This window comes from Bos grunniens, chromosome 16 (assembly GCF_055505025.1).
Source record: "Bos grunniens cultivar Pamir isolate PY7600 chromosome 16, Bosgru_T2T1.0, whole genome shotgun sequence".
NCBI classification, from domain to species: Eukaryota; Metazoa; Chordata; class Mammalia; order Artiodactyla; family Bovidae; genus Bos; species Bos grunniens.
In genome coordinates, this window is record NC_141180.1 from 5,465,232 (window position 1) to 5,536,089 (window position 70,858).

At 52.2% G+C, this 70,858-nt stretch overlaps 1 protein-coding gene and 1 long non-coding RNA gene across 6 annotated transcripts; one reads left to right on the plus strand and one right to left on the minus strand.

The window, feature by feature from the left end:
* Positions 1 to 840: 840 nt before the first annotated feature.
* Positions 841 to 52,013, minus strand: LOC147356081 (uncharacterized). Of its 5 annotated transcripts, XM_086342246.1 has the most exons (4): positions 7,880 to 8,071; positions 5,843 to 5,912; positions 2,862 to 3,037; positions 841 to 2,756 (listed from the first exon to the last, which is right to left on the minus strand). In XM_086342246.1, the coding sequence occupies exons 1-4, from the start codon at positions 7,927 to 7,929 to the stop codon at positions 2,588 to 2,590; spliced, it is 465 nt and encodes a 154-aa protein (XP_086198372.1). In that variant the 5' UTR covers positions 7,930 to 8,071; the 3' UTR covers positions 841 to 2,587. The 5 variants fall into 5 exon arrangements, 1 of the variants encoding a protein (XP_086198372.1); XR_015142599.1 differs by lacking the exons at positions 841 to 2,756; positions 7,880 to 8,071 and adding an exon at positions 51,909 to 52,013; XR_015142597.1 differs by lacking the exons at positions 841 to 2,756; positions 7,880 to 8,071 and adding an exon at positions 9,276 to 9,465.
* On the plus strand, positions 8,493 to 11,768 carry LOC147356082 (uncharacterized). The gene is made up of 2 exons (XR_015142601.1): positions 8,493 to 8,596; positions 10,680 to 11,768. It is a non-coding gene; the product is annotated as an uncharacterized LOC147356082 (long non-coding RNA).
* Positions 52,014 to 70,858: the final 18,845 nt, after the last annotated feature.

The window sequence follows — 70,858 nt, forward strand, 5'->3', positions numbered from 1 at the left end:
GAAAACTGGGCAAGTCGGCAGGGGAGCACCAAGCCCCAATCTGGGTGGATACCAGAGGCCCCAGAGACAACGGGGTCTCAGGGAGCAACACCAGCCTCTGCACCCTGGTGACCCCCCAACGACGAGCCAGGGGCAGGGCTGTGAGCGTGGGCAGTAGGCAGCTGGAGCCAGGCCTGGGGACCCGCTAAGCACAGGGAGCCGCGGCTCCCTAGCACGGCCAGCAGCTCCATCTGGCTCCAGCCCGGCAGCCAGCGCTGGCCAGACTCTAGCCGGCACATCTTGAGGGACTTGGCCGGCTTCCGCTTCATCTCCCCAGCTGCACCAGAGCTGCTCTGTCTGCTTTATTCCTGTTCCAGGTCCAACACCCCTAGCCATCCCTCACTCCATTCCTGCCAGAGGGGCTGAGGCTTCAGATTCCTTGAAGGAAGACACAGCGGACTCTTCCAAATCCGCTCAGCAAGGATTCCAGGCTGCTCATGGCCAACTCAGAGTCTCTTCTCAGATGGGAAGAGGTGAAGATGAAACGCTGGGAGGCAGCAGGCAGCAGACTTCCCGGGGAAAGGGGTGGGCGGGGGAGTGGGGGCAGAAACACCACCCGTGTCCATGAGGCACAAGAGAAGAACTGGGATCCCACAGGGGCCTCGTGATATCATCCGAGAACATCATAGAATTCCCCAGCACCATCCCTTTGGTCTTGAGACCCCAGACGATCGGCTGTCAGCTCACTCCATCCGGCCCTACTGGCCCAGACAGGGCAGGAATCGACTCGACAGGAGAGAGATCTCCTGAGAATGTGCACAGAGCCTCAGTCTGCACCATCTCCATCAAGTGACAGACCTCCCAGTTCCATAGGCCTCATCCTTTTTAATCATCATCACTATTATTGTGACCAGTATCTAGTGCAGCAGCGAGAAAAACATTCCTACGTCAACTGCCTGGAGATGCTTTGCAATGGCTCACTGGGCCAGGATTATTTTTTTTAAGTAAAGGCAATGAGGGCCTAGAGGAAGAAAGTAACTCACTCAAAACAAAAAAAAACTTAAGGAAAGAACCCCGAAGTTCACTGCCCAGCCCACAGCCCATAAAGTCCAGGCCATGGGCCTAGACTAAGGCCCAGTGAGGCTCAAGATGCCCCGGTGTCCAGGTAAGAGAGGGTATGGGGAAAGGAAGGCCCAGCTCCCAGGCAGGCTCCCAGCCCCTCTGAGGGCTCAGCACCCAGAACCTAGCGCTGGATGCAGGGGCCTGGGGAGGGCAGTTACCGCGGGAGGCCCGACGGTTGTTCTGCCAGGGGCCACTCCCACTGTCGCTGGCGTCCGATCACTTAGGCTGGCCACCCGGCCCCCAAGCCTTCACTAGTTACTAACCCCATTCACAGAAAAGCCAGGAGGAGGAAGATGGAAAGAAGAGAGCAATTGTCTGGGAGATTCTGAATGGAGAAGTCTGAGGCTTCTCCACTAAGGAGAACGCCCTCCGTGGGCAGAGAGGGGCTGGGGGAGGGCCGGACCGCACAGCCCACACCTGACTTACCTGGGAGGCAGGGAGGTGGCGGGATCCTATCTCCCTTCCTGCATCTGGTTTCCCATAAGCAGCCTGGTGGTGGCCCGCTGACAAGCCCAGGGTCACGTCATGTCCATCGGCACTTACAGTCCCAGAACCACACAAACTGTGGGCTCAACAGCATCTCTGAGAGGAACCCAGATCATGCTGCTCTGTTTGTCCCAGCAAGACGCACTCGTTCACCACCCAGCTACTCTGCAGACAACTGACCCCTTCTGCCGGTCAAGCCAGACTTCCAGAAATCCCAAACAAGGGTGAGGGCGGGGTACAGACAAGCTCCCGGATGCCCAGAGCTGGGGCTGCCTCATCGATCCCAAAGAGACTCAGAGGAAGGACGAGGCAGGGCTGGAGGAAGGCAGGGAAGGCAGAAGGTTCCAAAGAAGGAAGGGAGAGGTCAAAAGACATGCTTGGGCAAAGCAGGGCAAACCGGAAGCTGTTAAGACACAGAGGAGGCCACGCAGTGCTCTCAGCCACATTGGGTGCCAGCCTCTCCTCCAAACAAACCCAGGATCCTTCGAGAACCACTAGCCCCTCCCGCCCCTCAGCCTACATCGCCGGCACCCGCAAGGTCCTCAATCTCCTAGCATCTGAAACAGGGGGAAGGAAAGAAAGCTTGGCAGCTCTCAACCAGACAACCAGATGCAGATGCGTGTACACAGACACATAGATGCATGTGCATGCATATGCGCGCACACACACCCCCACACACACCCCCACACCCCTTCCCAGAATAAAAGGCCCCGTGGAGGTGGCTTACTCTCTCCAGGTTCTGGTTTTCTGATAGAAGCTCTCCTCCCCGTGGGGGTGACGGGACAGACAGGTCCGATAAGAATTGCTTAGCACAACGCTATATATAGTCTAGGTTCCTAGCGGCCTAGCGATCTGGAGCTAGAACTTGGCAGAGAACCATGCTAGATGCTGGCAAGGCACATCCCCGCCCTCGCCACTCCCCCACCCAGGCAACTGAGAGTCACCTCCCTGCTGGGGGCAGTGAGCACAGGCAGGGCCCTTCCATTCAGCCCGTGAACACTCAGTTCTGGGGGGACCCGGCTTCTTGGCTCCATTTTAGGGAGAATCGACTTCTCCTGAACCCGAGGGGGATGCACGGGGGCGGCACACTGACTGCTAGGCTCTCTGCAGCTCTCCAGCAGCATGGGGAAACGGATCCAGCGCCCGCTTCTGGAGGACCAAGGGCGGGGCTGTGCAGCAAAGAACCAAGAAGGCACAAGAGCCAGCTGAGTTCAGCACCGCGTCCGTCCACTTTCGACATTCGAAGGGATAAAAGAATGCAGACAGATACTTACTGCGGAGAGCCAGGCTGCCAGGCAGCTCCTTTTTCTGTGTGTTCCAAATAAGACACGCAAACAGGCAACACGTTTACCCCAAAGGATGACGAGTGTCTTCTGAACGCCAGCACCGTCAGCAGCGGAGTCTCCAGCAGGCTGTCACCTACTTCTGGAGCTGAACTCCCCTGAGTTCTCTGTGGGGAAGAAGTGAAAGGTGGGCTCAGTTCCCAGGGACCACCAGGTGAGGCACCACGCGCAGGCCCCAGTCATCGGGGTCTCTTCTGAGCCCCCGGACACCGCCCTCCGCTGCGGCGCCCCGTCCACCAACACGAAGCAGGGCCACCGCCGGGCCCAGCGTCCTGGAGAAAGGCCAGTCACAGCGGGTACAGGGGCTCCTTGAGGAGGACCCATCCATCACACTGCTGCAAAAACAGCTGCAAAAACCCAAAGGACAACAGCTCCCTTAAGCACAGAACCTGGGCTCTGGGCACCACGCAGCTTCCGGACAAAGATCCGCAGACGTTCCAACACCCACATAGAGACACGAATTTTTTCAGGTCAAGTTGCTCTCTGCTTAGGCTCGAAAAGACATGACTGCAAAAAAGGGTGGGGGGTGGGGATGGGGCTGCCTTTGCTCTTGGGTGGGGTCGGCCAGCTCCCACCCCCTCGCCTGTCTCTTCAGCTCTCCCCTGTGACCTGGGCCGGGTCCCCCTGCTCCTTCTGGGCGCCCGAGACCCCAGATCCCAACGAGTCACGCGGGGAGGTCCTCAGGGGAAGAGGAGGTGCGCGGCGACAAAAGTCAGAGCAGGCATCGTCCACAGGAGCGTGGGAGGCTGAGAAAAATGGCACCCGGGCTGAGGAGACCAGAGAGCTCGGCCAGGCTATCTGTCCCTCCATCATCCCCTCCCACAAGTTGTTTGCTCCTCTGCCCCAGACGCTGGCCGACAGAGCGGGAGGAGAGAAGGGAAGCCGGATGCTGGGGATGATGGTGGTTTGGCCGAGATTCTGCGGCGAAAGAACGAAGGGCCTGTCTCCTCGCTGGGTCTCAGGGACAGGCCTGGCGGCGGGGCGGGGCCTGGCGGCGGGGCGGGGCCTGGCGGCAGGGCGGGGCCACGGGGGCGTCACGCGCACAAAGCGCATTGCTGCAGACGGGAGAAAAGCCTAGAACCCCGAGCCGCCATGATGACACCACACACACACACACACACACACACACACAGACGCGGAGGTCAAGGCCCGCCATGGCACCTGAGGAGGAAGTGAGGAAGATGGTGAAGAAGAAAAGCTTGGAATTTGGGATGAGGAAAGGGAAGGCTGAAGAATGGCTGCCCGAGAGAGCTGGTCTTCGGCTTGAGGCCGGTGACGCGGGAGCCACCATCTTCGCATGATGCCGGCAGAGGAGACCCCCAAGACACTACATCCCCACAACGGGCACTAGGGCTGCCAGGCCCCACCCTTGCTCCCCCACAAAAAGAGACTTGCCCTCCATCCAAGGCAATGAGCCACACTGAGAAATCCCCAAGGGGGTTTTCTGGACCCGGAAAGATGTCTCTTTGTCGGGGACGAGTGCGAGGAGCCCAAGAAGCCATCCTGGTTGCCAAGCTCATCTAGTAACACAAACGGCTGCGTTTTCTTTTCAGGTTCTAAAATTCAAGGGTCTACAGAGCCCTGTTAAGTTACCCGGTATCACCCCTGCCAACCCAATACGTGGCGGTCGCCTTTTCTTTGCCAAGCCCTTCCTGAAAATGACCCCAGCCCAGGGTCAGCTCTGAGCTCCGACGAGCTGTTTTTGCTGTTTTCATGTTGACAGAACGTCCTGGCCACTCGGCTGAGTGCTCCATCTCCCGGCTCCCGACACACTGAGTCATCATCCGAAGAGGAAAAAAACAACAAAGCAGCCGTCACCAGGGTCCCCGCTGCCGTCGGCTGACGACTCATGAGCTGTCGTCACTCCCTGCTCTGCAGCCCCGGAACTGGTGACGAGGGGCTTCAGGGTGTCCAACTCCCCTCCCACGGGATGCGATAGCGTCAGGAAGCGGGCAGCCACCGCTGCATTCGGAAAGAAGGGAAAGTAACCTGGCATCAAAAGGATCCCAGGGAGGCTCACTGGTTAACCCTCACTCTGCCACCACATGGCTCATCTACGTTTCCATGGTGCTTTCCTGATTCAGAAGGTTCTAATGCAAGAACGGGTATTTAGCCCGGGGGGGAAAGGCACGACCTGGCAGGCTTCAGGTGCCTACTGGCCGGTTACCTCCTCGCTGCCCCTGCCTATGATACCACTTAAGACACATAAGCTTCCTTCTTCCCTATTTCTTCTCGAGCTACCTCGTATATTCCTTTCTTAAGTCCGCAGCAGACAACTGGGCAAGGGGAACGAAGCTGCATCGCTTTCTCTTAGGATCCTACCTGTTTGACAATATATTAGGCATTTCTGTGTAGTAGGTATAATGGCTTCATTTCACTGACAGGGGACAGTAAGACTTAGGGAAATCAAGTAACACGTCTCAAACCACCCAGATGAGTGAGGCAGAGTCAAGATGTAGACCCAGCTCTGCCCAAGTGCCACATCTCTGCTTCTTTGCTCTCTACGGATCTCTGGATTCTGGGGGTTATTCTGTCTGCCCTGAAGGTAATGCAACCCCTCCACCTCCACCTCCTCTTCCAAGGGGAAAACTGAGGTTTGGCAGTCCATTAATTTCAGCTACAAAAATAAAACAAACTCATCCTCTTGCATGAACCTATCCTCAAAGCAAGAGGAGAAAGTTAACGAGGCCGCAGGGAGGGTGGCACGGAAGAGCTAAGTGACCCAGACCCTGGGTTCAGGAAGATGAGCCACCCAAACTCCCACAAAGCATCAGGGACTCACAGAACTCCTTACATAGACGTGTTTTGGGGATCTACCTCCTAAGAGGCATTTTATAGACACTGAAGAGTGAGAGAAGAAAAATGCAAAGGCTGTGAGACACCAAGGTTCTAATCATGAGCAGAACACTTACCAGCCACTCCTTGCAGGGTTGCAGTGAGGAATAAATGAAATAACCACCGTCAATGAGCTGGATGTGGTACCTGCCAAACAGAAAATGTCATATAGGTACATGTTTCCTTTCTTTGCCCTGGCTTCCTGGGGCTCACAATCTCATAGGTGACATAAGACTTAAACTCAAAGAACCCCAGCACATCTAAAGTAGCATAAGAGATGCATGAAGATATGGGAGTTTGGTTGACGTGAGCAGGGGTGGTGGGAGCATTGCTTCTCGTGAAAGTAATCAGGAAAGGTCCTTGGGAGATGGTGGGACTGCCGCAGGTGGGAGCAGTGGAGGAGGCATGGGAAATATCAGCAGTGAGAACAGAGAGAAAAGGCAAGAAAAAGTAAGTTGCCTGGTTTTCCTGGAATACTTGGTCCACTTAGGCAAACTCGGAAAGGTGAGACTGTCTAGGAGAGCTAAGACGAGACTAGTCATAGGCAACCTCCAGCATCCTGCTAAAGCGAAGGGATCTCACTCTGGAGACGAAGAGAAACCATTTTAAATTTCTGAGCAAGAAAGACAAGATGGCCGCTGCACGCAGAAGGGCCTGGAAAGGAGAGGGACGGGAGGCAGGGAGCCTCACTGGAGAACTACAGCTGGAACCACGGCCCTGGCAGGGGACGTACGGAGGAACACAGAGGGAAAAAAATGGGGAAAGGGCAGGGCCATCCAAACAGATCGTCAAAGCTGCCACGGACCCCACCCCCTGTCCCCATGGAGAGACTGCCAGAGACAGAACCTATTTGGGGAGCACAAACCACAGGTCCAACTCGTCGGAGATGAGCTGCCATATCTCTGCTTTTACCCTCCCCCTCAAAAACCTGGTTTTCCCTCCCCCTGGACTGCTCTAAGCCTCAGGCTGACGAAGGCATGGGAGACCGAGACCTTCAGTGAGCAGTGCCCACGATTGGGCAAAGCCAGGGCCCCAGCTGGTGGAACCCCCACCCAGGGCTGTGTCCGAGAGTGGCACTGGGCAGTCCTGCCCGTGGGGCCATCTTCACTGCGGCAGCCACCACTGTGCCCGCCTCTGCTGCGCTTTTGCCCCCCCTCCCCTCCTCCGTCACAGCCCCCGCCCCCCGCCCACTCTGCGGAACTGGCACAGCAGGACCAGAAAAACCAACGCCACCATGTCCGAGAGTAGCAGAAATGCCTCCAAAATGGCAGCCTTATGATCAAAAGGAGTCTCCAAATGCCATCAACCCACCCAGGGAAAGGGAAGCTAGAGACAGGGGGAGGGGAACTGTCAACCACCTCCCAACTGGCCCCCCAAAGTCTTCCTTACTCTCCCAATGGTCACATCTTTCCCTTCAGAAACTTCCTCTCAGAAAGCATGAGAGAAAAAAGGGCACTGCTCCCCCCACACCGTCCTCCCCTTCGCCCCCGAGAGGTCCTGGGGGCCCATAGGTGACATAGGGCATTCAGAAGGACGTTCTGCATTTCATACCCCGAGACAGGGGTGGGCAGTCCATTTCCGTCTGCAAACCCAGCCCCTCTCACTGACTGGACAAGAGCGAGCCCTCCAAGGGAGTCAAGTCTTATCACTTGTCTCCCTCCAGACCCTCCCCAGTTCTGTGGGCCCTGGGGAGCCAGGAGGTGGGGTTGCAAGGAAGGGCCGAGAAAGCACAGCCGTGCCCTCCGTTATGTAATAAGAAGGGCGGTGCTGTCCTAGGCCAGAGACCCGGAGCGCATTGCGCTCCTGGATGCGCAGTCATGGGCGGGGGCCACTGCGCAAGATGTGGGGATCGGAAACCCCCTCCCCACGGACGTAGGGGTTGCAACGAGGGCTGGGTGGGGAGCTGGGACCCTGATTTTCCCAAGCCCTCCTCCCCCAACCAGAGGCGAGCAGCCGGCTGCCCTAGTTTTGCTCATTCTCCTCACTCCCCAGGATGACAAACCCTTCTGACCTGGGACCTCCAAGTCTCTTGTGGCCCCGGGGCTTTCCCTGAAACCCCACTAAATAAATACGCAGTTTCTGAGCCGTGTCCCAGGCTCAGTCCCCATCCTCACCTTTCCAAGCACGAGGGAGCAGCAGCTTCCAGAAGGCAGGTCCTTCCCATAATGGGCTCATCTCTGGACAGCCCGGGACGTCAATGCAAATCTCTCGTCCCCGGGGAGTAGCCCAGAGTCAGCAGGAAGCCCAGGGTGGTAGCAAGAGCAGCAGTAGCAGCTGTGCCCTACCTTGCCCGTGCGTTTCCAGGGGAGCCAAGAATTATTTTGCCGCAACGCTGAGGTGTGGCTGATCGGAAAATTCCCACTAAAGAACAAATATTCTCTTCCAGTTTGGTCAACCCTCTGCGCACCCACCTCCCCAACCCTTGCTCCTCCAAAAAAAAGTTTGGGGGAGCCCTTAGCTCCTCTTCCTTATAGTGCATGAAATTAAAAAGGCACAGGAAGAGGCTTCAACTGGTCAGTCAAAATCAGGCAGAGACACAGGAGCATACGCACACCCCTAAACAGATTTTAGAAAGCTGCTGGGCTTCTCCCCCCTCCCCTTTAAGCAAGTGAAATGCAAATTCAGATTTGATACCCTGCCCTCGGCCAATCAAAAAAAGGTTTTCACCTGCCATTGGCCCACCCACCAATCAGAGGAAGTGTCTGGAGTGAGAGCCCTCCCCTGGCCAATGGAAGGCCAGCTCAGTCACTTAGTTAATGATGCAGCAGTACAAGGAAGGCCATCACATGTGAACTGGAAGGGTGCCAACATGGAGACACAGAGAGCGCAAGGTAAACAACTTTCCAACGCCAAAAGGATGACATTTAATCTCTAAATGCTAGCTTCCCTTCCCAGCTCATCCTCAACCCCTCTCAGCTGGCCCTACAGATCTCGGGAGCCTCACTACCTGTCCCCCCGGAGCCCACAACAAGACCCAACAGTGACTGCGTCACCATTCCCCACTTTCCCCAACTACGCAGTGACAAACGAACCGGCTTTACCCCACTTCTCCCAGCCCGCGCCCCGTCCTGCCCACCTGCTCCCCCACCAGCCCCGGGTTCCCAGGGATGAACATTTCAAACCAGGCAAGCCCTGGAAAGGCTGCCCCTCTCGCCTTCCTCACAGTGTTCTTCCTCCTCACTCCTTACCTTTCACCTGAGAACCGTATGGACGGACGGACAGACACTGACACCCAAACAACTTGGAAAACCAGTCTGTCTGTCTGCCAGATAGAAAGAAATGGGGGTAAAGGCTGGGAGGTCAGGTGGGACTCCGGGGACGGCTTGCTACTTTTTCCTTTACCCTGGTCAGGCTTGAGCAGCTGATACTAAGGGAAAAGAAATTAAAGTGGAAAAAAAACCCTCCCTCAGAGAAAAGAAAAAAAAAAAAGCAAAAAGCGAGAAAGAAGGTGAGAAAGACAGAGCACCCACATACGCAGAGACATCGCCCCCGATCCCAGCAAATACGTACGTGGGGGAAAAAGGGGGTTACGCCATCAAGTCCTGAAGCCCGTCGGACCACCCATCGTCGCCTGCGCAGACCCAAATCTCGGCTGGCCGTAAGGTGCCGCAGTCCCGAATGTTCCAGAAACTGGTCCCAGCAAACCTTCCGCCATCGCCCCGAAACCTCTTGCTCCCGACCCTGCCCCCACCGCCACCCCACCTCCTCCCCGCGGAGCCGCCCGTGCCACCTTGCGTGTCACCTCCCTAGCCTAGGCCACCCAGAGGCCTCCGGCCCCCGACAGATTTCTGAACGCTTGGCAAGTGAGCTGGCAGAACCTGGTGCCCGGTGTTGCTATGACTTGTTTCTTGATTTCTCTCTCTCTCTCTGCTGCAGCACGGCTGTTGCTAGCAGACCTATCCACGGAGCGCTCGCTCTCTCTCTCTCCTCTCTCCTCTCTCTCTCTCTCTCTCAGAGCTCTGTGACGCAGATCTAAATTCTCCAGTCTGCTCCTTGTGTTGCAAGAGCAGAACTGCAGCTTTTCCCCTGGAGAGCCGGAGGGCAGTGCCAAGGCTGGTCAAACAAGGCAAAAAAAAAGTTGGGCCTACACTTCGCTTCTCTGGCCGCACTTCTCCGGCCCCTCTTACCCTAGACCTCACTGCTCTGGGGCATAGAGGGCCTAGTGCCCACAGGCTCACGCCTTCTCCGAGGGCTCCCCTGCCATCAGACTAGCTTAACTCTTTGAGTGACAGTGCCCAGAGCCCAGACAGGGCTGTCCCACACTGAATGTGGCGTCATCATTTCTTGAACCGTAGGTGCTTCTCCTGGATCCCCCAAAATAATGGTCCCCACCCTGAGACCACTGTTCTATTAACTCTTTCTGCCACAGACAAGTCTAGTATTACAGCCGGAGCTGATTTTTGTTATATTCTGCTTTTTTTGGCCATAAACCAGGACCTTTTTTCTCCCTGGAATTTCTTAAGGACGAAAATGCATAATTAGAACATTGCCTGCTTACCCCATGAGTTGCGAGTCTTCTATTGGGGCAGGAGTGAGAGAAACTGAACTGAATGGCAGCTTGACGAATCTAGAGGATCTCCACTCTTCCAGGGTTCAGAATTTTAGGGCCTAGGTGGATGCGTCCAATCACTCTCAAGGCAGTTAGGCTACTCAGTCCCAGAGATTCAGGTTGCTGAGTCATTTGTTCCCAAGAAGATCCTCTGACAACATGAAAAGGAGCAAACCAGAGTGGCAGCCAAGCCTGAACCCTGGGCGGCCAATGACTGGCTTTAATGAGACAAGCATCCACCAGCCCACCCCCCACTGCCCCTGCCACGGTAATACATGGGCATTCACACCTGGAACCACTTATAAGGAGGGGGTTTCCCACCAATGCTCTGGAGACTGACCGGACTTGTTTTTGGATCCTGACAGGTCTCCATTGCGGCAGAGCACACAGCTCCAACTCCGAACATTTTCCTGCTCTCCGACCCAGAAATAGTTCCCGAACAGCTCAGATGCTAACTCACTGAACCACACACACCTAGACAGTCTCCGGGTGTCTTGGGTTCCCACATGGCCACATCCAAAGGCAGACCCGCCAAGGTTCCTGACGACCAGTTGTAGCACAAGAGCCTAGTCCTGATGGGAAGTGAGAGATGTATTCAGGCTCATTCAGGTTCAGGGGCAGCTGCCTCAAAGTATATCATATGGAGATCCTTGCAACTTCCAGACAGCTAGAGAATGAGGCGCCAGGCAGACACCTTATCCCATACCTCGACTCCTAAGCAGGCTTCTTCAAGCAACTGCTCTGGGCCAGGGTTTCACCCAGCAGAAAGAAGACCACTTGGAAGACAACCATGGCACTCCACAGCTTTAAAAGAAGTCCAGAGCATCTGTGCCAAGCTCTCAGCAGGGGAGAAAGTGCTTCAAATTCACACCTTCTGGGCTCCAGGGTAGAGCATGCCAATAAAGAAGTCACCTACTGGTCTGATGACCAAAGGAATGTGGCCTTGATGGCACCAAAGCAAGTCCCCCGGAATGGTCCTCTGCCTACTTAAATACCATTTGCCATAGTTTCCTTTTCCATGGAAGAAAAACATGCCTAAGTTCATGTCAGGACATTCCTGATTTATCCAAGAGCCCAGGATCAAATAAACAAAGGGCTTTGAGCTCTGCCAGGGAGCCTCCTGCTTCAGGAGGGAGAACTAGGAGGAAGTAGGGCTCAGCACAGAGTTGGCCCATCACCCCATGAGCTGGTGAATGACGTGGCTGCTCACTGCCATGGCGATGGAGATGTCATGGGTGGGTGGACATGAGAGAGGAGAGGCAAATAAGTCACGAGAGATGGCGCAAGAGCAACTTGGGGTCAGGGGGGCCCTGCGCAGCCACAGAGCCTATAGACGGAGGCCGACTGTGGTTCAACCACAGAACAACACAGCTCAAGCCCATGCAAAGGAAGGTCCCCGCATCGGGCGCTTGGCGGGAATCAGCTCTGACTTGCAAAACCTTATGATCGCACAATGTTTGGGAGGTTTTGTTTCATTTCACTTTTCATCTAAGTCTTCTCTTTTTCTTCCCACGACCCCGTCACTCTCCTTACAGTTTGACTAAGATTGAAACAGTCATTTCAGGTGCCTCTGCCCCATTCTAGGTCTTCCGTCTATTAACCTGATTGTACATGGCATCCAGAACAGAAAAACGCAAATGGGATGACCAGGAATCAGAAAGGGGATTCAGTTCCAAAAACATGGGAGGATGTTTACTTAGCAAGGACACCCGAGCCTACCAGGAAGCAGTTTACAGGGCTGTACTCAGTGTTTGATTTCAGGGGGTAAAGATAACTTTTGGAGGGAGGGGAAGGTGGCACACTCCTTCTGTCTGCCCCGTGAGGTCTGGGGAGGCTGGGACAGGGCACACTTGAAAAGACAGGGCTTCAACTCAAGCCCAGCAGGTCACTAGCTCGCTCCAGCTTCTCTGCAGCTTCAGGCCTTGGGAACTAAACGCTCTCTCCAGACATCGCGAGCTCTCGTGGCCTCTGACTGATCTGGGTCAAAACTCTGAAATGTCAAAGAGGAAGAATTTTTTTTTTTTTTCTTTAAAGGGAATGAGCTGAACTTTTACCCAGCCCTTGCCCTGGGTTCGGAACGTAAGCCGTCTGTAATTGCCACAAACTCCAGGTCGGCAGGCACCAGCTGAGAGCAGAGGCCTGACGCAGGCCTCTCTGTGCTCCCATCCCCTTCTGGACACCTCCTGAATGGGGCAGGCTCTTTCACCAAGAAGGAAGTCACTTCTCTCAACGCAGGCAGCTGTGCAGGGGACCCATCCCAACTCTGCACGAGCATCGAGGGCTCGAGTGGGTGTTCTAGATAACAGACCAGGCAGCAGTCTGGTCTTGGGCGGAACTGACAGGTTCAGGTCCTCAGGGAGAAGGAGTTTCTGCTCACCGCCTGGAGAGGGGCAGGCAGAGGGCACTCAGTGATCCCAGGAGGTAAATCATTCATCAGGTACCTTTGTTGTGATTGTTGAGTCGCTAAGTCGTGTCCGACTCTTTGCCAGCCCATGGACTGCAGCCTTCCAGGCTCCTCTGTCTATAGGACTTCCCAGGCGAGAATAATGGAGAGTGGGTTGCCATTTCCTTCTCCAGGGGATCTTCCTGACCCAGGGACTGAACCCAGGTCTCCTGTATTGCAGGTGGATTCTTTACCACTGAGCCACTAGGGATGCCCCCCTCATTAGGACGCCCTCTACTAGCTGCTGAGGCCACATTCGGCATAGGAGAAGTCCAGGACACAGCCCCTCACCGCAGGGAGGGGTTCTAACTGAGGACCCTACAAGCATTCCCGAATTGGCATTTTTTATATTTCTAAAATGCTCTTTAAAAGCTGAATTCATTTTCTCACAATACTAAATGTACTGGTTGGGATCCCAGGCTAGCCCACGAAAGCCTATTTTACTACTTGAGGAAGTCAGGAGGTTCAATGCCTTGTGGGGCTCAGCAGGTAAAGGCTGGGGGAAGTGTGAGGGGAAGGAGCAAGCCCTTCCCCAGGTCTGGGGGTGGAAACCCCCAAGGGCCCAGATGGTCCAGTATTTCAGGAGAAGTTACAAATCTAAATGTATTACATTAAGCTTTTGATTTTTAAACATCGTCCAGACTTTTTAAAAGCCAGAATATACCTGCAGAGCCTCTATTGTGTTTTCTCTGTGGTGATATATCCAATATGCTATAGGAAGCTGCGCTGCCCAAGTGAGGATTTAAAGAAAGAAAGAAGATAAGACTGAAAAGATTCACCACATAGATGCTGTTACTAGAGGGAAAGAATGGCGCAGAAGAAAATAAGGGAAATCCTGCCTTTCGGGTCAATGGTTGTCCAACAGCCCCACGTTGAGGGCTGCAGGCGGAGGGGTGCTTCAGAGTTATTTTTAACTTGACACATGATACCCTGAAAGTGCTAGTATTTGTGCCCCCTCCCAATCCCAGAAGGACAAAAGAATCATTTCAGTTTATGTGCCCTCTCTCCCAGATGAGAGTCGCTGCTCAAGGCATCCTCAGAGGCTCTGTTCGGGGCTGTGTTGATCAGACAGGAAGGGATTATCCTAATCCAGCTGCCCACCCAAGGCATAGAGCCCTCCGTAAACAACACTATGACCAAGGCACTGTCCAGCCTCTGCTTCACTCCATAACCCCCAGCCCACTTTTGGGGAACTCAGACAGTGGAACATCACTTAAGATGACGTCTCTCTCGAGGTAACTAATGACCAGTTTTTCGTTTTCTCTCTGCCTCTGGAGCCCATAGAACAAGCCTCCTCCTTCAAAGGCCTTCAGATATTTTAGGATAACTTTTACAAGTCTTTAGGCTAAACAAGGAGGTACAAAAAGGGAAATGAAAAAGGGGTGGGGGGGGGGCGGGAGGGATGGTGGGGGAGAAGAAGCCAGAGAGAAATACTCTTAAAATAGCTGGTCAAAAGTTAACAAGCCAACGGAAAAGAGGAAGAGACCTATGTTATGTATTCATGAGAAAGGGGGCGCTAGTGGCAGAAAACCAGCTGAGTGACGCAGGACATGCGGAAGGAAGAGTCCACAGTCCAGACAGAGAAGATACAAGATGGGCCAGGGGCTTAGACAGTTCTCAAGGCCAGCCACCAGGCTGTGCCGATGACCCGGGACAAGCGGGCTACAACCTGAGCTTGGGAGAAGAAAACGTACAACTCCGTTTATAAGCATGGAATATCCTTTTGCCCTTTTTTGGGGGGAGGGGGTTCTTTTTCTTATGTATTTGTTGGTTAGTTACGCATCCTGGGTACAAATCCACGTGCCAGTGGTGGGTATTACATGTATCCTTTCCACTCTGCTTGCCTTTTCTCTCTTTCATTGATGTCTTTTGATAATGAGAAGTTCCTCATTTTAATGTCATCCAGCTTATCAATCCTGTCCTTTATTTTTTTTTGCATTCTCGGTATCTTCTTTAAGAAAATGTATAGCCACCTCAAGATTATGAAAATATGCTAAGTGATTTTGTCGATGAAGTTTTATTTTGTCTTAACTTTCACATTGAGATTGATGACCTCTCTGGAGTTTATTTTTGTGTATGACGTGAGGTAGCAGTCAAGATTCATTTCTTTCCCTGTGGACATCCAACTGACCCAGCGCTGTTTATTATTAAAATGACCGTCCATTCCCTACTGCTCAGCAGTGCCCGCTCCGTCATCAATCAGGTGTCCAGATGTACAGGGGCTTGCCACCAGGCTCTCTGTTCCATTCCTTCAGTCAGATAGAAGATAGACAAATAGTTCTACTATTATAGTATGCAGCACTAATCTTAAATCAGGTGATTTTTAACATTAAGATAGGTTTGCAAGTAAAGTTTAAGAAAATATCAATCCAGGAACTGACTTTGCAAAGTTCAATGTGGACAGACACAGTCTGAGCCCAGCCTGGGACTCTCAGAAAGAATAGGATGAAAAGGAACAGACACAGAAAAAACTCCCCAAGCTAAGGAAGGCAGCAGCAAGAAGAAAGGGACAGAGGAAGACATTAGTCCTGTTTTCATAAACAGTTAATACAGTGATCAAGAGAAGAGACTTATACTGTTCAAGAGATAACTGGCATCGAAATCCCAACTACATACTTTCTGCTGTGTGATCTTGAGCAAGTTAACTCAGTCTTTCTGAGCCTCAGTTTCCTGATCTGCAGATGGGGGAAAGCTTCCTCAATGAGCTGTGCAGATTATGTAGCTTAATCTGGTGTGTATGACTTACATCTCATCATCACAGAGCCTAGGAATCTTAAGTATTAAAAAATATTGGGGACTTTCATCATGAGGAGTGGTATCTCAGAGACGAGCCCGACTGTGGGAGCAATCTTGCCATTCAACAAACCTTTCCCGAGTGTGTATAACTAAACAAAGATAAATCAGATTGTGGTTAAAAAAAATTCAGACTCTAAAATGAGACAGGATTGAATGTGTATCTTTGTACGGTCTCTACTAGTTATAGAGACTTGAATAACTTGTTTGATCTCCCTAAGTTCCTAGTTTGAGCTTCATCTGTACTTCCTATGGATTTTCTTGGTGAGGATGGTATGAGACATTTAGCACAATGCCCAACACAAAGTTAATGTTCAACAGATACCAGTATCGCTATGTTGATGACGATGATGACGGACAATGATGATGTTTTGGTTGGTACCATGCCAAGCACTGGAAGAAAAGGCCTAGTAACACCTCAAAAGACCTATAGCACCTGGCAATCAGGGTCTTCCAACCAAGTACTAACCAGGCATAGCCACAAGACAAGACCGAGTAGACAAGATTGAGTGCGTGCGGGTGGTAGGCCTAAGACAGAGGAGGGGCTTGGAGGAAAAAGGCTGAGATGCCATGTAAAGGCCAAACATGCGGGGACAGTTAAATACCTGGTAAGGAAATTCTAAGGAAAATCTCAAGGAACTTTAAGAACAAATAAAAAGACAGAGTCTATGAATATATATAATTGGAAAAAGCCTGAAAATGTGCTGAATTGAATGGGGGAGGGTGGGTTATGTGTGTCAGAAATGGTAGTTGTAGATCAGAAGTCTGATGGTAGCCAAGGGAAGAAGGTTCCTGAAAGAACAGTGCCATGAACAGTTTCGATTAATAATAATGACCATGATGTGGTCAGCGTCACAGCCTTAAAGACCGAATCTCATCAGTCTCCAGGAACAAGGACCCCAGAACCATGGCGGGGTTTTTCCCATCAAATTCCCCACCCGGGGGAACCATGGCACTTCTGCCCAGACTGCTGAGCTGAAGCAAAACAAGGCCCCAGCAGTGACCACAAACACCTCCAAGGACACAACGCCACACCACGTGCCAAGTGAGAATCTGAGAGACAAGGGCCAGGGACAGCCTGTGCTGGAGGGCAGGTCCTGACAGAGGTGACATGAAGATGCAGACTCAGATGCCAGCGCGGGCGGGCAGCTGGGGCCAGGCAGCAGACGGTCGGTGGCCTGGCAGACGCGGACCCGGGAACACAGGACTCCCCCGACTGCAGGGTGAAAGGAGAGCAGTGTCGGCCAAGTCAGGGCCCTAACAGACAGAAATGAGTCCCAGCACCAACAGAGACGTCCACGTGAAATACACCAGGGGCAGGAGAGCAATGGGCCACATCTGTTTAGGTGGTCAGTCAGGCCTAGGGTGGCAGGTACTATGACCAGTATGCCCTGTTTGTAAGTAGATGCTTTCTCCTGGGCAGACTGAGCCAGTCTGCCTCTCGGGCCCAAACTCCAGGCTCCAAAGTGTCCTGCCCAAGCTGGCTCCCATCACCTCCTGGGAAAATGAAAGAGGCCAAAATGTCTGTCTTCCCCTAGGCCACCGATCTTTCCAAGCTACTGTCCCCAGAAGGCTCACGGCTCAACCTCAAGCAACACCCACGCTGGCGATGCGATGGGCGCCTGCTATTCTGACGATGGGCTAGGGGCTCAGTAAACACGGTCATTCCACTAGTCAGAAGCTCCGGACCAGGGGCTTCTAGGGCTGCCCAAAATGCAGGGGGCAAAGTCTTTCCTGGGACTCAGAGAGTAACCTAACTCGACTCTTGGCTGGCTGCTCTTGAAACCCTGGCCCTGTCACCGGATGGAAATAATTTCCAGAGATGGAGTGTGGCCGGTCCACGTGAGCTGGACTGAAGGAAGCTGTACCACCTCGCTTCACGGCGGAACCAGTGGTCTGTGCCATGGACCAGGTGTGGCTGGGAAACGAGGGTGTCCTGGCCAGGTGCCCTCCATACATAGGCTGGGACCCTTAGATGTTACTGCCACTCTTGGGGTTCTTGATTGAAGAGGGAGGCTTTGAGCAGGAGGAGACATCTCCAGGGTACAGAGAATCTGGGCAACTGATGATTCATGAGGCTGGACTGACCTCTGCGTGACCACATGAGCTTAGCACTATGTGTCTCAAAAGTGGAGTTTCTTGCCCCGGAACTACCTATTGCTGCGCTTAGCTGAGTCAGAACCAGACAGAAGTTGTCACAAATTACCAGTAGGATGGGAGTTCCCCAAACAGCTCAGATTTGAGCTTTAGTTTCCATACTGCCTTCTCCCCCATCCAGGGGCATGCCCCTGCCCTCGGCCACAGCCTCAGTAGGAGAGGAAAGACCCCACACCACATCGCGCACACCAGGGCGTGACTCCTGACTTTCAGCAAAACGCTGGCCTTGTCAGGAGCTGGAGCAGGGCCAAGGCTCTCGTCTGATGGGGGAGGCTAAAACATAATCTTGAATGTCATATTCGGGGCCATACTGAGGATGCATTTTATATGATTTTCATAGTATTAAGCCTTAACCAAAGTAAGCTCCTACGAAATGTCTGAGTACGTCTTCTGCATACAGAGCTCAAGAGTCGGGAGGGGCTGATGACCAGAGCTGTTAGGTGCAAGGAGGCCTTGTGGGTGTCTTACTTGCACAGGGATGGTATTGGAACAATGCTGAGAGTTCTGCTCCTTGAAGGCCTCTGGGACTGGCGGGAGGCCGTTATTCTCAGGGTAGGATTCACTCAGGTAAGAAGATCAGGGTTTTCCTCCACAAAACAGAGCAGCAGTGACAGCTTTAAAACACAAAGGATGACTCTGAGAGCTCTCTCCCCGTACTGCCATGTAACGTGGAGCAAGAGGAGCGGTCCACCACCCTCCCTCTAACATCTCCAACCCCCCCGGGGCCCAGCGTGGACACTGAGAAGGCAGGGAGTCCTACATCTTTTCTATCCCCCCGAAAAGTGTCTGGGACCGACCATGGGTCAGGCTTGGTGCTGGGCCCTCTGCAGGTAACCCTGCCCACGGAAGCAGGGTCCCTGCTGGCTGCCAGAGGCTGGAGAACAAGGACATCGGGACAGTAAGAGGACAGCTGGCTTCGTAACCCCACCTGCAGGTACGGCGGGTCGAGGCCCTGGGAGTCGTTGGAGCTCATGGGAGGGACAGAGCTCACTTGGGTGGTGGGATGCCTTCAGGCCGAGTGCGCTGGTGACGCGCTCAGGAAGCTTCTGGGGAAGCCGACCCACAAAAGGACCACTGGTGCTTCCGAGAGACTAGTGTCACCAGAGGGCTAGAGGACGTGGACGGGAGAAGTGGAGATGCCGAGATAAGCCTGGGCCCGCCCCAGCCACTTCCCCGGCAAGGCCGGTTCCTCACAGCCAATGGCACACGCCTGCTGACCCAGTCCCTGTGAAGTCACGGGGAGAGCAGGAATCATCACTTCTGCCCTAGACCCAAGAGAGCCGCCTGACCCCATCCCAATGGCGGGGATGACCCACCCGGCTTAGAAGACTTAGAAATCCGGTATATGAGGCATCCTGTGAGTCATGCAGCCTCACCTTTCACCAATACGTGAAGACTGGTCTTGGGCTGGAGGCCAGGGTGTGGGACCTTGGTGGGTTACTTCAGAGCTCAGGCTAAGTTTCTCATCTTAAAGTAGGGCTAATGAAAACTCACAGCCCTGCCCACAGTGTTGTGGCGATTAAATGAGTTGAAATGAGTCCATGCAGTAGACACTTGTAGCACTGCTTGGCGGCCGCGTCAGTCGTGTCCGACTCTGTGCTACCCCATGGACTGTAGCCTGCCAGGCTCCTCTGTCCCTGGGATTCACCAGGCAAGAATGCTGGAGTGGGCTGCCGTCTCCTTCTCCACCGCCCAGTGCTGTAGGGTCCATAGGTGTGAAACGCTTGGCAGCACTGCTTGGTACAGAGCAAGGTGCAGGAAGTGGCAGCTGGGGTGACTGCTTTATTCTTAGCATCCTCCCGTGGTGGCCATTCAACTTACCTGCAAACGCCAGAACCTGCCCCCCACCGCCACCTGCGCCCCGCTGAAGGAGCTCACTGCCTCAGTCACCCGTCTTCCCTCGCTCACATCCTTCCCAGTCCACGGGATGGACACTAACCCAGTCCCCTGCATCAGCAGTGGCCCCCCGCCCCAGCCACTGTCACCCAGCGGCCCCAGCCTGTCCTCTGGAGCACCCCAGAGTAAGTGAGCCCAGCACCCACATCACGGGACAGTCCTGTCCATGCACACAACTGCGCCCAGCAAACCCGTTCTGCGTGCCTCTCCCCATTTCTGGGGTAAACATGCCCACGCTCTAACCACTCCTTACCAGCCAGCAGCCCTGCTCTGCCCTTCTTCTGCTTTGACATCTCTCCTCGCTGGGCTCAAGACCTGAACAAACGCTCCACAAGCACGAGGGCCAGCAGACCCGTCTCCAGCAGAGCCTTCTTCCAGCAGAATCTCTCACTCCCTCTCGCTTGCCTTCTCCAGCAGGGTGGCTACCGTCCCCCCATGCCCATCCTTGCCCTGCCCCCCAACAACCTGATTAAACCTTGCCGTGGTATCTTCCTTGGGAAACTCTCAGTCATGATCCTAGGAACGTATCAACCAAGTTCTGCTGAGTTATTGCTCCATTGAAAAACACTCAACCAGAGGCTTTCACATATACTATGTCCACGAATCTACTTAACTCCCCTGAGCTGGGAACTGAAGCCTGTTCTCTCACCTAGAGCTCAGTGCCCTGAGCAGCTCCCTGGATGGGTCCTTTCCACTGGCCAAGCTCCTGCAGGGAAAAGGCAGGCTGACACTGCTGATGGGCACGAGGACCAGAGACCCACTGTCTCTCCCAGACGAGGCAAGAGATCGACCTTTGTTCTCCAGCCTTTCCCAGGCAGGAGAGATGGCCACGGCTGCCCTCCCTTCTCCAAGTGCCAGCAGCACGTGGAGCCCTCTGTTACAGTACAGAGCCTCCAACTAGAGCCTAAACTTTTCAAAGACAAGGCCCGGGCCAGGTTTAGAACTCTCATTCCCTCTAATGTGAAGCTCCCAGAGGCACCCCAGTCTCTACTTGTTGATTGATGATTGGCTCATGAGGCTAGATTTGGCCTCTCTGTTAACATCACCACCTCAAGTCCCTGGCAGACACAAAACGGGCTTACTTTGTTCTGAGACCCCTGCTCTCTCCTTCCTGATCTAGACTCATCAAACATGAAGTTAATCCTCGTTACTCCAGCTTCTAGAAAGGATCCCCAAGCATATGTCAAAGGGACACCCAACCTGTGCTTTTACTAACACCCCCTGGCCAGAGGATGAGAAGGGTAGCTTGCTCTGGGCTGAACACAGAACATTGTCACTGACACCTCCTGGCCAGAGGATGCGAAGGGTGGTTTGCTCTGAGCTGAACACAGTGCATCGTCAACTCTAGACCTTGGGATCAGTCATGAGGTTTTCTTTCTGGCGTGGCCCAGCGCAAGGCTGAGGACGGAGAAGACAGCTTATCTTAGAGGTGGGCAGGCACCCTCTGTCAAACCCACACTCTCTCAGAGAAAGACCAGAGACCTTACTAGATCCCCATGGCTACTGACTGTAGATATGAGCCAAGCAAAGAGCCCAACGGCATCCTCACCAGATACAGGAGCAGATGAAGAGAAAGGGGCAAAGAAGCGCTGTCGCAGACCCCGGGGGTAGGCGGAAACACAGAGCCTCACCTACCTTCAGGTGGCCCCGGGGGTGGGCTGCAATTCTTACTGTTACAAACACTCACCAACCAAGGAAAAGGGGGGCAAAGCCTCTCTGCCTTGACCCCCAGTTCTAGGCAGCTCACAAATACTGATGGGCTCCAGATAGCAGCTCAGGGTTCCTCTGAGACATGGAAGTGGTGGCTGCACAAAGAACCGAAGTCCTCGGGAGACTGTTCTAGGCACAGGCTCTAGTTCATTAACATGTTCCTACCAAGGAGCTCTGATTCTTCTAAATATTTCTAACACCTAAGATAACGCCAGGCACACAGTGTTTGTGGACGAGGCTACTGAATCCAGGGCAGGAGGAGAAAGAGAATCAAAATTAAATATAAGATACGGTTCATAACCAAAGGAGTTCCTAAAATAGATTCCAGAGCTAACATGATTTGGGAACAGTTATAAAACAGCCTGCCTGCAAGGAAGCTTCCTGTGGCCCTGGACTGCGTCTCGCAGGCCGTCACGCCACCACGGATGGTGCGCCCGTTTCCGGCGACTGCCTGCTGGCCGGACGAACACGTGAACACAGGAGTGGAAACACAGTACGACTTCTTTGGGGTCTACTTCTAAGACAGTAAAGAGTCTGCCTGCATTGCAGGGGACCTGGATTCACTCCCTGGGTCAGGAAGATTCCCCTGGAGAAGGACATGGCCACCCACTCCAGCATTCTTGCCTGGAGAATCCCATGGACAGAGGAGCCTGACGGGCTACAGTCCATGGGGTCGTAGAGAGTCAAACACGACTGAGCGACTAACACTTTCACTTTTCTAAATATCCTAAATATCAACATTTACCTTTCACTTTTGAAATCATAAAAGGCCCAGATACTGACTGACGGCTGAGTACCTCTAGGCTACACCCAGAGTTTTTGCATCACCTTCATACAAGAAAGAGAGAAAAGGGACCCCATGAGCTACTGCCAACATTAGTCTCCCCCTCCCCCACCACATCTTACCTCCCCATTTGCTCTGGCCCAAGTTGGAACCTGGCACACTGACCTCTTAAGACACAGCCATCTCCCTGCCGCCTGCAGGAGGACTTGCAGCCCTGACCCCCACCGACACCCCTGCCCCGATTTGGAAACAGAGCCTCCATTTGGCTTCGGGTCCTTAATGAGGGTCTGGCCTTCTCCCAAGGTTGCCCTGTGGCCGAGGCCCTCATTCCCAAAAGACACGGATATTTCTGGTCCCCCTTTGAGAAAAACTTCAAATGAGGATGAGCCTCCAGATCAGGATGCCGTTTCCCTCCTACTTGCCCAGTCTTCTCCTCTTCACGAATGTGGACCTCAACATCCACTGAGCCTGGTGCCGGCCCCATGCGTGTATCCCAGCTCGGTCCTCACGACAGGGCTCAGAAGCTCACCACCTCCATCCACAGGTTAGGAGCCGAGGAGCCTGTGCGGGGACGTGCATCTAGGACTAGACTCTCAAACCCTGTGCTAGGCAAGCTAGCAACATCCCGGTCTTAGGAGACCTCCTCCGAACCCCGTCCGTCCCTGATGAACTCCTCCCCATTTTCATGCCTGACAAATGCAGAGACAAAGGTGGGACCAACCACATTTCCTTTTTTTAGGAAAAAAAAAAAAGGGAACATCTCCATGTGCCATTTTTGTAATTTTTTAGGATAAGTTTTTACTACTGACTCATTTAAGTGAGGTGTCATGGATGTAAAACTCTTTCTAGTGCCCAAAGAAGTTTTATGACACATTATCCCATTTCACCAGCCCCATCCCACGGCTCGAAGCCTTGTGAAGTATACGAAGTTATTCACATTTTACAGATGAACAGATGAGAAAAGCAAGGGAAGCTGGCCGAGACCATCCAGCCAGTAAAGGAACAACCAAGCAATAAACCATCCCCAGGTCTTCCTGGAGATAAGCCCTGAGCTCTGGGTGCCCCCTGCACGGGCATCAGGACTGACTCCGGGGGCTCTGAGTCAGGGAGACTCTCAAGTTACTGGCTGTACGACCCAGGGCAAGTTAACTAACCTCTTCCTGTCTCAGCTTCTTCGTCCATAAAACAGTGCTAACGACAACCGTGACATGTGGTTACCCTGAGGATTAAATGAGATACTGTATGCTCAGCAGTAGCCCACACTCATGAAACGGTGGGGACTGCCCCCGCACCCCATGTCCCGGCAGGCCCACGGGGCAGACCAGGTACCACAGTGTACGCTGCGGGTGCTTATTAACACAGGTGGGCTGTGAGTGCCTTCTTCCACCAGCCAGGCACCTCCCGAGAGTCTGGGGCCCAGATTCAAGGGCGTGGGCAACAAGGAGAAGCCAGTGTCCTCAACGGCGGGGCCCTGTGCCCTCCTGCCAGTCCACCACAGTGGCTCTGAGCAGCAGTGTCTGCCCAGAGGACCAGGCATCAAGGAGGTGCAGGCTCCCATCGCAGGGCCACATGGCCGAACGGTCCAAGGCCCCTGCCCCGCACCCCCAGCCCCCCAAGGCAAGGCCCCTGTGCTCTGCTGACGCCCCGCCCTGTGCCCCAGGTCCTGCTCCTGGGCTTGGGAAACAGGCCTGTCCTGGGCGAGAAGAGCCGATAACAGCGCGTGGCCTGTTTTCCAGCAACCTTGCTGTCTCTCACTTTAAGATGAAAATAATAAACACCGACATCCAGAGGCTGGAGAGGGAGGGGGAAATCAAGCGGCCTCAGAGGAGCCGGGGCGCTAGGACTTGCGCGGCGCGGGCTGCCCTAACCGGGCAACCTGGGCAAGGTGCGTCAGAGCCAGGAGGCTGCAAACACACAGGCGCCAGGGCCGGAGGCGCCAGGCCCGGACGGGGAAGGTCACCGCGGGCTGGCCTGGTTCCTGGTTCCTGGTGGCACCGGGGCCTGAGGGGGCGGGGCGGTGAGCAGGGCGCATGGCTTGTGACTCTCAGCAGTGTGGCCCCAGCACCTGCCAACAGGTCGCTCTGTGAGCTCCAGGCCCTCTCTTCTCCGGGGCAGTCCCGAGTCTTCGACCAGGATCTTCCCTGAAGTCCTGCACCTGCCTGTCCTGCTCTTTCTCTAAAACCTTCTACCATTTGCCGGTGCCTGCCTCCCACAGGCTTTCTCCCAGCTGTTCCAGGCGCCCTCACGCATGGTCCTGATCACCCCCAGAGCTTGATCCACCCCGAGGTCAGGTCACACTGACCCCAGGGTGACCGTGTGTCCCCATTCTCCCACGCGGCACCCACTCTGACGCTGCTGAACCACCCCTCCACGCACCTCCCTCCTAGGCGCCTTCCCGTGTGGGTGCAGGGTCTGCCCCACCCCCTGGCCCAAATCGAGAGGTCGCTGTTCTCCTGACACAGATCTGCTGAGTGCCTACCACATGCCAGGCCCTGGGTGCGCCAGGTATCGATACCACAAGGCCACACAAGATACGTCCTGCCCACGGTGAGCCCATGGTCACAGGGCCGAGCAAACAAGCCCACCACCACTACACGATGTGGTCACCGATCCAGGATCAACAGACAGAGTCCTTACTACGAGCCAGATGCTGTTTCAAGCACGTTACAAGCTCACTGAATCCTTTAAATAAGTCCGTGAGCTAAAGTGAGTGAAGTGAAAGTCACTCAGTCATGTCCAACTCTTTGCAACCCCACGGACTATACAGTCCATGGAATTCTCCAGGCCAGCATACTGGGGTGGGTAGCCTTTCCCTTCTCCAGGGGATCTTCCCAACCCAGGGTTTGAACCCAGGTCTCCTGCATTACAGGCGAATTCTTTCCCAGTTGAGCCACCAGGGAAGCCCAAGAGCAGTGGTTAATATCACAAGTCCCATTTTACAGATGACGAAACGAAAGCCTAGCAAAGGCCAAATAAACTTACTCGGCGTCACCCTGCGGCCAGCAGAGAGGCTGAAGGGAGGCTCTGAGGCCCAGCAGGGCAGCCAGAGGCGGGGAGGCCCACAGCCATGGCCCCCTCTCTGCTCTCCACAGAGGTAACGCTGGAGATGGGCACTCTCCACACAGAAAAGAGATGCGGGGACAAGGCAGGTAAACCATCACCCAAGGCTGCCCTCCCTGATTCTAGACAGAAAGTAGAAAGCAGGAAAGGATGCATGTACGAGCAATAGCCCACGGTCACAGCATGAGGCAAGGAGGAGGCCACATCCACAGCAAATCCACTCCGCATCTCCATTTACCACTGGGCCACCAGTGGGGGAACTTGACCCCGGATCTGTTGGGGGCTCAGTGACGCCAGAGTCCTGCCTCTGGCACAAGCTGGGGGGTGGATCTCTGGGGTCTATCAAATGGTCTCTTCTTTCAGGGGCCCTGTGTGGCCAGGAAGACTCCATGTGCCCCTGCCAGCCAGGCTGCTTCTGCACTGGTGCCAGCCTTCCCCAGCAGTGGTAGGGCTGGGGCGGGGAAGCTGGCACAACTCTGAGGCACAGGTAGGCACGGGGCTCTGGGGCACAGCCCTCAGACCGGGGTACCTCCACCTGGTGCTGCTCTCCTCCCCACAGGGGCTGTGTGTGTGCGGGGCATGCAGCCTCAGGGTTAGGCACAGATGATGCCTGGGGAGGAGAGAGACACGCTGGCCCTCCAGGATTCCCCAGGGGGTCTTTCCTTCTCCTCTTCTCTCACAATGGAAACCCCACCCTGGCAGTCTTGGCGCTCCGTGCAGGCCACCGGGGCTGCCTCTGTCCTGCCACCCAGTCCCACCTAGGCTGGGGTCCAAGCAATCAGAAGGGACCATTTCCTCCTCTTCTCCCAGCAACTCTGGAGGGGTGGGGTGGGCGTGCCTCCTGAAACCTCCTGAAACCAGCTCTATGAGGACGGGGGCTTCTGTCTGCTTTGTAAAGTGCTAAACACCCGGAGTCGAGAAGAGTGCCTGGAAAACAGTAAGCACTCAGTAAATGCTTGTGGAAGGCAAGCGTTCCCATCCCCCATCTTACAAACAGGAAGTCTGAGTATTTCCAAAGATTACTCAGCTGGTCTACGGCAGAAGCAAGACTCACAGCCAGGTGCGACTCAGCAGGTCATGCAATTGTTTCAGACACTAGGATTTACTGAGCCCGTGACATGGGCTGGAGGCTCCAGAGGACACAGAAATGATTCCGACAACAGAAACTATACCGTTGGCTCATCATTCACCAGGTGCCGAGAGGCGTGAAGGCGTGACCTTTCTTTCCAGGCTGCGTGTGTGCAAACACACACGGATATGCGTATATGAAGTGGAAGCCTCAGTCGCTCGGTCCCATCCAACCTTTTGTGACCCCAAGGACTGTAGCCCACCAGGCTCCTCTGTCCATGGGATTCTCCAGGCAAGAATACTGGAGTGGGTTGCCATTTCCTACTCCAGAGGATCTTCTTGATCCCAGGGGTTGGACCTAGGTCTCCCGCATTGCAGGCAGATTCCTTACCATCTGAGCCACGTATATATTTAATATGCGTATATATGTACATGCATGTATGCATATACATATATATATATATAAATATGTATCCAACTAAATTGTTTGCATATATAAAATATGCAAATTTATGATACACATAAATTCTTTGAAGCCACTACTAGGCAGTATGGGGGAGCCCAAAGATTAAAACAGCTAAAAATGCAGTGGGAACCTGGAGAGGGCAGGATTCACGGGAGGCAGAGGCTTCACAGGGGAGGTGGGAGCTGAAGGGGGCTCTGAGGAATCCAAACCTTCCAATAACAACGGAAGGAGCAAAGGCCAAGGGGCAAAGAATGGTGTGCAGAACAGTCTGGACATAGAACCAGTCAGGTTCAGGGAACAATCCGCAGAGAATTCGTGGCCTAAGCTGTTTTCCCTGCCTGTTTATTTTTTGAAAATTTACACCTCTGCTTTAAACTGCTTCATCGTCTGCACCTATCCAAAGTTGTTTTATTGGAGGAACATGTTCTTTTGCAATTAAAAAAAAGAAATCACTGCTCAAACCCAGTCTCGTCACACTGCAGATGGAAACTGAGATTGCCACGACCCAGAGCTAGCTCCTGGCAGGACGAGACACCAGCAAATCTCACACGGCATAATGGGAAGCAGAGGAGGAAGGCAGCTGGCGGGCAGTGAGCGCCCAGTGGGGCCGGGGTCTCAGGGCAACAACCCATCAAGCCCGAGGTCTCAGGTCCCCCCAGCACACACCTACAGCTGGGACGCGACCGGGGCGTTTCAGCCTCCACAGCAGAGATCTCCCTCTTACCCGAGAGCCTGCAGAGCTTTTCCTGCTGGAAATCATGTGTTGTTTGTTGATTTTTTTTTTTTTTTCCTGCTTGGCTTATTTTGACACGAGGAAGAGAGAGGCTAATCCGCCCGGCAAACACGGGTAATACAGCAGGGCGGCCGGCCCTTCCCGGAAGCAGCGGGGGCAGCCGCTCCGACGGGGAGAAACCGGATCTCTGCGCCTGACCACTCAGCAGCTGACCTCTCTGCTCCCTCCTTGGGTGGATCCTACACACCCCACGGGGGCCAATTTCCCTGAAGAGTACTGGCTCTGCGGGCAGACGGCTTCAGTTCCCAACTCCACCTGTCACTAGCTGAGTGATTTCAGGAAAGAGACCATGCCTCTCGGTGACTCGGTTTCCTCATCTGTCAAACAGCAATTATCCTGTGGAGTCACCGTAAGGTTTAAACGAGCTAATAACACAGAAACAAGAAGCGGGCATCTGGACACAACAAATGCTTGATAAATTTGGCTGTCGTTATTTTACTCTCTGTATCAGTGTGTGAAAGTGAAAGTGAAGTCGCTCAGTCGTGAAGTTGCTCAGTCGTGTCTGATTCTCTACTACCCCATGGACTGCAGCCCACCAGGCTCCTGCGTCCATGGGATTTTCCAGGCAAGAGTACTGGAGTGGGGTGCCATTGCCTTCTCCAGTATCAATGTATAAGGCTCCCTAAAACCTATGCCAAGCAGACGAGGCTGGATGCTAAGGGAATCTACTGTGGAGTGAACAGTGGTGTCAAGAGCTAACTCAGGCTGAGCCTGCAGAGATTCAAAGCCTCCTGGTAGCGTCTTAGCTTCCCTTTTAGCATCTCAGAGCTAGAGGCAGGCTGTGTGAGGCTTTGCACTTCTCAGCTCTGCCAGGTAAACCCTGCTACTCAGAAACAGGTACCTAAGGACTCTGGCCTCTCCTGCCTCACACCCTCTGCCTTGGTTCATGCCCTGGGGGAGTCATCTGACTGGTACCCCATAGACAGTATCTACATTCTCGCATACTTGGATCCCTCGTTTATGTCCTGTGGGAATGCTCTAGGCCTTTTCCTTGAGATGGATAGCTTGCAGGCATCCTGGGTCTGGGAAAGTTAACTGGATATTATCTTTAAAAACCATTTCTAAATATTTCTTTGAGATCTGGGGCGAACCTTGTGGGTGCACATAGGAATTCACCAAACTGCTCTCTCAGTGGGGGCTATGTGTGAGAGTGGTCTTCCCTGATAGCTCAGTTGGTAAAGAATCCGCCTGCAATGCAGGAGACCCCGGTTCGATTCCTGGGTAGGGAAGACCTGCTGGAGAAGGGATAGGCTACCCACTCCAGTATTCTTGGGCTTCACTTGTGGCTCCCCTTGTGGCTCAGCTGGTAGAGAATCTGCCTGCAATGTGGGAGACCTGGGCTCGATCCTTGGGTTGGGAAGAACCCCTGGAGACGGGAAAGGCTCCCCACTCCAGTATTCTAGCCTGGAGAATTCCATGGACGGTATAGTCCATGGGGTCGTCACTTTCATTATTGGAGGCCAGGCTTCTGCCAGGCCCCAGGATACAGTGGTGGCAGTGAGCACTTGTGTGGAAGCTGCTGAAGAGTGAGGTGGCGGCAGGTGGGGCATCAGCTTTCTCAGTCTCCAGCCCAACATCTCCCCTGCAGAAAGCCTTGAAGACGCAGGTGAGTCTCGCGACAGTCCCAGTTCAAGTCTGACTTTTTATCTCTCAGCCATTTCGCCTTGACCTCCGAGCATCTAGCACCAGGCCTGGCGCTCGGCGGGAGCTCGCTGCATAGCAGTTACACTGAATGGGGGCTCGGATTCTCCAGCACGCAGCCCAGAAACAGCCACACTCACCTTTGAGCCAGGTCTGTCTGTCACAAGCACCCACGTCTTGACAGCTACCAGCGTCCATGGTAAAATATTCTATTGTACTTACAGGGTAAACCGGGTTGTCCTGGGGATTAGTGTCCAGGAATTGTAAGTGGGACTGCTAAGTTATGCTAGATGCGGCGTTTCGATGTAGATCACTCAAGCTTCCCAATCGTTATCTCCTAATCAACATTAAAAGCAAAGAACAGAAAGGCCAAGATATTTCCCACTTTCCCCCACGTATCCTCTGCCTCACAGATCTGGCTTTCCTGTGGTCTCCAGGCAGGCCCCCACTCCCTCCACCAAGCTCTTTTTCTCGCTGCTTATGTACCTGGGGCTGCCATCTCTCCCCTCTATACTGCACAGAGCCCAACAGTATTCCAAGGCCACACTCAAGTTCGAGACTTGCATGAAGCTTGAATGGTCTGAGCATCATTCATCTCTGCTGCTGTGTCTCCTGCGGCGGGGCCTGGCGCCTTCCAGCACTCAGCATTTAACGGCTCTGGCTGTTTTGGTGAATTTCCCCTGATCGCAGGTTCTGGCCTGTACCTCCACCACGAATTTCTTTCCGAGATCAACAATGACGTCAGACAGAGTCAAGTTCACCTTGGGTCTACCACTGTTTACCAACTCGTGTTCTGTCCTCAGACCTCATCCCTCCTGACTTGGATGGTACTCAGCACCCCCTTCTAAAAACCTCTCTTAGTGTGAAGCACATGGCACTTCCCTGAGACCACCTTCTCTGCATCCTTCATGGCTCTGCTGTCGCCCGTGCTGAGCCCAGGCCTGGCTCCCATCTTGGCCCCCGGCACCCTGAGAGCACCTTCTCATGGCTGGCCTCATCCCTACCTCACCTTCAGTCCTCAGTCATCTGGGAACACCTGTTGGACAGCCCACCTAGGTAGCCTACCGTCAGTTCATGTTCAATATAGCTAAAATTCATTCAACAATTACTTGATGAACACATACTAAGGCCAGGACCTACTCTATTCACTGGCAAGCAAACCATATAAAAGTTCTTGCCCCGAGTGTCCATCCACAAATGAATGGGTAAATGAAATGCAGTATATCCATACAAAGGGATATTATTCAGCTTTAAAAGGAAGGAAATTCTGACACATGCTATAGAACAGATAAACTTAAAGACATGATGTTAAGTGAAATAAGCCAGTCCCCTCAAAACGGCAAATAATGTATGATTCTACTTTTATAAAGTGCCTGCTGCTGCTGCTGCTGCTGCTAAGTCACTTCAGTTGTGTCCGACTTTGTGCGACCCCATAGCCGGCAGCCCACCAGGCTCCCCCATCCCTGGGATTCTCCAGGTAAGAACACTGGCGTGGGTCGCCATTTCCTTCTCCAATGCATGAAAGTGAAAAGTGAAAGTGGAGTTGCTCAGTCGTGTCCGACTCTCAGCGACCCCATGGACTGCAGCCCACCAGGCTCCTCCGTCCATGGGATTTTCCAGGCAAGAGTACTGGAGTGGGGTGCCATCGCCTTCTCCGTATAAAGTGCCTAGAGTAGTAGAAAGTAGGTGGGTGTGTTTGTCAGGGGATGCAGAGAAGGCAATGGCACCCCACTCCAGTACTTTTGCCTGGAAAATCCCATGGACGGAGGAGCCTGGTAGGCTGCAGTCCATGGGGTCGCTAAGAGTCGGATATGACTGAAGTGACTTAGCAGCAGTGGAGAGGGGATGGGGAGTTAGTATTTAATGTGTGCTGTGTGCTTAGTTGCTCAGTCATGCCCGACTCTCTGTGACCCCATGGACTGTAGCCCACCAGGCTCCTCTGCCCATAGGGATTCTCCAGGCAAGAACACTAGAATGGGTGGCCATTCTTTCCTCCAGGGGATCTTCCCCACCCAGAGATCGAACCCAGGTCTCCCACACTGCAGGCAGATTCTTGACCATCTGAGCCACCAGGGAAGCCCAAGTATTTAATGGGTACTATTTCAATTCTGAAAGATGAAAAGAATTCTGGAGATTGATGGTGGTGATGGTTGTACAAGAATATGAATGTACAGAATATCAGTGAACTGTATACTCAAAATGGTTACGATGGTACATTTTATGTGTTTGCTGCTGCTGCTGCTAAGTCGCTTCAGTCGTGTCCGACTCTGTGCGACCCCATAGATGGCAGCCCACCAGGCTCCCCTGTCCCTGGGATTCTCCAGGCAAGAACACTGGAGTGGGCTGCCATTTCCTTCTCCAATGCATGAAAGTGAAAAGTGAAAGTGAAGTCGCTCAGTCGTGTCCAACTCTTCGCAACCCCATGGACTGCAGCCTACCAGGCTCCTCCGTCCATGGGATTTTCCAGGCAAGAGTACTGGAGTGGGATGCCATCGTGTTTACCACAGTAAAAAAAAAAAAAAGAAAGAAAAGAAAGGTCCTCACTCTCCATGTACTTTTCTGTATGTTATGCTTCAGTTTTAGTTCAGTTCAGTGACTCAGTCGTGTCAGACTCTTTGCAATCCCATGGACTGCAGCATGCCAGGCCTCCCTGTCCATCACCAACTGCCGGAGTCCACCCAAACCCATGTCCATTGAGTCCGTGATGCCATCCAACCTTCTCATCCTCTGTCCTCCCCTTCTCCTGCCCTCAATCTTTCCCAGCATCAGGGTCTTTTCAAATGAGTCAACTCTTCGCATCAGGTGGCCAAAGTACTGGAGCTTCAATAACAATGACAAAGGCTCTGTCTTCATGGAACTTTTATATTCTCCGCTCATGGCTGCTTTCATCACCTGGCAGCTTCCCACCCACTCTCCATCCCTGGAGCCGCCCTCCTCCCAGGCTCTGTGCTGCAGTCACATGTCTCCTCCTTCTCCCCCACATCCGAGGACTCTCCATGGTTCTTCTCTAAGGCGTTCAACCTAGTCCGTCCTCCTTCCAGGATCGCAGTCCCTGCCGCCTCTTAACTTTTGATGGAAAACACGAGGAAGCAGGAAACACTGCAGTCCACGGTCCCCAGGCCGGCTCTTCCCTGGCTCTGAGTAACGTCGCTCTGATGCCTTCATTTCCTCGCCAGCTAAGTGAAGAGTCTGAGCAGACACTCACGATGGCTTCTTCTGGCTCCAGCGCAGGCTGGTCTCTGGGTCGCCCGGCCCAGCCCAGCCCGAGGTCTGCTGTATTCCTCGCAGGCCCTCAGAAGCCTGAGAAGAAAGGCCTCATTCAGGAGGGAGGCCGGCCGGCCGGCCCGGGGAAACAGCTCCCTGCAAGCGCTCCTTGGCTCGCTTTCCTGCTTGCCTGAACTTTTACTGCCTGCAACCTTGTGACTCTGGATTACCTGACCTTGGAGCCTGCCGGCCCCGCACTGCTGCCGGGACGTCTTCTGACCCAACAGCCTGTAACTGGGACAGGCCTGCCTGCTGACACTGGCCCCCGGCCTGCCTCCGTGAGCTGGGCTGCCCTGCGGCTGGACACCAGGAGGCTGTGAGCTGGACTCTGAATTCTCCCGGGGCCCTGATGTGCCCGTCTGGGCCCCGGGGCCCTCCCTACAGCATCCTCTGAATGCACCCCTTCTGCGAAGCAGGATTTACAGCCTGTCTGTAACCGAGTCATTCACTCCACAAATGTCCACCACGATGTCTACACATGATGGGCACTGCCCTAGGCAAGGGGTACATCAGGATGGAACACGACATACCCTACTGCCAGCCAACCTCCCTACCGGACAAAGCCGTCGTCCAACTCACCACTGTCAAACCCTGTCACTCAGCAGGTATTTAATGAGCACTTATTATGTGCCAGGCATCCTAATAAATTATCGATTTTAGGAACTGCAGTTTCCTATGCAGTACAACTGATTACTGGGCATGAGCTCTGCATCCAAACTCCAAGTTATGTGACCTTCAGTAATTATAAGACCTCATGGATCCTCAGTTTCCTCACTTGAAAATGGGGGTAAGAGTGATGGATAACCTGCCTGCCAATGCAGGAGACATGGGTTCGATCCCTGGGTGGGAAAGATCTCCTTCCTGGAGAAGGAAATGGCTGCCCACTCCAGTATTCTAGCCTGGAGAATCCCATGGACAGAGGAGACTGGTAGGCTACAATCCACGCAGTTGCAAAGAGTAGGACACAAGTGAGCATGCATACACACCATTAGACACTAATAACAGTGACTCATGGGGGTAATAACAAGCATGTATGAGGACTAAATGAGTCCATGTAAAAGCTTAGAAGAAGATATGGCACACAGCAAGCACTTGGATATGAACAGTTTTTACTTTAATATGATCTCAAAGGTGCCAACACCTCCATATACCAAGAACTTCGAGAGTCCCTGTCCCACCCTATACAACCAATACCATGATACCACCTCTGTAGACAAGTTACTGGCAGAATGTAGCCCCAATGTCAACATCACTAACAAAGAATAAAAGATCCCCATGCAAAGTACTATATATAATCCAAAGGTTTCCTAAGGGTTAACCTCAGGAATAACCCTAAAGGAATGGATATCAAAAGCTAGGCAAAGGAGGAAATATGTGCAATGCATATATTCAACAACAGATGCAGAGCTTTCAAGAAACCAATATGAAAAAGACAGGGAATTCAATAGACAAAAGAGAAAACTATCCTAACAGGCACTTCACAAAAGTGAGGATACTAAAATGGCCAATCACGGAAAGGCAAATTCAGACCACAGTCCAGAATTGCTTCAGACCCACTAGAAAGAGTAAAATGAAGAAAGAGGAACAACCAGAACTTTCCTACTTGCTAGTGGAAACTGTACCACCGTTTGGCAATTTCTACCACGATTTTTCCAGTAGTCATGTGCGGATGTGAGAGTTGGACCATAAAGAAGGCTGAGCACCAAAGAACTGATGTTTTCAAACTGTGGTGCTGGAGAAGACTCTTGAGAGTCCCTTGAACAGCAAGATCAAAACAGTCAATCCTAAAGGAAATCCACCAGGAATATTTATTGGAAGGACTGAGGCCAAAGCTGAAGCTCCAATACTTTGACCACCTGATGTGATAAGAACCGACTTATTGGAAAAGACCCCGGTGCCATCAAAGATTGAGGACAGGAGGAGAAGGGAGATAGTTGGATGGCATCACCGTCAATGAACATGAGTTTGAGCAAAGTCCAGGAGATAGTGAAGGACAGGAAAGCCTGGCGTGCATGGGGTTGCAAAGAGCCAGACACAACTTGGCAACTGAGCAACAAGAACTAAGACTATGATCCAGCATTTCCATTCCTACCTAGGTACATACCCAACAGAAACACACACGTAAATTATGCACACGCGCACAGAGACATGTGTACACGCATACATTCATTCACCAAAAGACACATTCAAACATATTCATAGGAACACTGTCTCACACAGTCAGACTCTACACACAGCCAGAATACTCATCAACCGTAGAACAAATAATAAACTGTGTTCTATTAATAAATGGAATAGTACACAGCCTCAAGAGCAGGTTGTGTGTAGTTACAACAGCACACAGCGTGGATGAACGTCACAGACAAAAGGATGAATGAAAGCGGCTGAGCACAAGAGAAAACACACTGCGTGACTGCTGTTCAGTCGCTAAGCCGTGTCCGATTCTTTGCAACCCTGTGGGCTGAAGCACGGCAGTCTTCTCTGTCCTTCATTACCTCCTGAGCTCGCTCAGACTCACGTCCATCGAGTCGGTGATGCCATCCAACCGTCTCATCCTCTGTCTCCCCCTTCTCCTCCTGCCTTCAGTCTTTCCCGGCATCAGGGTCTTTTCCAATGAGTCAGCTCTTTGCATCAGGTGGCCAAAATGCGTGATTACCTTTATATAAAGCTGAAAAGCAGGCAAAACTAATCTGTCATTTTAGCAGTCAAAATAGTGGTTACCCTTGGAAGGACGGTCAGGAGCTGGAAAAAAGCCCAAAGCATGTTCTGGAACGAGGTCTGGTATGTTCTGTTCCTTGGCTTGACGTGGGTGCTGGTTACAGGCTGTGGGCACTTTGTGCCCAATACTTATGATTTGCTTAGTTTTCTGTATGTGTATTATATGTCAGTTACAAAGTTTCCTTAAAAAAAAAAAAAAATAGCTAATGAGAAAAAAATGAAGAACAATGGACTTCTATCCAGACGGGTTGTTGCCTCAACATCAACAGATTTCAGGGCCTACCGTCTCTGCTCACAAGACGTAAAGAGACATACACATTTCTGATTGCTTTCCTATTGCCTTTTAATAAATGGCAGAAATATTACTCTACAACACTTCAAAGCTATATTAAATAAACATGTGTTTTAAAAACTCCCAATTAGTTTGCCAAGCTTGTTCTGAGACACAGTTGGAAAATGCATTTGGGTTTTTGAGATGCATGGTGAACTATGGAGTAATTTTTATGAGAAACAAGATTTTTTTTTTTTAACGAGACAGAAGTGGTAGAGATCAGGGGCTGAAGAGAGTAAAGACTAAGATGACTGAGGAGATGACCCAGCTCCAAACCAGCAACCCAGGGCTTCCACATCCAGTGGCCGGCAGGGCATTGAAGTAGCTGTGGGCCCAGAAGCCAGGAAGTCCATGCAGAAGGCAGAGACTCAAAGGCCTGTTCAGGACCTGGAGCAAGATAGGAGCTAAGCGGGAAGGAGGCTTAGGGCCCGAGGCCAAAGAATGCTGGTAGATGACGATAAGCTGCCAAAGAGGTTCTGTGGAGAATGAGCAACACGCCCTGACCCAGGACAGGAAATAGTGGTTGGGTGTGGGCAGCCCTGGGTACACAAGGAAGTGACCTCAGCTGACTATGGAATAAGAGGATGTGACCCTGGGTGTGCTCAGACCTGCGGCTGGGATGAGCAAGCCAGGCTTACCCAGGGGTTCTTTCTCCGCTGGGTGTGACTCTCTAAATATACACCCAGCCATCCCTTGGATCCATTCAGATGTTAACCACCGCTGAACAGGACTCCGGAGGCTTTTGGTTTCAACTGTCAGGGTTGCCGGCTTAGACGGATCTAGAACCTGGTTTTCGAGCCCCAAGTCATCATCTTAGTCCTTCACATGAGGATAAGGATAAGTTCAGCAAATCTGAATTCCAGGAATACCAGGGCTTGTCAGATAATCCATTCCCCAGGTGACTTCTATCAACAAAAGGAGACAGAAAGCTCAAAACAAACAAACAAACAAACAAAACCATGGCCAAAACCAGGTAACTCACTGGTGCTGACTACGCAGCATTACGTTCCTCCCTGTCTGGCTTGGGCCCATCCCAAAATATGCTGGTCTCCCTTGAACTGGTGGAAATTGAGTGACTGTATCAGGGGCAGGGGAATAACACTGAGAAGTGACCTGGGGCGAGAATGTCGAAGGCGCACAGGAGAGCTTCTGAGCATCTCCATGGCAGCCTGGCCTTCTCTCCACGACAGCCGTTCCCCCCTCCACCCCTTCCTCCCCGCATCCGTATCACACCTTCACTCTCTGGCATCACAAATGAAGAGTCAAAGCAGTGAAGTCACACAGGAAGAATCTTGAGGCTTGGTGGATTGTAAAAAGCCCGTGGATTCCCCACACCACGCAGAGCGAGCTAAGGTCCTCAACTTTGCGGAGGACGTCTTTTGTTTCCCCATTCTAGCCTTCAGGCAGTCGTGCCGGCTGCAGGAGCATGGTGTCGGCAGACAAGCCATCTCGGGGCTGCTGAGGTATGGCAACGGGTTGGACGTCTCATCTGGGAAGCAACATCGTGTTCTCCAGGGCAATGTGTCTGTGTTTCCTGGTCTAAGAGAACTTTAGCAAGCGGAACTCAGTTCTGCAAGGCAGAGCAAGCCCCTCAGCCACCAGAGAATGAGGGAAAACAGCTCACTCCCATGTGATGTCTGCATGGACCGGCTTCTCCGACATGCTTCACGTTTATCTTGGAGCTTGCACAAGCACACCAGGCTGCACCAAGCCGCTCCAGATGACCACCTGGCACCCACAGGTGCTTGATGAGGGGATTCTACGGGAAACAGGGCCATATGAGGTTGAAGCAACTCCCTGGAAACAACTTCCTAAACACAATGATGAGAGGGCACTGTACGTGCTGAGAAGCTGAGAAGTCAGAGTACAAAGGGCAAAGGCAATGGCTATATGGCTCCTCCTTCTCAAGAAGCAGGGATCTGGGTGAAATTACCTGGCAGGGCCACTTCTACAAGACCGTCCTCCTAGACCAGGGCTTCTCAACCTCAGCACTACCGTCGTTTTGGACTGGATAACTCTCTGTTGTGGGGCGGGCTGCCAGGCTCAGCGTACAGTACTTTGCGGTATCCCTGGTCTCTACCCACTGGACACCAGTAATAAATACCCCTCTGCTCCTCAGCTGTGACAATCAAACTGTCTCCGAACAAGTGGCCCCTGGAGGCAAAGCTGCCCCTAGTTGAGAACCACTGCCTCGTACGGACAAATCACGTCACCAAGGCAAGACCCCAGGCCTGCTAATAGTGTAACCGTCCGCCTTGGAGAAGGCCGAGAGATGGAGCCTGGTCATTATATCTTAGGGCATTAAGACAGCAGAGTCTCTGCCAGAGAAGCCACCAGTGTCAGATCTGAGCGGGGACGGAGGAGGTGGCCCAGGACCAGAGGGCGTTGCCACCAGCAGGCCTCCGCCTTCAATTCCACAAAACCCACTTCCTCTCAGAGAAGGTCCACATCAGGGCCGAAGACCGAGCCAACCCAAGACAGCCCCAAGGACCAAAGAGTCTCAAAGCCCACCCACGGCCACCCCACATGGTCGTTCACTCTGGTGCCATGTACCTGGCTGAGCTCCTGGTAGGAACAGACCATCTTGGTCCCTCACAGCCTTGTTCGACTAATCATCCCAGCTCTTCCCTTACCTCCACTCAACAATCTGAACCAAAAAGTGTCCTAAGATGGCCAGATGCCCTGTGAAAAATTGACCAAAGGCTGAGTGGCAAAGAATCGATGCTTTCGAACCGTGGTGCTGGAGAAGACTCTTGAGAGTCCCTTGGACTGCAAGGAGATCCAAGCTGTCAATCCTAAAGGAAATCAACCCTGAATACTCACTGGAAGGACTGATGCTGAAGCTGAAGCTCCAATCCCTTGGCCACATGATGCAAAGAGCTGACTCACTGGAAAAGACCCTGATGCTGGGAAAGATTGAAGGCAGGAGGAGAAGGGGACGACAGAGGATGAGATGGTTGCATGGCATCACCGACTCAATGGACACGAGTCTGAGCAAACTCCAGGAGATGGTGAAGGACAGGGAGGCCTGGCGTGCTGCAGTCCGTGGGGTCACAAAGAGTCGGACGTAACGGAGCGACTGAACAACAACAAACAGGTCCTGCTGTCCAGGGCCTTGGCAATGAAGGCTGGCAACACTGGCCAAGAGGCCTAGGAAGACTGCAGGCCAAGGCAAAGGCGCTGGAGGGGGAAGTCCAGACACACGAGGCAGGGACGGACGGAAGGCCAACCCCCAGGGGTGGTGGCGGTCGAGCCAAGCGTCACAGGGCAGAGCCGGGAGCCTGCAGGACGCGAGACAAGGAGACACCCCGAGTGACCACAGGCTTGCCCAAGCGCAGGTGGCGCTCGCTGCGCTGCTGACTGTAAATCTAGCCCGCTCGGGGCTGGGTTGGCTCACTACAGGCCGGCCCCCCACCAGCTACAGTTTTGCTAAATTTAGTGCTGTTCCCAGCACCCAGAGGACTCCGAGCTTCGTGTCCATTTCAGGTTCACCCGGGGACAGACAGGAGAGGAGCAAGACTTGTCTAGAAGCGATGTGCCCTCATGTGACCCTCTCCCTTCCCCGATGAAGTCAGGGGCCCAGGGGAGCAGAAGACGTGAGAAGCCATGGTTGAAGGTCTTCAGGGCTCTGCAAGCAGCCTCTGCCCCAGGGTGGTGCTCAGAGGGGGGGAAGCGGGCACTGATGCCAAGCGGCCAGCCCACCTTCTGCCCACTCCAGCCCACCCAGGCTTCCCTCTGGGGAGTCCCAGCTGTGGTGGTGACATCGGTCCTGTTCCCTCAGACGGGAAGCTGGAGTTAATCACTAGGGGACGGTGGGTGACAGGGGCCTGGGGGAAGATGAAAATGTATTTAATCAAATACTCACAGGCCCTAAAACGCAGAGGGTTCAGATAGTGGTTTCTAAACCTGGCACATTGAAACCACCTGGGAAACTTCAAAAACTACTCATGCCGGAGTCCCACTCTCCAGGGACTGTGATGCAGTTGGTCCTCATGTAGCATAACTGGCCCTGGCTTTGGAAAGTTTAAGAGAGCCCCTGGTGATTTCACTGTTCAGATAAGTTTGGGAACGAGTGGGTTAAGAGCATGGCCTCTGCTTTCGGGTTGTCTCAGGTGGACTTCTGGCAAATCACTTCACCTTCCTCTGCCTCAGTTTCGGCAACATGCACAAAATAACAATGACCTCAGGATACTGCTGGGAAGACTCAGTGAGGCCGTCTACGGAAAGCACAATAACACTGGTGTGTAGTCAGCGCCCAATAAGATCAAGAATCAGTATTGTTATTATAAATGATAAACAGGAGAAAACGGTGGGAACCTGAGGTCTATCTCTGTGTTATCAAGGGGTAAGAGTCTGTAGGACCGAAACTGGGGCGATTTCAAGACATGGTTGGGGAGGTAGACCCTCCGGTGACTGCACTTAGTTGGGGGACCACGCTCTCTCCCAGCCTCTGTTCCCGGGGTTCCTCCCTCCCTCCCCATCTCCCCACTCCACATCCCGCTGAGCCCCGCCACTCACAGCCAGCTCTCACCAGCCCAGAGCCCTCTCCCTTCCCAGGCCTCCCACAGAACCTCCCCCCGCCACCACCACCACTACGCCTGTGACTTTGCAACTTTATAATTTGCTGCGGTAAACAGCTACCACCCACACAAATGTGAGTCCGTGGGAAGAGTGACCCGTGCTGGTCAGGTCTCCTCAAAGACGAGAAATTCGGGGGAGGCCCCCAGTCTCATGCTCCTTTGTGCCCTGCGGCGCCCAGCACGCCCTGGACGGCCAGCTCTTGGTTAACAGGCATCTGGGAGATGGAAACGCAAACAGAGCTAACGTGGATCCAGAGGAGCCGGGTTCGTTTCCCAGAAGAAGGCGCACCAGCAGCCACTCCATCATTACAAGAACAGACCGCCACCCTGTCCCATCTCCAGAGACGGCGCCCGCCTGCTCCCAGGGACGTGTGTGTAAGCGCAGATGGCAGAAGGAGTGCTGGGCAAGCAACTCTGCCACCCTGGCCTCTGGCTGCTCCCAGGCCTTCGTGAATGAGGCTACAAGTCCGGTCACTCCTGCAAGGAAGCCACCGTGATTCCCATCCCCAAGGTTCCCTCGACCCAACAAGGGCCAGGCGAAGCCCAGCTCTGCCCACAAGGCAGTCCAGAGCAGCTGGCCAGCCAACAGGCTGTAAGCCTCTTACAGATTAAAGGTCCTAATTTAAACCTCTATTTGAGGTACCACAAGTGGGTCAGCGCCCTGCAGGCCGGTCAGCACAGCTGATGGAAGGAGAAGCAAGATCCGAGAAAGGCTCCTGGCCTTTGCAGGAAAGATGGAGCCAGAGAATTACCAAGCTAAGTGGTCGTTCTGAGGCGGGGAGCTGGCTCAACCCAATCTCCCAGGAATCCCCTCCCCAGACAGCCAGAACTCGAAACTCCCCTCCCAGTCCACCTGTGAAAAGGAGAACCACAGGGCAAAGTAATGGGTCGGGATGGCCTTCCTCTCCCAGCCCTGACCTTGGTATGGAAACAGCTAATCAAGTCAGGAAGCCAGAGAAGAGGGCGCAGGGCTGAAGACGCTGCTCCTCAGGGGTCACACCTGTGACAGAGGGAGAGGCGGCCTCTGCTCCCACCCCTGGAGAGCTCTGCCGGCCTCTCTGCCCAGCTGGCTGCAGCAGGAAACACCGGGCACTGGGAAGTGGGGGCAGGAGTGGGTGAGCAGCCACAGACGGACCTCAGATCACGCTGTGAGAGCCTGACTCTGCGGCTCTTAAAAAAAGAAAAACAGCCCTCTCGCCACATCTGTCTCCATAGCGATGGCCTCTGGGGAAGCGGCCAGAACCTGCTGTCTCCCCTAAGAGCAAAGAAATCCTTCCCGCACTTGTTTCTCAAACTTGGTGGCCCTGAGCTGCCGTAGGAAAGCTGACACGGTGGCCTGGTGCACGCACACACACGCATGTATGTGCAATTGTGTGTTGCTGTTCAGCTGCTAAGTCATGTCCGGCGCTTTGCGACCCCACGGACTGCAGCACGCCAGGCTTCCCTGTCCTTCACTATCTCCCTGAGCTTGCTCCAACTCATGTCCATGGAGTCAGCGATGCCATCCAACCACCTCATCCTCTGCCGCCCCCTTGTCGCACTTGTGTGCATACAGATACACACATCCATAGATACAGACATAGATAGACATCTACATCTACATACACCACTGAAATACCTATCATGAAATCATACTCATCTTTACTACATACTATGCCATCTAATACTTCCTACTACATTCTTTTTTTTTTTTTTTCAAATCGGTCCCAACCCACCAAATTGATTTCACCACTCATTAAGGTGTCTGGATTTGCAGTCTGAAGACCACTCATGGGAAAACAGGAGGGGCTCTTCCTTTTGAAAGAACTTTTAAAACTCCGTCCAGACCAACCTCCCTGCAAGCAAAATCCCACAGGTGGGGGATGTGAGCAGAGAGGAGGAAGAGCCGACTTCGTTAAGCCCCTTTCCTGCCGTACGCTTCGGGCAAGAGCTTCTCGAAAGACCCCCGCGCCTGTCCCTGGCTGTGCTCAAGGGGCAGACCGAGGGCTTCCTCTTCCATCCAGCAGTGCCTGCTGGCGCTGGCCAGTCTCTAACCCAGCCTGCGGCAGGGCCAATGTTCAATCAACATTGTTCCCTGAGAAAAAGCGTGGCCACACCGCCCCTGCACCTCGCCCCTCCATGAGTGAGCTTACCCACGACACACAAAGGTTAGCACTGTGCTGCCCATACTGGGTTTTTTTTTCAACTCTCCAGACTGCCTATCTGTACAGCAGATCCACTACAAACTTCTAGAGGACAAGAAATTTGTTTTTTTAGCTTATTTTTTAATTGAAGGTACACAGATACTCTAGATAAGAACTTTTATGATAACAGGAACAAATTTTCCCAAGATGGCCTATGAACTCTTGCCACATTCTTCCTCCAGGCAGCCTTCCATGATGGGTCAGGATTGCTAAGGAGTTCTCTCAACCCGATACCTGGGTGATAAACTCTAATGACTCCCTTCCACACTCACAGACCCAAGAATTGCAAAACATTGCCTCTCTATGTCTGTAATTACTGCTTAGCTGGGTATCTGGGCTGGAAACCATGTCACAGAAAAAAAATAACTAGCATAAGCATTCCATATTCTGAATTAGTAATTAAAAAAATTTTTTTTGTTTTTTGGCCACACCATAGGGCATGTGGGATCTTAGTTTCCTGACCAGAGATCAAACCCACACCCCCGGTACTGGAAGTCTGGAGTCTTAACACTGGTCCGTCAGGGAAGTCCCTGAATGAGTAAGTTGTAACAGTTAATTTTTTTTTTTTCTATCTTCTCTCAGGTAAACTTTTTTGCCCCCTGCTCCATGGAGCAAACACGGAAACACTGAATCTCTCCACGTGAGTACACAGAGCCCCCGCCCCTCAGCTCTCCATTGCTTCCTCAAGCTCATCAGGACCACTGTTAAGCCTGTCACTTAACAGCACCTTCAAAACCCAGAACACCTACATGGTACACACTCAACCAAGTCAACTCCCAAAGACGCCAGGGGGCAAAAAAAAAGGGGGTCTTACCCCTTTAAAGAGCTCAATAAGGACTGACAGCTCCCCAGCCCATGGCAGGAGTTTATAACTTGGGGTCTGTGAGTCCTCTGATGGTACATGTCAAATCATGTGCTGCTGTGACTCTTCTTTCCTCCTGGAGAAAGAAACTATGGTTTCCAGGCAATTCCTAATGAGAACTGGAATATAAAGAGGTTGCTCCTGCTGCTGCTGCTGCTGCTGTTGCTGCTGCTGCTGCGTCGCTTCAGTCGTGTCCGACTCTGTGCGACCCCATAGACGGCAGACCACCAGGCTCCCCTGTCCCTGGGATTCTCCAGGCAAGAACACTGGAGTGGGTTGCCATTTCCTTCTCCAATGCATGAAAATGAAAAGTGAAAGTGAAGTCGCTCAGTCGTGTCCGACTCCCAGCGACCTCATGAACTGCAGCCTACCAGGCTCCTCCGTCCATGGGATTTTCCAGGCAAGAGTACTGGAATGGGGTGCTATTGCCTTCTCTGAACCACCAAAACCAAATTCCTGGAAAGCTGGTCCAGGCTCCCCCATGGCTGGCCCACCTGATACACGGCCCCTCACCTGGCACATGGCCCCGCTCCCGGTACACAGCCCCCCTCCCGCTACACGGCCCCCTTCCTGCTACAAGGCTCCCTTCCCGGTACACGGTCCTGCTCCTGCCGCACCAGCCACCTCCTCTCAACAGGACATCTCCTCCTTCGTCTCTGGTGGTGAAGCCCACTCCTTCAACACCTGTGCGTGCTAAGTTGCTTCAGTCGTGTCCAGCTCTGTGTGACCCTGTGGACTGTAGCCCACCAGGCTCCTCTGTCCATGGGATTCTCCAGGCAAGAATACTGGAATGGGTTGCCATTCCCTTCTCCAGGGGAATCTTCCTGACCCAGGGATTAAACCTGGGTCTCCCGTACTGCAAACCCAGGTCTCCCACACTGCAGGCAGATTCTTTACTCTCTGAGCCATCAGGGAAGCCCATCCCAACCTCTAACAAATGCACATTTACTGAGCACTGGATGGGGATGCAGTGCAGAGCTAGGCTCTGAGGACTCAGCCATGAACAAGATGGATGAGACCCCCTGCTCCGGTTCCTCACCTCTCCTTCAAATCCCAACCCCTTCTGATTAACAGAACACTTTCTCACACTCCATGCACATCACTCTGACGCTTTGTTTTGTTTTCAGTGTGGGTGTCTGTCCCCCTCAGTAAGCAGCAGCCCCCTGAGGACAGAGCCCAACTCGCATTCACGTTGGCACGCTCCTTCCTTTCCCATGCCCACCCCACTCCATCCGGAGACGCAGAGCCTTTCCCACAGGAGGCCTTGTACAAACGTATGTCAAACCCAGAAGCTGACGGGTTGGCTGATGGTCTAAGTACCAAAGACTAGCCCGCTAGGGATGAGCCCTGCTCATTGATGCGGGCCCAGGGCACATGGGAGACGGTCTCTACCGCAGCAGAAAGTAACCAGGGCGTCTGTGCCCAGCTGGAGCTGCAGTTCTCCGTCCAGATGCGGATCTTTTCAACTGTGATTCTGGTCACAGCAGCTGGAAAAACAGCTCCAAGCACACGTGTCCAGTTGACATACCTCCTACACTGTCAAAACGGATGGAAAGCAAACTTGCACGAGCATTTTCCACGAATAGGTGAGCGGATGGATGGAAGATATGGCACCGTGCTGCAAAGACATACCACCTCTCTCCCTAAGAAGACAGTGGGCACTGTTCACAACAGCGAAGGCACCGAAACAGCTGAACGTCCGTCAACAGACGAATGATAAAGAAGAGGCAGCACACACGCGGTGGGCTATTTCTCAACCAGAAAAAGGAACGAAACAATGTCATTTGCAGTGACATGGGTGCAACTACAGGCTGTCGTACAGACTAAAGTAAGTCAGAAAGAGAAAGATGTAGGGTCTAAAATATGATGCAAATGAACCTATCTATGAAACAGTCTCAGACATAAAGAGACTTGTAGTTGTCAAGCGGGGGTAGGTAGGAGAGGAATGGGCTGGGAGTTTGGTGTTAGTAGATACAAACTCTTACACACAGTATGAATAAACAGGGTCCTACTGTAGAGCACAAGGAACTCTATTCAATATCCCGAGATAAACCATAATGGAAAAGAATATAAAAAGAGTGTATGCACACCATAACTGAATCACTGTGCTGTAGGATAGAAATTAACACAGCATGGTAAACCAATTATACCTCAATAAAATAAAAAAGAAGGCAGCTGGTTACTCTAGCCAGCTTGGCCATCTCTTCCAGCAATCCCAGCCATGCTCACCTCCTAACTCAAAATATGCTGGTGCCTCAAGCAGCCACCATGCCTGCATCCTGGGTCTGGGCAGGAGACACAAGACATCAAAGGATGGATGGACAGGACAGACCAGTCATTGGTGTGAAAACGTTAGTCTCTCAGTCGGGTCCTGCTCTTTGTGATCCCATGGACTGTAGCCCGCCAGGCTCCTCTGTCCATGGGAATTCTCCAGGCAAGAATAGAGGAATGGGTAGCCATTTCCTTCTCCAGGGGATCTTCCCAACTCAGGCATCCAACCTGGGTCTCCTGCATTGCAGGCAGATGCTTCACTGTCTGAGCCACACTTGAGTATATAGTATACCTGTGCCCGGTTAAGTAAATGTAAAGACATCCTCCTCAATTCGGTAAATGGCAGTTCTTTGTAATGAGCGGCTGGGACCCTCAAGGCCCAAGACCGCACTGCCATGACTGTCTCACGGCGGAGGACCTGAAAAGCAGCTCGCCCGAAGCAGAAGTGATGCTTCTTTTTAAACTGGAAAACAAGGGACTTGCTGACCTCTTCAGTAATGAGTCAGGAGAATGTCGATTGACGGATATTGTTCAAACCAACAAACATTTAATCTGTCCCTTTAAGGTACAGTGATATCTTAAAAGTGGCTAAGAAAGCATTTCCTTTTTGAAAGAGACTTATGTCACAGAAAAACTGTTTCAAAAACCAGCATTTGGAAATCTCTTCCACCATTACATGATGATGTTACCAAATTCGATGGAAGGAAGTTGTCTCTGAAACCAAGGACCTATGCACACCCATAAAACAGAATATCCCAACTTGTTTTTAAATCTCTCAGTGAAGTGAATGAAATACAGCGTCTCAGGGGTCTTGAATCCAGTTAAATTATAAGTTGAACCCATAATAACATCATTATGGAGAAGACTCTTTCAAAATATTGTGACTTGAACCAGACCTTCAAACTGTTTGAAGGTCTGGTTCAACTGTCATGCAAAATATGACACCAAGATATTCTGAAACAATACTACTCAATTCCATGGTTCTTACTAAAAAAAAAAAAAAGAATCATTCTTAATACATTTAATTCCTCAGCAACATCCATCTACTTATATGTGTGCAGCACTGTTTCCTGCCTTTGAAATACAGCAGCGAATATACAGACAAAAATCTCTGCCCTCATACAGCTCGGATTCCAGTGAGGAGAGAGAGAAAATCTAACAGAACTATGTTAAATGGTAATAATGCTATGGAGAAAGGGCTTCCCCAACGGTGCTAGTGGTAAAGAACCAGCCTGCCAAGGCAGGAGATGTAAAAGATGCAGGTTCAATCCCTGGGTCGGGAAGATCCCCTGGAGGAGAGAATGGCCACCCACTCCAGTACTCTTGCCTGGAGAATCCCATGGACGGAGGAGCCTGGTGGGCTACAGCCCATGGGGTCACAAAGAGTCGGACACGACACAAGCAACTTAGGACGCACGCACGCACGATGGAGGAAAACCACTGTAGGGAAGAGATGCAGGGAATGCTAGCAAGGGTCGGGGGGCAGGTGGGGCGCTGGAAGGTAGAGCAGATACGAGCACAGACCCAAAGGAAGGGAGAGCCAGCTGTGTGGCCGTCTGGGGAAAAGCGTTCCAGATAGATGGAGCAGGAGGTGCAAAGGCCCTGAAACTGGAAACGCCCAGTTTATTCCAGGAACAGCGAGGAGACCGGTGCGGCTGGAGCAAAGCGAGAGAAGAGAAGAGCGGTAGGAGGGAACAACACACAAGCAAAGACCACGGAGGCCTGCAGGTGGAGTGTGGCGGCCGCCAGGCACGTCAGGACACCGAGCGCATGAAACGTAGCTGGTCCAAACTGCGTGTGCCATGGGGGTGATGTAGCACAAAAAAAGAACGTCAAAAAAGACATCAGAGATGAAAACGGTGTTGACATACTGGGTTAAATTATCAAAATTAATTCCACCTTTTCCCTCTTGAATTTAGCTACCAGAAAAGTGTTAAATTACGAATGTGGCACTTCTGTGTAACTTGCTGTGTTTCTACTGGACTCTGTTCATAAGTTACGGAGTCTTGTAGGCCACTCTGGGGACCATGGGTTTCACTGAAAGCAAAAGAAGCCACAGCAGGTTTTTGAGCACGGCAGGGATCCTCCCGACCACGGTGAGGACTACAGCCTGTACGGGGCAGAGGAGAAGCAGGTGAGCGATGATGCTGGCCTGGACCGGGGTGATGGCAGTGGAGGCAGCTCTGACTAGTCATATCCTACGTCTGAATATATGTTACAGGCAGAGTGATGGAGATTCACTGGTGGACTGGATGAAGGACGTGAAAGAGAGAAGGGAAGCAAGACCACAGGCATTACGGATGAGTAAAACCAAGACAGGAGACGGGGAGGAGCACATTTACGTGGAAAAATCGGGAGCTCACTGCTGGGCGTGTTAAGTATGAAATGTCTATTAACATTCAAGTTGAAACGTTTTGTGGGCAGACAGACAGAACAGAACTTCAGGAGGGAGGCTGGGCTTGAGACAAAGAACTGGGCGGGGGCGCTCATCAGCACGTAGATTGTTCTTTTCATTACGGCAAATTCCAACATAGACAAAACTAGAGATAATCGTGTGATAAATCTCCAGGTACCTACCAGCCACCTTCAACCATTATCACCTCATGGTTAGTCTTGTTTATCTCACAGAATTCCTCTGGAGCGAATTCCAGGCAGCATCCATACAGCGGGTATATAACGCCACAAGTCGGGAGGGGGCTACAAAGAGAATCAGAAGGGGGAGAGGAGAAGCCCCGGGCCTTCTAACACTGAGAGGTCAAGGAGCAGAGATGCTGAAAGGGACGGCAGATAAGACAGGTGGAAAACCAGAAACACGGTCCCTGGAAGCCAAGCGAAAAAAGAGCTCCAAGGAAAAGGGTACGAGCAGCTGGGCCAACACTGCTGGAGCTGCTGATGCCAGGATGAAGACTGAGAAGGGACCACCGCACGTAGTAGCACGGAGGTCACCGCTGGCCGAGGCCAGAGCACTGTGGCCCAGAGTGGTTCGGACAAGCCTGACCGGGGAGATGAGAGAAGGGGAGTGAAGGAAGCAAGGACTGAAACTGTTTGGGGCAGTAGCTGGGAGATGGACGGGGTCAAAGAAGCATTTTTTTTTTTTTTTAAGATGGGAAAAATAGCAGCATATCAAAACGATCCCGTTAAGAGAGGAGAAACAGTGATGTCAGGAGGAGACGGAGGTGCTGAAAGAGCGTCCTGAATACGTCTCAGGATGAAATTCAGAGCAAAGAAGAGCGGCTGCCCTCAGATAGAACCGTAAGTAGTTCACGCGGGAACACAAGGCACCCAATCATTTTCACTTTTTATTTTATAAGGTGTATGATGTATTATTAGCACAGCCTTGCTGTATATAAACATGCACACACACACAACACATAAGGAAATTTGCTTAAAAGTTTTAACCAATACCAGGGGACAATCAAAATAAAGATTAACTAGAAGGAAATAAAACCGTATCACCAAAGGCTACACTAGATAGCCTTCAGAAATACATATCTTGGCATATTCATATAATCGGTATTATCTTAAGCGTACAATAAAAGATCTAGAGAAGGTGAAAGTCTTTGTATCTGAGAATACATTAATTTTATGAACTAAGATTTTTTTTTAAAGGCTCAGATGCTATAATTCAGGAACTGCAATATACCTGTATTTGAACTTGAAAACTGCAACAAGAATCATGAAAGTGAAAGTGAAGTCGTTCAATCGTGTCCAGCTCTTTGCGATCCCATGGACTATAGCCCACCAGGCTTCTATGTCCATGGGATTTTCCAGGCAAGAGTACAGGAGTGGGTTGCCATTTCCTTCTCCAGGGGGTCTTCCTGACCCAGGGATTGAATCCAGGTCTCCCACACTGCAGGCAGACGCTTTAGCCTCTGAGCCAACAGGGAAGCCTAAATCATGAATCATGGGCCATTCTCAAAATCAAAAGTCACAGTGTCCCAAAAAATCTGATTATTTGTCCACAGAGAATTGCAAATCAGTGAAAGGTCTTATTAGCAAGACAGGCCTGAACAGTGCTACTGAGACAACATAGCCACCCAGTGCTGGGCTGCTCGACAGAGAACAGGAGGTCGAGAAAGTAGGGCTGATTAGGCAGGTGGCCTAATTGTTAAGGGCCAGAGCCGCAAGGTCCCCAGAAATCCAGAGGCACAGAAACATCCAACCTGCTCCAGGAACAGGCCCGCACCACGGTGTGTGCTGAGCCCCCTGACCGCTCCGAGCACCTTCCACATGTTTCCACTCACCCCTCTACAAGCCACCAGCCAAGCCAGCGCTCCGCATTCACTGGCTCAGCGACAAAGGCTCAGGCCCAACAGCGTCTTGCGGACGCATGCAGAGTCAGTTGGTGACACTGTCGGAATCCCCAGGCACGGCCACGGAACGGGGACCTGATGCAGCCGCCACACCCGGGGACACCACTGATCAACCACGTGTGAGGACCACACGAGAGCACCAACGCCAAGCCCGGGGACGCGGTGGATCCCTCGGACCAGCAGGGACGCCTGCGGCCACCCAGTTCAGCCGGCTGGACGGGGTCGGGGACAGCCAGCAGGCCCTCAACAGCACCCACGTGGTCAGACTAGAAGCTCCTCGAGAGCAAAGCCGGCCTGTCTGTTCACCGCAGCGTGCCGGCTACGGTGTCTGGCACCGAGCAGACTCGCGAGAAATACTTATCAAAGAAAGGAAAAAACGACTAGTTACATTACACCACAAAGACAAGAGGAATAATGAAGGATGCTCAAAAATCACCAAACGGTTCACAAAACTCAGGAGAGCTGTTAACGGTAGCCGACTGGAGATGGGGCAGGGCAGCTAAGTAAATCTGAACCGCAGAATTGCACAGCATTGAGCTTTCCCGAAAGAGCATCCTCTTTCCTAACAGAGACGCTGAGATCGATCGTGAACGACATGAAACATGGGGACCTTGTGTGCAGCTTGATTCAGACAAAATACCAACTGTGTTTAAAAAAAAAAAACCAAAACTGAGACAAGCAAGGGAAATGTAACTGAATGGATAATCGGTGACGTTAAGAATGACTGCTTTTGCTGGGAGTGATACTACGGGAGTTATGTTTTTTAAAATAATACTTTTTAAAAGATTCATCATGTAGTACTTATGGATGAAATGTGGTATCTTGGATCTGCTGTAAAATCTTCCAAAAGGGGAGTGAGGGATAAGGTTGATGAACGTACAAATGAAGCAGACAGGGCCATGTGTTGATTACAGGATAAAATGGAGTGACAGAACACCAAAATCACTTATGCTCTCCTTACCTTCGCAGATACATGAAAACTTCCATAGTAACTATAACCTCAAACTGCACTTACTTTCCCTGTGCCTGCCCAGTGCAGAGAAACGTGGTATTCTGGGTCATATCTGGTTATGGTCGTATCATTGGGAGGAGGCCCGCCGGTCAGATCGGACGGCCACTGCCAGCATCTTCCCCTGGGACTTACCTGCTTCGGCTCCGTGTCCGCCCTGGGTCCGCGATGCCTCCAGGCTCCCTCCCATTCTGGTTTCTCCTCTCCTGACTCCATCCTACCTTCCCTGCCACCGGCTGGTTCTTTTTTGTTCCTTAGCCCCCCGGCTTTACCCGGTCACATGGGGATGGTGACCCACCTCTTTGTCCCAGGTCATTTTCCTCCTTTCTCACAGTCCAAAGGTCAAAGGTCCCTCCTTCCCAACAGGGTCAACCCGTCTGTGTCCTTTCTCCTTAATGGCACCCACACAACCAGTCTGTCCGGTTATCATTAAAGACTCCATCTTTGCCCAGGTTTGTCACACGGGCTGCTGTGAGCTCCTGTGTTGCTCCACTTACCTCCTCAGGTCCCTCCTGCTTTCCAGGACGGACACCAACAGGGCTGGGTGAGTCAGTTACAGGGCCGTGGGAGCCTGCGCAGATGGGTCAGCCAGTTTCAGGGGTGTGCACGGCCGCCAAGTGCCGAGCGCAGTGCCCCACACTGGGCCACTGCAGTGAACGCAACAGACACAAATGCGCTCGCCTAAAGCTTATGATCTGGGGCAGTTCAGTTCAGTCACTCAGTAGTGTCTGACTCTTTGTGACCCCCTGGACTGCAACACGCCAGGCCTCCCATCACCAAGTCCGGGAGTTTACTCAAACTCATGTCCATTGAGTCAGTGATGCCATCCAACCATCTCATCCTCTGTCGTCCCCTTCTCCTCCCGCCTTTGATCTTTCCCAGCATCAGGGTCTTTTCAAATGATCTGGGGCAGGTCCTATTAAAATTGGTTCAACTGCCCACATACCTTCCAGACTATTCTGTGAATCCTCTAGATATCTGTATCCCCACCAAGCTTTGCACAATGCCCAACCCAGAACAGATCCTTAATAAATCTGTAGCAAATGAATGTTCCTCCAAGTCAGTGCACTTGTCTGAACATTTGTGGAAACCCGCGTAGTATGGGTTCACCCTGGACTGAAAGGTATTTAAAAAGAATTTTTGATAAAGACCTTTTCTCTTTTTTCTTCAATGAGAAGAAAATGTTCCTGGGGCCTCTGGGGGAAATGTGTGTAGAGGAGGTGAGAAGTAAGACTTCTAGAGCCAGGCTTACCATTGCCGGCTAAAAGCAGCTCTGGGTGTGCTTAGCTTCTGTCTTCTTTGCTATTCTGGGTCGTCGGCTCCTGCCTCCCCTGGCCAGCCTCCTCCCTTCCAGCTGCAACGGGAATAAACCTCAGTCACCACCCGCCTGCCCCCCTCCTGCACGGCTCTGCACACACCGTTTCCTCTCGCCACCAAAGTGTCTCACTTCTACCTCAGCCCTGAGAAGAAGCGACCCGACTGCCCTGCGGCTGCTGTTTTGTAAAAGGAAGAATTTGAAATTCATCCTGTTCCTCGCCAGGAGTTCCCCTGAGACTCCAGTTTGAGGACTGAGTCAAAAAAAGGTGGAAACCGGGACCTGAGAGGACCCAGTACGGTTGGCAGCAAGAATCCCGAGTGCTGGGATTCCAGCCTCAAGCCACCCAGGCTCACACTCCACCAACCCCAGGCGGCGGGGCCAGGCTCCGGCAGACAGACCCCGCTGGGCTGCAGACCCTCTCTGCAGACGCATCTCCAGGGCCTCCGGCCAAAAGGGCACAGTGAGGCCAGAAGCGGCAAGGCGAAGGTATCAAGAGAAACACGCCGCGGGACGCGTCAGAACCTACGAGCCTCTTCTTCTCCTCCCAGACACCAGTTGGTCCACTGTCCTCTGCAGGGGCCTGAGAAATGAGTGGGGAGGTAGCTTGTCACGCCAGGGCCTCAAGCCATCCCTGACAAGGAATTCAGGCCTCTGGGCTCAAAGAAGTGTATGTGCTGGGGGGTGCTGGGGGCTGGGGAAAGAAAGGCTTCAGGAAAAGGGATCCAAACAGAAGGGGCTTCCAGACACGGGAGCACTATCTTGGGGCTGACTGTAAGAACCTACTACATCAACTGCTGCCTCATCCTCTCACGGGATCACCAAGGAAGGCCCAAGGCACAATCTTCAAGAACCCCAGGAATCTGGCCATTGTAAGCACCCTCAGTGGTGACCCAGGCACTTTTCTGGTGTTCTAGGACAGGGGTGAACACTTTTTTTTCTTGCAGGGCAAGGCAGTAAAGACTTAGGCTTGCAGGTCATACAGCCTCTGTTGCGACAACTCGGCTGTACCAACGCAGCGTGGAAACAGCCATAGACAGACAGTGGGCCTATGTGCCAATCAAACTTTATTTACAAAAGCAGGCATCAGCCCACAGGCCACAGCTGGCCCAGTCCTGGTCACTGGGGAAAAACTATCCTTCTAGTATTTCCACGCTCCCAAGAAGAACAGGGGCAACCCGCTACTTGCAGGGCTCCTACCCACCCTGGAGACAGGGACCTGCTCTAGGGACCAAGGCTCCATTTCTCCCATGCCCCCTCCCACAAGGCACCAAAGAAATCTGGGCTGCTGGTTTCAAACACCTGGTCTTCAACAGAAACCTGGGCAAACGCAGGGAAAAAACTGGACGTCCTATCTGAAGTCTTCAGAGCTGGAAGAAACTAGACCCTTAGACTAGGCCTATAGCCTGGAAAAGGAAGTGATGTGCTCATGATCATGCTGCCAGCAAAGGCCTCTGTCGAGCCCTCTTATTCCTGCAGTGGTGACTGGAAATGAGCCAAAAAGAACAGCCTTGCTGGTGGAGGCCGAAGGCATATGGCGCATCTCTGTAGCACAGGGCAGGGCCTCTCAGGAATTTATAAGCGGATGGTAGAGCAAAGGTCAAGGAGAGAGCTCGGAGAGGTGAGCATACGTATCTATCTTTCCAGGACATATCCTTCTGGACATAGTTACCAGGGAGAGGAAAACTCAAACAGAAACCTGAACTTCAAAAAAGGGTGTGGTCTGGTAGGAGACGTGGGCGTTCATTAGCAGAAATCTGGTCCAGCAGTCTGGGCGGGCCCTAGTAAGAAACAAGTGCCAGGCTCAGAGCCTCACCCAGCCCGAGGCCCATGTCCCGGGCCCTGGGATCTCTCTCTCCACACCTTCTCAGCAGCCTCACGCCTTCAAAGCTCCGTAATAATATGGTTTCCTCCAACTCTCTTCCCAGAACGGATTTCCACCGCAAATTCTCTCTGCCTGACCATAAATATTTCTGCTCAGACACCCTGCTGTTGTCTTGGGCAGTGTGTCCAAAGGCAAATCAAACATGACTCCCCCAAGCAAGTCTGAACCTTGATTTTGCTACTTCTGTCAACCACGAAGGCTCAAAATATCAGCATCTTCTCTTGCCCGTGTCCTGTGCCCAAGCCAAGAGGGCTCTGCGAACTACCTCTTCCTCCACTTTCTCGCAGGCTCCACCTTAATCTATCACTTCCAGTCTGGAATATTGCCAGTCTCCTGCCTGGAGCCCCAGAGTCCAGGCTTGTAACCACGCCAGCTGATCCCCCCCGTATGCGTATCCCACCCTCATCTACCATGATGTCTTCAAGGTCCAATCCTACCTGTGTCTTCTGAGTTCCCAGAACCTTACCTCACACGGGAGGCCCAAAAAAGCCCTGAATGAATGAGTCCGAGCTTTCCTCGGGAGCCACGGCCACACCAGAAACCTCAGGGCCTTCCCATTTCCTACCACCACTGCGCACCCAGACCGCCACACTCTCCAGGCCTTCCATCATCGCCCCCATCCTCCTGCCCCCAGCTCCTACCATCCCAGGCACGAGCTCCATCCAGCTAATCAATGCCTGACCCTCCTCGTGTGCCAGTCATTCCTGCATCCACATCTCTGCCCACGCGCTCTGCTCACCCTGCCCTGCAATGACGTCCATGCCCTTCCCCCTCCATCCAGTCCAACTCCTCCGCAACTGCCAATTATTGAGCTCTGGGGGAGATGGGGAACACAGGAAAGGGAAAGATGACCAAAAATGGGGAAGGAGGGGGCCTGATATGAACACACTGGGGTCTCTGATCCCTGGAGCCATCACTCTTCCGATAGGTTGCACACGATTAGAGAAGGAAGAGGCGGGAGGAGGAGCCAGATTTTTCCACTGAACGAAAGGCATGATTTTCATCACTGCTTCTGTTGCCCTGGTAACCAGGGACAGCCCAGTGGAGAGTACAGTGAAAGAACACCATGTTTATCTTTGCCGTCTGATCCACTTCCCTGTACACCCTTCCCTGACCATCCTCTAGCCCCAAGGCCGGCTCCAAATTTCTTAGAAGGCCACCATCATCCCATCCTTCTAGTCACTCTTGCTCAAAACCTCAATTTTTTGCTCTCCTTATCCAACCCTATGTACTGTATATTCTTCCACAGCAACATTCTGGGGGGTCATCTCACCATACCCATCTGCCATGCCAAGGGATCCCAGGAACAAAAAAGTGGCCTCAGGGCGCAAGAATGGAACCCACTCCACCAGAAGGTCCACGGGGCAAGGGGGACACGGAAGGGACAAGAACGGGAGGAAGGCCATCCGGCCAACACCGCTGGGTCAGCTCCAGACAGTTGGAATGGGCTCTCCCGGGTCGCTTCCTACAGCCGGGATGAGCAGAGGGAGCCAGGGTGAGCATGAGGGTGTCAGTCCGCCCACGAGCGTCCACAGATGCGGACTCCCACACGGACACAGTGGCTGTGTGACCCGAGAGCGGAGACGCAGCGCTCGCCCCGGGAGATTATATAAGCGTTATATAACATGGTGGCACCAATCAGCACGGCGACGCTGCAGCTGTCAAGTGCCAGGGACGGGCCGAGAGCAGAACCAAACCCAAGGGGCTGGAGGCACAGCCCTCTGGCCGCCGATGCCAGAGCAAGGCCGGGCGCTGGCCGCCGCAGCCCTGTCTCTACATGCTCCTTCCACCCCAGAGGACACAGAGGGAGACTTGCCTGGCTCCGCGTTCTTCTTCCCACGCCGGGCAGCAGGGAGGTGCGGCTGCACCCTTGCACCCTGGCCCCAGGCAGCCTCTGTCCAGCTGCCCTTCTCCCCGGGGAGCGGCCAGGGGGCCCCGGGCAGGGGAGGCGCGGGGGCCAGCCGCCCCCTCCTCTCTGTCCCTGCACCACAATGTATGTGGGGAACCGGCGCTGCAGCGGCTCCGGGATTGGCTGGGCCAGCCTTCCCTCTGCCTTGTCATTTGCCGTTCCTCTAAAAAACAAAACAAACCGAAAGGGAAAGAGGAAAGAAGAAAAAAAAATTAAGCATATTTGGCAAATGCCGAATCCCAAATTTTGGTCTACGGCTACAGACAAAGCTGGAAGGGGGTGGGTGGGGGTTGGTTCTAAGGACATTACCTGCTTTCCCTGCAGCTCCCACCTCCCACCATCTCCTGGCCCATCCACCACCTAGGAACTTAGTCTGCAGGCCTAGAGACTGCCGTTCCCCTCCGGACACCACCCCCACCCCCACGTCCTTCTCCCAGCCCCCATCTCCGGAGCTGTCCCCGTGGCTGAAGCTTCCAGGAGGATGAGAGGGCATGGCCACCCGCCACCCCCACCCCCAGCCGCTGCAGAGCGCTCAGTGCATGCGGCTCCCAGACATGCAGCGGGGAGCCCGGCCGCTGCCGCAGCCAGTTCCGGGCAGTTCTGGGCCAGGTCTTCATCCAACTCCTCTACCTGCACCGCCACACCCACTTCATTAATTTGGGGGGCGGCGGGCACCGAACAGGGACATTTGCCCAGTGGCATCTCTGGCTGCGCCTGCCTCTCCCGAGCCTAAAGCCTTCCCACCTCCTCCTCCACACGCACCTCCGCGCCCCCCGCCCACACCGCGAAGAAGGGGCGAGAAAGAAATACGCATTAAGATCACAAGCCTTCCCGCACCATCGCTCGCCCCCTCAACCACCTGTCTCTGCGCTCTCCTCCCCCACGGCCTTCCTCAACTCCGGGGCGCCCCCCCTCTGCAGCAGAGGGGGCACCACGCCCACTGCGGAGCCCAGAAGCGGAAGGTGAGGAGTGGGCAGGGGCTCCCGGGCCGGGCCCCTGGGTGGGTGCGGGGGCTGATCATTTGCCTCCCCCGCCCTGCTGGCCCCGGGACCCCGGAGCCCAGGGTGGGGGGGTGCCGGCCAGGGCAGAAGCCGGCCCCAGTCTGCTCCCACCCACGCGGCCAGGGCAGCTGCGGCTGGAGGCCGGCGCCGCAGCGGGGGTGGGGGCGACCCGATCGCGGTAGGCCCGGAGCATCGCCCCCCCAGGGCCGGGAGGGGAGCCCCCCAGCCTTGCCCGGGGCTTTGGAGACTGGCCGCAGGCCTGGCCGCCGCGCCGCTCCCACCCGATCGGCGGCCCGGCTCTTACCTCCAGCGGCCGCCCCCTCCCCGCCAGGGTCTGCACGGCCGCCTCGCCGCGCCCGGTGCGCCCCGCGGCAGGCGCGAGCTGCGCAGCGGCTCCGCATTCGGGCCCGGCGGCGGCCGCCGCTGCCCGGGCGTGAGCGAGCCCGGCCCGCCCGCGCGCCCGCGCTTCCCACGCTCCGCGCGCCGCTCCGCGCCGCCCAGCGGCCGCCGCCGGCACCGCAACCCCGCGGCCCGAGGGGGCTGCCGCAGCCCGGCGGGCCGCCGCGGACTGGCCCAGAACGCGGCTGTAGGTTCACACGGGGCTGGGGGACCCCGCAGGCCGACCTCTCCGGCTCCAGCTTCAGCGCAGAGCGGCTCCTGCCCACCGCGTCTCCCAAGGAGGTCCCAGAGCCTCTGCGTGAGTCCCCGATTCTCCCGTCTGGCGCTCTGACCTTGCCTCCCTTATTGACCTCAAGGCGGTGGAGGCCGGTGAGCGTGGGGACCACTCGTAGAATGGAGGTGGGGCCGGGGGCAAGGGTGGGCAAAGGGAGAGAAGCCCGTGTGAGCTACCTTTTTTCCAGGGCCTTCTTGGGCCTGTCTAGAGATCCAAAGGGTGCACTGGACAGTTCTTGAAGGAGGTTTCTTTTTTGAAAACAACAGACATATGTAGATGCTTCGGTTCAGTTCAGTTCAGTCGCTCAGTCGTGTCTGACTCTTTGCGACCCCATGGACTGCCGCACGCCAGGCCTCCCTGTCCATCATCAACTCTCGGAGCTTACTCAAACTCATGTCCATCGAGCCATCCAACCACCTCATCCTCTGTCGTCGCCTTCTCCTCCTGCCCTCAATCTTTCCCAGCATCAGAATCTTTTCCAGTGAGTCGGTTCTTCGCTTCAGGTGGCCAAAGTATTGGAGCTTCAGCTTCAGCATCAGTCCTTCCAGTGAATATTCAGGACTGATTTCCTTTAGATGCCTCAGACCCACCTGTGAAATAAAACCTTTTCTCTACTCTAGACCCTTCAGAGAATTGAAGGGCTGTGGGCCCTCTCTCCAGAAAAGTGCACACTCATCCCCAAACGTAATTTTTGCACCATCAGGGAATTCTCAGACTTGTCAGAGCTCCCTGTACCCCAGCTTAAGGTACCCTAAGACAGCAGGAGATGGGGCTGGTGACTGCCTGTGCCTGCTGCCATCTTTGCTAATGCTTTTTCTTCCCTCAGGAATACCTGCCTACTGCAATCCCACATTTATGCCTGTAGACATTCCACCTCTCCTTTACAACCAGCTTGAATACCACTTCCTCCCTGGTTTTCCCATTCAGAAGTGTCTACGACCATGGCCTCCTGGCAACATGTTCTCTATGCCGTTTATGACTATTAATCCTATTCATGTGGACCTGTAGTTACTTTTGTGATTAGTTGTCTTTTCACATCTTCTAGGTTATAAACTCTTATGGTTTCTTCTCCCTCTGCATCTATGACGGTGCTTTATACGGTATGCCCTTGACAGTGAAAAGTGAAAGTAAAGTCGCTCAGTCATGTTCAACTCTTTGCGGCCCCGTGGACTGTAGCCCACCAGGCTCCTCTGTCCATGGGATTCTCCAGGCAAGAATACTGGAGTGGGTTTCCATTTCCTTCTCCAGGGGAAGCTTCCCAACCCAGGGATCAAACCAAGGTCTCCCGCATTGCAGGCAGACAAGTTTAACCTCTGAACCACCAGGGAAGCAATAATCAAAGGGAAGCGGGGTTGAGGGAACAGGAGGTCTGCTGGAGACCCAGGGAAACCAATGCCTTTGCTCCAGAAGAACCAGATGCCCCTCATACCAGATGCTTCACCACCAGCACACGTCCATACCTTGGCTGCTGGCAAGTAGAATTCTCAAGTTTGTTGTTCAGTCACTCAGTCCTGTCTGACTCTTCGAAACCCTGTGGACTGCAGCACGCCAGGCTTCCCTGTCTTTCACCATCTCCCAGAGCTTGCTCAAACTTATGTCCATTGAGTCAGTGATGCCATCCAACCGTCTCATCCTCTGTCATCCCCTTCTCCTCCTGCCTTCAATCTTTCCCAGCATCAGGGTCTCTTCTAATGAGTTGGTTCTTGGCATCCTGTGGCCAAAGTATTGGAGCTTCAGCTTTAGCATCATTCCTTCCAATGAATATTCAGGGTTGATTTCCTTAAGATTAACTGGTTTGATTTCCTTGCAGTCCAAGGGACTCTCAGGAGTCTTCTCCAGCAACACAGTTCAAAAGCATCAGTTCTTAAGTGCTCAGCCTTCTCTATGGTCCAACTGTCACATCCGTACATGATAACTGGAACCATAGTTTTCACTACTATGGACCTTTGTTGGCAAAATAATGTCTCTGCTTTTTAATATGCTGTTTAGGTTGGTCATAGCTTTTCTTCCAAGGAGCAAGCATCTTTTAATTTCATGTCAGCAGTCACCATTCACAGCGATTTTGGAGCCCCCAAAATAAAGTCTGTCACTGTTTCCATTGTTTCACCATCTATTTGCCATGAAGTGATGGGACTGGATGCCATGATTTTCATTTTCTGAATGTTGAGTTTTAAGCCAGCTTTTTTACTCTCCTCTTTCACCTTCGTCAAGAGGCTCTTTAGTTCCTCTTTGCTTTCTTCCATATGGGTGGCATATCTGAGGTTATTGATATTGATCCATTGTGCCTTTTATTCCTTTTTCTTGGGGATGGTTTTGATCACTGCCTCCTGTACAATGTTATGAACCTCCATCCATAGTTCTTCAGGCGTTCTCGAGTTAGCAGGATCTTTTCATCCACTGCTTCTCCTCTGGGCAAGACAGACATAATTTACAGGTCCCTGGGTGAATTTGGGGTCCAGGCTCATGCAGGATACACCTGACAAAAGCAGATATTCTGCCCCAAATGCCCCCTTGTCAAATAAGGGAAATCTTCACTCACCAGTTGCACAAGCCAGATACAAGCTGGCATCATGCTTGACTCCTTCCCCTACCTTCCCTCCCTGCATTCACGTCCCCCATCAGTCACCATGCCCGCGGTCCGTTTCAGAGATTGCCCTTCTCTCCATCTCCATGGCCCCGTCTCAAGCTCAGACCACCATTATTTCTTGCTTCAGTTCCTGCGTCTGTCTCCATCCTAGCTGGCCTACCTGCCTCCAGTCTCACCAGGCTCAGATCCAGTCTCCACATCCCAGCCAGAAGATCTTCCAAAAATATCATCTACTTCCCTGCTGAAAGCACTCAGGCAGCTCTGCACTTATTAAGGACGAGGTCCAAAGTCCTTCCTTCACCCAGCTCTCTCAGCCTCCAGGCTCTGGCCCTTGCTAACCCTCTGGCCTCCTTTCTCTCTGCTTCTCTCTCCCTCTTTGTGCTTCACTTGTACCAGATATCAAGCTCTTTCCCACATTGAGGTGAGAACCCCCTCCCCTGGTTTGTGAGGCTACGTCCTACTCATTAGGGCGTCCCAGGCGGCGCCAGTGCTAAAGAACCTGTCTGCCAATGCAGGAGGTGTAAGAGACGCGGGTTTGGTCCCTGGGTGGGGAAGGTTCCCTGGAGGAGGAGATGGCAACCCACTCCAGTATTCTTGCCTGGAGAATCCCATGGACAGAGGAGCCTGGTGGGCTACAGTCCACGGGTTGCAGAGAGTCGGGCACGAGTGAAGCACTTGAGCACGCACGCGTGTCCTCCTCATTCTTCCAAGTTTCCCTTCTGTGTCTGTCTCCACCTATGTCACCTTGTCCTCCGCACCTGGAAACATTCGTCACAGAGACTGTTCCTCACTTAGCCGACACCCACTCTCTCTGCCACGCCGGGAGCGCTGTAGTTGAGTACTCAATGCTGGGCACGGTACCTGGTGCCAGATAGGAGCACAGATGTTTACTGCTTACCTGGTGAATGAAAGCTGGGAACGGGACACCCAGCCCAGACGGGGGACTCTGGGACGGACACCTTGGGGCTGCAGGGCCTGAGAGTCAGGCGTGGTGGGGCCAGGCCCGCCGCGGCTTTTGAATAATCACACCACTCACTGTTTACCAATGAGTTTCAATCTTTTTGAGTCTTGGATTTTTTTCTCAATTGAAAAATGGAGATAATAATGCTCTGGGTTGCTCTGAGGGTTGCCAGGTATCTATGTAGAAGCCCTTTGTAATTTTAAAGTTCTCTATGTAATAGTAATACTGGATTACTTTGCTTAATCCTTTCAGTACCATTTTGACAGAGGCGACTGACATTTCCCATTTTGCATATGAGGAAGCTGATGGTGGACAATGGAAATAACTTGCCTGAGGGCACCAGCTGGTTACCAGGAACAGAAACCTGTCCCTGGGCTCCAAGTCCAGGCTGTCTCCACCACCTTACCACTGCCCCTCCCTTCTAACATGCTGACATTCTGAGTGTCCTACAGCTAACGTATGGCCACTTAACCGTTTCCAGAAGGGGTTTTTTGGGGGGTGGGGCCCAGGTTGGGGGGAGGTGTGATGAGTTGTTTGCCGAACGTGGATTATATAACTACAGGTATCCAGCAGAATTGGGTTCAGGAGGAGTTGACCTTGGAGCTGACCCTAGACTCCCTATCTCTGCCCTTTCTCCCGCCCTCGAGGGGTAGCCTCAACTGACCATTCCCTTTTATTACATAGTTGGGCCCCCCTGCAGGACCTAAAGTTCCCAGAAGCTGGTGAGCTTCTCCTGCCTCCATATTTTCAATTTTGTATGTTAGCAACTATTTACTGAGCTCATCTGAGTGCTTCGTCACTGCCTGTGGAGTCCTGGACAAACAACTAACCCTCTCCAAGCGACAGTTTCCCCATTTTTCAAAATAGGATGGCTAATGGTCTGTCAGGAGAAGGCAATGGCACCCCACTCCAGTACTCTTGCCTGGAAAATCCCATGGATGGAGGAGCCTGGTAGGCTGCAGTCCATGGGGTCGCTGAGGGTCAGACAGGACTGAGTGACTTCACTTTCACTTTTTACTCTCATGCATTGGAGAAGGAAATGGCAACCCACTCCAGTGTTCTTCCTGGAGAATCCCAGGGACTGGGGAGCCTGGTGGGCTGCTGTCTATGGGGTCGCACAGAGTTGGACACGACTGAAGTGACTTAGCGGTACCAATGGTCTGTCACATGCCTGATTTGAGGGTTACAATAAGACGGTATCCTCACCCCTGCTGGGGGGCTGTTGCTGATGGAGACCCCTGCCTCCAGCCCCCTCTCTGTGTCTGCTCACCTCCATTCCAGTGCATGGGCGCGTGTATTCGGTAACCAGGGGAGGGCAGAGGGCGGTGGAGGGGCTGGAAAGGACAGGAAAGGAGTCCGAAGGCCGCCGTGCTCCCAGGAGCGTGGAGAGAGCTGCGGGACTCAGGGTCTATCTGAGCTGCTCAAGGATGACTTGTAAGTTCTTGTGCCCTTTGAGTTTGCTTGACACGGTCAGCCACTGCAGCGATGAGAGGCTTCTCTTAGCTCTTGGTGGGCAGGGGGCATGGACCACTGAGAGCCAGAACAGAAGGGGAAGCGCTGAGTGGCTGCTGTGGTGCCCACAGCTGTAAGGGCTTATAGGAGGCGCCTTTCTGGGGACTTCCAGAAATCCGCTGGACTCCCCTCGTGGCGCAGCGGTAAAGAATCCGCCTGCCGATGTAGGAGACACAAGAGATGTGGGTTCAATCCCTGGGTGGGGAAGATCCCCTGGAAGAGGGAATGGCAAGCCCCTCCAGTATTTTTGTCTGGAGAAGCCCCGTGGACAGAGGGTCACAAAGAGTCGGACATGACTGAGCAGCTGACTACACAAAAGCAACTCTAGGGCACTCTAAGAATGCCGCCGAAGTCATCGAAACACAGTTACAGACATAGAGAACAGAGGTGGTGCCTGGCGCGTAGTAGGAACTCGGCGTGTCTGAGTTCCCTAAGAAGCTCACGCGTCAGCGTCAGGGCAGAGCCCCTGCTCCGGAGCCTTCTGATAACGCTGCCTGCCTTTGCCCTAAGCATGTTTGTTTCTCACTGTGTCCGGTGCCCCAGGGAACACCCAGTGGATCTGCCCTTCACAGATCCCTGTGTGTGGTGATGGTGGTTTTTCTCTTTCAAGATGAAATCATTTTTTTTCCCCTTTCTGTTCAACAAAGACAACAGCCTTTTGGTTTTTGATAAACGTTCCCTTCATGCTAGCAGGTGGATTTGCCCTGGGCACTAAGCGCTGTGCTTTTAACACACACGCAGGCCCAGCTGTTTGAATCTGCTGCGCACTCCAGTCTTTCTTACTTCTCTTATCTTCTGCCCCCGGGGTTTGAGTCTTCTCTGCCTTGGCAGGCTGATAACATGTGGAAGGAGGAGAACAGTTTTAATTAATAGACTAATTAAGTGGTACAAGCCTTTAATAGCTGATTATAGGAAAGTCGTTCCCCACTCCCCCCCAAGTGATTGATTTATTTATTGTTCTTGTGCTGCATTATGGCAAAATAGTCAGCTTCTCATTATCTTTTGGTTGGTTCCGTGGGTCTTTTCCTTCTCTCCCTCTTCATGTGTCCGTTTGCTAACGGTGGGCACAGGCAGGATGGGAAAACTTAAACCAGGGGATGAGCAGAAGCAAGGGTCAGAGTGCTGCTGCTACCCGCGTCTTGACAGCGACAGTTAGAAGGGGGAGGGGAGGTAGGAGGGAAAAGATGGCAAGAAAATCCTAGCCATAATTGTAAGCTTATCTCCCCAAGACCCTTCACTCATGATCCCTCCCCATCGTAGGCCATCACTCACACGCGTCGGGGGCATTCAAAACCGGCGCAGTGTGGAGTTTTAAAGAATGCACTGAAATCCAACTGCCTGAGTTCAAACCTTGCCCCTCCCACTGGCTAGCTATGTGGTCTGGGCAAGTCCCTTAACCTCACTGTGCCTCAGCCTGCTCGTTTATAAAGTAAGAATATAATCCTAGGTTCCTCCCTAGGACTGGGCATCTTTAGTGGCTCAGATGGTAAAGTATCCACCTACAATTGCAGGATACCTGGGTTTGATCCCTGGGTCGGGAAGATTATCTGGAGAAGGAAATGGCTATCCACTCTAGTATTCTTGCCTGGAAAATTCCATGGACAGAGGAGCCTGGCAGGTTACTGTTCATGGGGTCAAAAAGAGTCAGACACGACTGAGCGACTAACACTTCCAACTTTCCCTAGGATTGTCATGAGAATTAAGTGAAACAAGCCAGGTAAAGCACTTAGCACATACTAAGCCCAAGCAGATGAGCTATGACCATCACTACTGTCTGAAGTTATTTAAATTGACTGCTACATAGAAGGGAGTTGATAAATGTTTGTAGAATAAATGAATGACTACATCATAATTTTCAAGTAGATTGTGAGTCCTTGAAGGTCAAAAGGGTGAAGAAAAGAGGAAACTGCCCATTAAATCATAATAAGAAGCTACCTGCAGTGAGTGCTGATCACGGGTTGGGCTCTGAGCTAATTGGTTTCTGTACATTCTCTCATTTAATCCTGATGTAATGTGATTTTTGCCAGCCTTCTTAGAACATGTTTTCCTTAAACAGCCCCAGCCCCCGGACCAAATTTTGTGGGCTGTCCATGTCCTCCCCAAGATTTCCAAGGATTCTTAGGGGATGGGCTGACATTTTCATGATCCTGGTTTCTTATGAATTCCTGCTCAAGCTGAATTCAAGGTTATTTCCCTGCATCCTCTTAGTCTCAGAGCAAGTCGAACTCTTCCCTTCCTTCCGTCCGGAAAGCCCCCAGAGCACAGGGCCATTTTGAGTGGAAGACTTTTACTGAAGGTCAAGAGGCAAGACAGGAAGTTATAGCACCACCTAGAGCAAGCAGAAGCTGGAATTCACCACAGTAAAGCTCCCCACCTCCCTCGCCCCTGTGCCGTCTCCCTTGGCTGTTTTGCTACCCAGAGCCCTGCTGCAGCCATTTTTCCTTCCTAAGAGCCTTCTCCTCCATGTCTCTACTGTTCTCCACCTTGCCCTGAAAACATCAGCTTCCTGTTACTTAATCACACAAATACATTTAGCTCTTTGAACAAAGGTCTCCAGTCCAGGCTGTTCTCAGTCCTGGGTCAGAGGAGCTAAGGAGATGGCGGGGTATAGAGCGGCTCAGCTGCTTGTCTCAGCCACGAAAGTTTACCAGAGTGTCCTCCTCAACAAATGAGCCACTGAGATGAGATGGCCTGAGATGGCCTCTGAGATGACTCCTGCCCCACTTAGAATGAAGAAATATGGCAGTCCTATTTTTGCATATTTTTTTTCTTCCTGTTATACTTGTGGTCATGTTGCAGGAAGGGGAACCCCTTCTAGGACCCGAGAGTGGGCTTCTAACACTCAGAGACAGACTGTTGAAGACACACGCTGACAAAGCAAGAGACTCTACTGGGAAGGGGAGCCGGGGCGGAGAGTGGGAGGTGAGGGACCCAGGAGGACCTCTCCGCCACGTGGCTCACAGTCTTGGGTTTTATGGTTGTGGGGTTAGTTCCCAGGTTGTCTCTGGCTAATCATTCTGACTCGGTCCTTCCTAGTGATGTGTACATGGCTCAGCCAAGATGGACTCCAGCAAAGAGGATTCTGGGAGACTGGTAGGACATATGGACTGTCGTCTCCTTTTGACCTTTTCCAAATTCTTCCGGTTGGTGGTGGCTTGTTAGGTAATACCATGTTCCTTTCCGGGACCTGCTGTCAAAATAACTCATGCAAATAAATGGTTACGGGCCAGAGTGGGTGGTGTCAGTGTTTCCCCTAACAATCATGGTAGGAGGTAGATAATATTATCTCCATTTTTTTCCAGATGAGGAATCTGGAAGTGAAAGATGTTAAAAAAAAAAGTGACCCACTCAAAGTCACACAGCTCATTCAGAGCTGGACTCCCAGGGCGGGCCTGTCTGATTCCAAAGCCAGGGAGGCAGATCACGACACCGTGTGGTCACTTAATGCAGCTCAAGCTGGTCTGAGGTGGTTCTACTTCTATGGTAAAACTTTCTCAGGAAATCTTTCTGTGAGGAAGGCAATGTGGGTCATAGGAAGGTGAATTGATTGACTGAAGACCCAAGCCATTAAAACAGATTTAGAGCTAGAAATAGCTACGTATCTATAGCTTCATGTATGAGACCCAAGAGTTGTTGCTATTAATCACTGCTGAATGATTACTCTGATTGCTTCAATTTTGTTGATGCTGCAGTTGCTGAATCTGCTGTGCTTTATCCAACCTTGGGTAGGGCCTCTTCTCCAGGAAGATAAAGAAGGTTTTCTTCTGCTTATGGAGTTCTGGCTTCATATGTAAAACATCACTTTGGGAGCCCCTTCTCATCTGTGAAGGCTGGCCGGTAGCTGCGGCTCTTATAAAGAGCTCAATGAATAGCTATGGAATGAATGAAAGAAAGGCTCTTCACTCTCTCTAATTTGTCAGTTCTCTTCCCAAGGCAGGAGTTAGGCAGAAACAGACAAAGGAGCATCCATCCCAGCTGGGCAGCTGGCAGGAGCACCAAAATTGTTCTGATTCAAGAACATCACTGGAAATGGGATGAGGCTACAGAATTTATCTGCTCTTTTCCCAGAAAGAGTCACGAATGCAGTTAGAATTCTTTAACAAGCTTCTGGGGCAGAGGTGTCCAGATTTTACCACATAGTAGCAATGTGACCCTGGATTTCTCATCCCTAAAATGGGGGTTTGTTACTTATCATAAGGGTTTTTTCCCCTCAATTAAGTGTGATAATGGAAAAATTCTAGCTTTTATCCTTACTTACTCTTCAGTCTACTCTAATCTGGTTTCTGCCCTCCCACACCCCACTGATTGCTTTCACTGAGGTTACCAATCACCCCTTTGTTGAAAATTCCACTTCTCCATTGCTTGGTGGCATTTGACACTGAATAACAGAACTTTCTCCATGAAATAATCTCTTCCCTGGTTCCTTATGACCCCAGGGCCTCCTGTCATAAAATAATTTATGCAAAGGGTTACCAGCTAGAGTGGGCAGTGTCAGGCTTGACATTTGCATGTCTGCTTGACCATCCTTTTAAGTCTCCATTTGAGGCATCCTTATTATTTGTTGCTGCATAATAAATTACCCCCAAATTTAGCAGCTTAGAACAGCATCGTTTCTGAGGGTTAGGAATTTGGGAGCAGTTTAACTGAGCTGTTTTGACTTGGGCTTTCTCTTGATATGCAGTCTCACTCATTATTCATTCATGAAGATTCTCTTCAGGTCTTCAAGCCCCCTTGCATGGCTCTGGGCAGGAGGCCTCAGTTCTGCACATGTGGGCCTCTGCACAGGACTGCTGGTGACGGGGAGGCGGCTTCCCCAGGAGATCTCAAGGGTGCCGTCCCATCACTTCCGCCCTTGTCACACTGCCCGACCCTGGTACAACGTCAGGGAGAACCACACACCAGTATGAAGATCAGAGACAGCACTGGGGGCCAGCCTGGATGCTGGCTACCATGGCAGCCTTCTTGGCTGACCCTGAAAAGTCAGTGCTCCCCAGAGTTCCATCCCGACACCCGCCTCCTCTCAATCTCCACACACACCCTTGACAGCATGGAACTCCCCTTCAGTTACATCTAAATTTTAAGGTCATCCAAGTCTGCGTCTCTAGCCAAGTTCCCTCTCAGAACCTTCAGCTTGTACACTCTCTGCCTGTGTGCATGCTCAGTCTTGTCTGACTCTGCGACCCCATGGACGATAACCCGCCAGGCTCCTCTGTCCATGGGATTCTCTAGGCAAGGATACCGGAGTGGGCTGCCATTCCCTTCTCCAGGGGATCTTCCTGACCCAGGGATCGCACCCGCGTCTCCTGCGTCTCCTGCATTGCAGGCTGACTCTTTACCCGCTGAGTCACTGACGAAGCCCCTCTTACACTCTCTGTTGGAGCCAAAGGCACCTCAGAGTCCACAGATCTGGGCTGAACTCATCCTCAGCCCACGAGCTCGTTTCTCCTCCTGTGTTTCCGTCTCAAGAATGACAGTGTCCATTCCATTGTCCTACAAGAAACAGAAAACCATTTGTCGCTGCCTTTTCCCCTTTCTCTCATATCCAACCACCATGTTAAGGCTATTTGTTTTCTCATCGTTTTTCCCATCTTTTGTTTTGAAAAATGTCAAAATATAGCAAGAGTTAAAAGACCAGTAGAACGATCCCCTATTGACTGGATTACTTCTAGGTTCACAATTGCTGATATTTCGTGTCGCATTTGCTTTCTCTCCCTGCTTCTCTTCCCTTAGGTTTATGTCTTTTCGTAGTAATATTCAGATGCTATTTGCCATTCTCTCACAGATATACAGTGTGTGTATGTGTGTGTGTGTTTGAAGTTTCTATGTAAATACAGTGGATTTGAAAGTAAGTTACAGGGAAAGAATCTGAAAAAGAGTGGGTGTATGTGGGTATATTCTTCGTTGCATACCTGAAACTAACACAACATTGTAAATCAACTAGACTCCAAAATAAACATTAAAAATAAATAAAATTTATTGATAGATGATAAAGAAAGAAAGTTTCAGATATTATGACACTTCATCCCTAAAGAGTTCTGCATCTGTTTCCTAAAATGTTTAGCCTTCCCAGGGGCTCAGTGGTAAGGAATCCACCTGTAATATATGAGATGCAGGTTTGATCCCTGGATCGAACCCTGAAGTGGGAAATGGCAAGCCACTCTGGTATTCTTGCCTGGAAAATCCAATGGACAGAGGAGCCTGGTGGGCTACAGTCCACCAGGGGATACAAGGGAGTTGGACACGACCAAGTGAGTAAACAACAAAACAGCTCCTAAGAACCATGATGCTCTTCCCCTACGTAACCACAATGCCATTATCATTCCTGAGACCACCTTCCCCGCTCTGCCTCCTTCAGGCCGTGCGCTTTCCTTATCATCGCCAGCACAGCTATCTCCTAACTAGGTCCTCCTCTGATCCATGCCCCAGGCTTCTGCCAGGGTGAGCTTTCCAAAATACACATCTGATTATGTCACTTCCCTTCTCGGGACCTGTCAGTAGCTCTATATTACTTTCAAAATAAAGGCAGACTTCACAAGGCATATAAGCTTTCATCATGTAGATTCATTTACAGCCGTCTCGCCCAGCACTAGAAATGTAACATGAGCTACATAAGTAACTATTCACAGAAAATTTGCTTATTTTTGGCCCTGCCAGGTCTTCACAGCTGTGTGGAGGCTTCAGTAGTAGCGGCTCTCGGGCCCCAGAGCTCGGGCTCAGCAGTCACGGTGCTGGGCTTAGTCACCCTGGGGCATGTGGAATCTTCCCTGACCAGGGATCACACCTGTGTCCCCGGCATTGGCAGGTGGGTTCTTCACCGCTGGACCAGAAGAGAAGTCTGGTAACTTTACATTTTAAATGTAGCCACATTTTTAAAAGTTCTTAAAAAACAGGTGAAATGAATTTTAAAAATACGTTTTATATAATCCGATATGTTCAAAATCTTATCATAGCAGCATAAGCCCAACATAAGAACTATTAATGAGATGTCTTACTTTTTCTCCTGTCTTCAAAATCTGACCTTTATTTCATATGTACAGCATATCTCAATTCAGATGCTCACTTTCCAAGGGTAAATGAAAAATGAATTCTTACCAAAATAACAAGATTATATTTAACAAAAAAATTTATGTTGTTCCAGCTGACTTAATTAAAATTAAATAAAATGGGAAGCTCTGTTCTTCCTTCACACTGGCCACATCTCAGGTGTTTAGTAGCCACAGGGGCTAGTGGATCCTGAAAAAGGGAATTCCTGAGCAGCAGTTCTCAAAGTGTGATCCAGGGTCTCCCTGGGGGTCCTCAAGACCTTTCCAAAGGGCTCACTAAGGTCAAAATTATTTTCATGACAATTAAATGCTATTTGCCTTCTTTCACTTTTTTTTCTCCCATCAGTATAGCACAGCGGAGTGTTCCAGAGGCCACATAACATGTAATGTGACCACAGATTGAACATAGAAACATTTAAGAGAATCAGCAGTTTGTATTAAGCAGATAGTGAAGAAATTTACCAAATTGCGAAACAAGACTTCTTCTCTCCTGACTTGCTTTTGTCTTGGAAAGTATAATTATTTTCCATTAAAATGTGTATATTTATATACTCAATGAGATGATTATTTTTAAATGAATTAATGAAAAGATTGAAATGTTCTCGGTTTTACTTTCTGATACAGTAATTATCGATGGCGAGAACTCTCACTTCTCTATGGTGTCAGAGGGCTTTGAGAAGAGCTGGCCTCCAGCAGCCTGGCTCTCCAGCTTCATCGCTAGTGATTTCCTCTCCTCTCTCATACTTTTCACATGAACATCCAGCTCCAGACAAGATGAAGCAGATCCACTTTCTCCCTCTTCCTCTGGTTAAGTGCTTCCTAAAATCCCGAACATCACAGATACAACAAACATCTGAAAGGCAAAGCAAAGGCTAGGGACCTCAGGACTCAAGGAGTGACATGGCACCGAGGTGGTATCAACAGAGCCCGAGATGGGTTGCTGAACTTCTGCTCTGGTCCAGCAATAACGAGAAGCCTGCCACCCCTCAAGTGTCGATGGCTGCATGGAGACCCTGGACTTTTACCCCCACCTGGCGGTAACCAGGAGGTCACCCTCCACCCCGCCCCACCCTGCCTGGCAGAGCAGTAGGAAAGGGGCCCTGCTGAAACAGATCAGTCTCAGAACACAATATCTGAAGTGTCCAAGATGCAATTTAAAATCACTCATGATGCCAAGAACCAGGAAAATTTCAACTTGAATGAGAAGAGATAATTAGCAGATGCCAACACGGAGATGACAGAGATGATGGAATTATCTGACAAGGATTTAAAAACAACCATCATCAACATGCTTCACTGAGCAATGGTAACATTGC

Bases quoted from the DNA above. Each gene is read 5' to 3' on its own strand.
- LOC147356081 (XM_086342246.1), bottom strand. From the start codon at position 7,929: ATGGGAAGGACCTGCCTTCTGGAAGCTGCTGCTCCCTCGTGCTTGGAA. The intron at 5,913-7,879 runs GTGAGGATGGGG...TCTGTTTGGCAG, and splicing joins GCTCCCTCGTGCTTGGAAAG to GTACCACATCCAGCTCATTG. The intron at 3,038-5,842 runs GTAAGTGTTCTG...TCTTCCCCACAG, and splicing joins AACCCTGCAAGGAGTGGCTG to AGAACTCAGGGGAGTTCAGC.